The sequence below is a fragment of the Ziziphus jujuba genome, chromosome 1 (genome assembly GCF_031755915.1).
Source record: "Ziziphus jujuba cultivar Dongzao chromosome 1, ASM3175591v1".
Taxonomy (NCBI): Eukaryota; Viridiplantae; Streptophyta; class Magnoliopsida; order Rosales; family Rhamnaceae; genus Ziziphus; species Ziziphus jujuba.
The window spans coordinates 7,959,007-8,021,488 of NC_083379.1; the positions used below are offsets into that span (position 1 = coordinate 7,959,007).

Here is a 62,482-nt window from a genome sequence, read left to right on the forward strand (position 1 = left end):
GGAGCAATAAGGGTATGTTTCTATAAGTGTGTTTTCAATGCAGAAAAATTGTGGTAAGTCCAACCCTTAAGGGAGGCTCTGCCGGATTTTCCATTGGAGGGTCCGGTCGGGTTTCTCTGGGATCAGGGCTTGTCTAGGGTGCCGGTGAGGAATTTTAGACAGGTCCTGACAATAGAAATGTAATCATACTTAACTTCAAATAATGCAACGCAGAAGCATGAAAACTCAAAAGTTGTCTATATATATATATATATATATATCCATGTACATGTATATATATATATATATACAGTCCGTCTATGATGCAGACGGTCCTCATGCGGACCACAGTATTGGTGACGGTTTTTCATAGTATTGGTGACGATTTTCTAAAACACCATCGTTAATACTATGAAAAACCGTCACTAATACTGCGGTCCTTATGCGAACCGTCCTCACCATAGAATTTCCATATATATATATATATATATATATGCATATAATGTAATAAAACTTTAAAATATACATGAAATATACTCATAAAAATAATAAATTCAAATAATAATTCAAAAAGGAAAAAACTCCAAGTTTCCTATTTAAAAAACTAAACATCTAAATTTAAATACTAACAACAAGTACTTCTTTAGTTGAAAATTTTCTTTATATATTAAAAAAAAAATTAGCTGAAATTAAAATAAATAAATTGAAGTAAATTATGTTGTCCCCTGCATCAAAACTGCATATATGAGATTATAACTCGATTTGTCTGATTTTTGTAGCTATAGATTTGATGGAGAATGATGGAGTGCAAGCTATAATAGGGCCAGAATGGTCCACAGAAGCAAAGTTTGTGATCAATCTTGGAAATAAAGCTCAAATTCCTATCATTTCTATTTCAGCTTTTAGCCCTTCTTTCTCTCCAAGCCAAAACCCATTTTTCGTTCGAACATGCCAAGATGATAGGTCTCAGATAAAACCTCTTTTGTCCATTGTTCAACAATTCGATTGGCGCCGAGTCATTATAATCTACGAAGACACAGAATTCGGTAACGGTTTCATTCCATATTTGACAGATTCCTTATAGCAAATTGAAACTCGCGTTGTTTATAGAAGTGTCATTTCTGCATCGTCCAAAGACAGATTATTTGGAAAGAGCTTGAAAAGATAAAGGCAATGAAGACAAGGGTATTATTGGTACACATGACCGCTTCTTTTGCATCCGAACTGTTTCCTATTGTAGAAGAGGCAGGAATAATGAGTAAAGGGTATGTTTGGATAATCACTGATGGGTTATCAACTTTGTTAGATCCAATTGAGAAAAATGTTAGTGATTCTATGCATGGTATTTTGGGTTTGCGGCAATATGTGCCCAATACAAAGCATCTTGAAGAATTCAAAACCAGATTCAATGTTTCAGAGATAAACATTTATGGTCTATGGGCATATGATACTATTTGGGCACTGGCTAAGTCTGTGGAATTAGTATTTTCACATGTGAACTCAACTCAAACTGGTGTTGGTGGCCTAAGAGTCTCGGAATTAGGTCCACGGCTTCTTGAAAAGTTACTGTCTACCAGATTTGTAGGCCTAAGTGGAGAATTCCGTTTGAATAGAGGACAGTTGCAAGTAGAAAAATTCAAAATAATAAATGTGAGAAGGAAAAAAGGTGAGAAAGTTATTGGATATTGGACCGAAGAGAAAGAAATACATATTGATTCAGGGGAAAATGGTGATGTAGCAAATTCAAGCTCCATTGATGAACTAAAGGACAGAATCATTTGGTTTGGATATTATTATGCAAAAGTCCCAACTCCCAAAGGTTGGGTAATACCCGTATCCAATAACAAGTTGAGGATTGGGGTCCCTTTGCTAAGTAGTTACTTGAAAGGATTTCTGGACATAAACTGGGATCCCAAAACTCTCAAGGTCACCAACATTAAAGGTTTCTCCTACGATGTCTTCGTTGCTGCATTACAAAAACTACCATTTGATGTTCCGCATGAGTTTTTTGCATTTGTAAACAACTCAAGCCAAATGAACGGGACTTATAATGATCTTCTTTACCAGATAAAGCTTGGGGTATACTGTTTACACTATTTATTATTTGACACAATATAACTATTATATGGTCTGTGGTGGTGATATTTATTGTTGACAATGCGGAATTATGATGCTGTAGTGGGAGATACAACAATTACTGCAAACAGGACCGCTTATGTTGATTTCACATTGCCGTATTCCGAATCAGGGGTTTGGATGATTGTGAAAGTTAAAGATGAGAAAACCAAAAATATTTGGATTTTCCTCAAACCTCTGAAATGGACTCTTTGGTTGACAATTGCAATAGCCTTCTTGTCTACAGGTTTCATAGTATGGATTCTTGAACGTCGTACAAACATAGATTTGAGGGGTTCAGCACACCAACAGCTTAGCAAAGTTTTTTTGTTCTCCTTTTTAACTCCTGTATTTGCTCATGGTAATTACTATCTAGTTAATACCTTGAAATTTGATTGGGTGCCAACAGAGGAATATTTAGTCCATATTGTCAGGACCCGTCCAAAATTCCTAATCGGAACTCTAGACAAGCTCTGATCCTAGGGAAATACCACCGAACCTTCCAACGGAAAATTCGGCAGCACCTCCCCTAAGGATACGACTAACCAAAAATTTCCTACACTAAAAACACACTTCTATATACATCTTCTTATTCCTCCTACAATACTACAATTTAATTCCACAAATTTACAACACTCCACAAGAATAACAGGGAATCAATGCAGTATTTAATAAAAGGCATCCAATACAGTATACAGAGTATTATACAAATATATGTGGAATTAATACAATGATAGATAAAGAAGCAATACAGGATGGAGAGGAAAAAGGGAAGAATGCTTCTTGGACTTTCGGCAATGAACTGAGACGTCGGGCTCGCTCCGGACGATCAACGTCTCCCAACCTAGACCTAGGGGAACGGAATTTAAAAACGTGAGATGCTAATCATCTCAGTGAGTGACCCTAACTACTGTACAATTTTTAATATTAATAATATAACAAATAAAGGGATTTACTTAATACCAAACAATTAAATAAATAAATAAATAAACATTTGAAGATAATAATTTCTCTCAAAACCCTCACTTTTCACTCCGTTGGAAATATTCCCCTTTTAAAACATTTTCACAAAACCCGACTGTTCGTATTCCCCGAAAACCAAGGGATCAATTAACTTAATAAACAATAGATAAATACCCCAAATATAAATAAAATGTAATAAAATATAATAAATAATTTTTGAACACTTTGGGGTTTGAAATTTCTATCCGAAATTTATACTTAACGCACCACACCATATACCAGTGATGCCCTCCGATACCCAGCGTCCCGAGCACCGACTGGCGGGAGATTAAAGAGAGAAACTTGCATACGGCACTTCGGCGTCCCGACAGTACCTCTGCTAAAACCGTCATCCCGGCCATGGAGGGGGGCTGCTATGTGCACTATATAAAACTTGTCTGCCCTCGGTCCAATGGCAACTCACGAGAAACATAATAACTTGCGCGCTAACTACATATACACCAGAACACCAATACTGTATGAGTGCATCTAAAATAATTATTAAATTAATTATTACCGTACGGATTTTCCAAAAATCACCGTGGGAAATATACCAATTTTCAAATTCAACATCCCACATTTTCCTTTAACATATCCGGTACGAAACCATCGATAACAATATAAAAATAATTTTTCTCTAACACGAGATCCAACAAATAATATTCCATGGGCATAATTATAAAATTCGAAACCACCAATTTAAACAAATAATTTTCTTAAAAATATTTAAACCAATTATGCCCAAAAAATAATATAAAAACCACACACAATTAATTAATGAAAATATCTTGCCCATGCGTAATAAATACAATTAAATCACAATAAAATAATAATCGGGAATTTCTTAATGACCCAAAATTCCGTTTGGCATCAATGGGTAAATATATATATATATATATATATAATATTTTTCCCGATTATATTTAAATTCCACCACATGAGCACAATTTCCAGCTATCAATTTAACACCACATAAATATAATTAATTACCCCAAAATATTTTTAAAGGTGGGTCACTCACCTCGAGCACGCAATTAATCCAAGATCCTCCATGGGATCAATTCCACGACGCACACGTGCTCCTAGAACAACGATTCACACACAGTCAAATAAATTAATATTTTATTCAGGTAAATAATACCCGGTACCCGGGGGGGTCTAACACAAATGTTAACCAAAATTGACAAATTATATGTCTATGGAAAGCTTATGAGATGAGGATCACATTACCGACCTCCATTGAGCTCAATTCAACCGGCGGTGGCCGGAATTTGACCGGAAAGTTTTGGCCGAGTTTAAACTTGAGGGATCTCTCAAACGGTGGGGATTTTGGGCAATCTAACCCTGGAAATGGACTTAGAGGGGTCGAAAATGGTGGGATAGAGGTATGGGTCGAGCTGGGTTGGCCGGAAAACATAAGAAAAGAGGAGAGAGAAAATTTTCGACCGGCGGCTTCTCCGGCCCGATTTGGGTGCGTCCGGCAACTGGTGGCCGTGAAATTTTGTAGCCGAGCTCGCCTCCGTCCCCCGCTCCTCTCTGGCTGGCGCGTGTAGTAAGGTGGTGGCCGGAAACGAAGAAACGGCTACAGCCCGAGAAGGAGAGGAAAGGAAGAAGAAGAAGGAGGAAGAAGAAGGCTTCGGGTGTTTTCCCACGTGGGGGAAAAGAAAAAAAAGAAAAAAGAAAAGAAAAAGAAAATAAATTAAAAATAATTAAATAATATTAAAATAATATTATTATATAAAATAACAATAATAAAATAATATGGTATTAAGCATGGTTGACATGTGGCATCTCAACATGGTGACACATGGTCACATTTATTAAGTCATACGTGGCACATTGTTACACGTTTAAAAATAATATTAAAATAATACAGTATTTGAAAAACTTTACAGGTCCATAACTTTCAAACCACATGTCCAAATCGGACGTGCCGCTAGTCTATGAACTCGTATCGACCAGCACTTCACAACCATGCATGAGTCAAAGCTCAACTTTGCATGACTAAAAAGTCAACTTCGGCATCCCTTGGACAGTTTGGACCTCAACTTGTGTTACTCATAACTTTCAAACCGTAGCTCCGTTTTCAACGTGCTACTAGTCTACGAACTCATGCCAATGTGTACTTCACAACGGTACCTCAATCAACCTAGAATTCCATCCAAGTTAAAAAGTCAACTTTTGACCCCTTCAGTCAACAATCAAAGTCAACAGTCAACCTCGGTCAAAGTTGGAAAATTTCCGTTGTACTTTGCGACGGGGTGTTAAACATATGCTTTTGGCTTTCTGTTCAGAAATTTCCCGTTTGAAGTATTTTTTTTTTTTTTATAATTACCAATTTTAACTGTTTCTGTTTCTGGTTCAAAATTTGTGAAGAAGGTGAAAAGGTGGAGAATCACTGGTCAAGATTTGTGCTGACCATCTGGGTTTTTGTGGCATTCATTGTTACACAAAGTTACACTGCTAGCTTAGCCTCCATGTTGACAGTGCAAAGGATGCAACCATCATTTGTCAATGTCGACGAGCTAAGGATGAAGGACTGTTATGTCGGATACTGTAACATCCCACATCGGTTGGAGAGGGGCATGAAGCAGTCTTTATAAGGCTGTGGATACCTCTCCCTTCAAGATGTGTTTTGACAAAACCTTTAGGCCAGGGGGGAGAGAGGGAGTGAACCCTGGGCCAAAGAGGACAATATCTTGATGCGGGTGGACTGAGCCGTTGCAGATACCCAGTGAAATCTTATGTGAGAGGGCTTTTAACAGGATAATTGAACTTCAAGGAATCCAGGCTGAGGCCCTATGCTTCCCAAGAGGAGTATCACCAAGCATTGTCTAAAGGAAGCAAAAATGGTGGAGTCGAGGCTATGTTCCATGAAATTCCCTATGCGAAGCTCTTCCTTGCTAAGTATTACTCTAGATACACAACCGTCGGAACAACCTACAAATCGGATGGCTTTGGCTTTGTGAGTTATCTTTGTCTTTTCACCCCCACCAAATCACCCATTCAAAAGTGTAAAAATAATTTGAATGCTTAATCTTGCAGGCCTTCCCATTAGGATCTCCACTTGTACCTTACATGTCAAGGGCAATCCTAAATGTGACTGAAGATCATAAGAAGATGCAAGAATTGGAACTCAAGTATTTTTCATATCAAAGCAAATGCCAAGTTTATAGTTCCACATCCCCTGCAAATAGTCATGGTCTTAGTGCTATCAGTTTTGGTGGCCTTTTCATCATAATGGGACTCACTTTAGTTTTTTTTTGCTTGATATTTTTTGTTAAATCTGGGTACGTTAGGACTTGTCTTCTAGCAATGCTATAGAAAGCTCTGTCTTGTCCTGAATTGTTAAAATACTAAAGCATTTGTCTTTGAGAATGAGAACTGAATCAAATATCAGCAGAGCTCATAAGGCTTTCCATAGTTGAAGAATTAGTTGGATGTAACTCTTATTGCAAAAATAAGAATTATTTTAGTAAAGGGACGTTAATAAATGTCCATTTAGTCATAATGTATAGGTAAACTTATGTTTTGGGTGGTTTTTTAAGTCAAAAAATACTTAATCTACTAGAATATATATATATTCCTTCATTCCAAGGAATAGTTATTGTTTATCAAAACATAAAATAATAGTTATTCCTTCATCTTATTAATGATAAACATCTAATACTAAAAAGGATAATTCTTATAAATTTATAACTAAAACATTATTTATATATTAGAAGAATTAAAAAAAATTAAGAACGCATAAAAAATAAAAAATATATAAATTTAATTTAATTAAAAAATAATAAATCGCACATCCAATTAAGCATAAATAAACATTATTAAATAAAAATATAAAGAATATAAACATAAATCTAAATAAACATTAAAAAAATATTGAAGAACACATAAAAATAATATATATATATATATATATATTCATTTTTGGCTAATTAGTAGATCTAATCCATTAACATAACTAAACAAAGATATAAGATAGTAATTCTTTTTCTTATCTTTTATTAATTATAATGATTATTTCTATTTTTTTAGAAATATTCATTCCATATAAAAAAATGTTCGAGTACACCTCCAAACTCAGATTCGAACCTTGGGCCAAAATCCTCCTTGGTGAATTGTAATAATATATATATATACACACATGAGAATAGATAATTGTTTAAATATATGATAAAATCATTATTTCTTTTCTTTTTTTTTCTTCTTCTTCTTCTTCTTCTTCTTTTTTTTTTTTTTTTTTTTTTTTTTTTTTCTCTTTTGGGACGGTACATTTTCGTCAAAGTGGAAATTATTCAGTTTTTGTGGCCCATTTCCCCAGCCCAAGCCTAATACTTTGTGGCCCATCTAACCTACAAACAAAATTTTGAGTTTATCCTCTGTTTTTCTTCTCTGGAAGATTTCCACCGTATTATCATATTTAGTTGTACTTTTTTACGGAAGAATTCCACAGCTTTATTTATTTATTTATTTATATATATATATATATTATTGGGGGGTTATAGAAACCTCAAACTTCAATAAGAAGAAAAACGAATACAGATATCATCTTGAATTACGGGAATCAACCATGAAGATAACAAAGACAAAGCATACCTAGACAAAAAAGATCAGCCGGTTAAAAGACGGCGAATCTTTTTTTTAGACATTTTTAAAAAATAATATATATAAAAAAAATATACAGGCCAGCTTGTTTGACTATCGTGGTTGCATAATAACAATTAAAATTTCCAAATGAAAAAAGCATAAGCTTGATTTCCGCAACCAAGTAACAATTGACCCCCAAGAAAGTGTCCGAATCAAATAAGTAGAGTACTAAACGTATATATATATATATATATATATAAAGTGATTGACACTAGTACTTCTACGCGAATAGAATCGAAGTAAACCGTCAAAAGGACAAAGAGCAACCTGCAAGGACCGACGTTTAATTTGGGCTTGCATTCATATAAAGTCCGTTTAATTAATATATAAATACTAATATTTATTATATGTATGCATACATATAGATCAAAGTATTTCACCCAAAAAAAAAAAAAACATATAAATCAAAGTATTTAATATAAAATAATGAAATTCCACATCAATATATGTACATATATAATATAATAATGAAACAAATGAATCACCATATGTCAATCGGTTTTAAATTTCAAAGCTTGAATTTGAGGAAATTAAAAAAATTAAACTAATTAAACAAGTTCAAGAAAAGAGAATCTATTCCAATTTTCATGCCGTACATTTAACGTTATATACTACTTCTTTTGTCAACGCGGCTGGAACCAGCTTCCTTGAACTTACTAATTAAATTCGATCGTAAATCAAAGCATTGGGTAGCAGGTATGATCTATATAAATATGTTATCGCCGCATGTATAGACAAACAACGTTTATATATAATATATAGGATATGATATATATGCATAAGACAAACAACATATATTCTAATCAATATAGAAGCTAGCTAGCTATCTAGATTCGATTCTCTCTTTTGGTTCTTGCACTTTTAATTTCTATGGCAAGTCAAATCCGAATTGTGCTCTTCATCTTCTTATTATTTGGGAGGAGCAAGTACTGTTTCAGTGCTGTTCACGAAAATGGAAGCGCTAATAGTGTAGGAGGATCAAAGAAAGTGGTACGAGTTGGTGTGATTCTTGACTCCGATTCTGGGGTTGGGAGGATGACACGAAGTTACATATCCATGGCGATTTCTGACTTCTATGCTACATATCCGTATTATCAGACGAGAATCTCTCTTTCTGAGAAAAACTCTGAGAAAGATGCTGTTGTTGCAGCATCAGCAGGTAACAAGCTTAAATTTTAAATAGAAATCTAGAAGATGTTTTTCTTTTTTAATTAATTTCTGAATTACTCTATTATATTACTTTGTTTTTTATTTTCGGTTTTATTATGTTACCATATATAAAATATATATGCATAAACTGAATGTGGGAATCAGAGCATCTTCTATGGCAATGCATTTTGGGATGTCACTGCCAAAAAGTAGCATAGAAGCACATTTTGGCTCCGCCAATGGCATGTTATAATATTTACCAATGTCATTTTTGATGCAAAATCTGACATCAAATTTACAATTTGCAAATTTTGCTAGTGGACCCCATTATAATTAATTTTATAAGACTTACCACCTTATAATATTTTAATTATTATAATTTTGCTTTTTGAAAAATTGAATCCCATCACCATTTAATAATATTTATAATTTAACAATGCTTTTTTTTTTTTTTTTCATGTACCATTGGAAAGCCAATGCTAAATTTTTGTATTGGCATTAATATTTATTATAGGAGAGCTAATATTAATGTTAAATTTTAAAATATCAATGACAAAATTGCATTTATCATATACTTTAAAATACCATGTTTTATGAATATTAAAAATATTTCATTAGTTTTTACTCTTTCGCTTTAATTTTGGGTGTTTTTAATGTTTTGAATCTCTAATTCTGAATTATTTGTGATTTTCACACTAATCTCAGAGAAACTATAGAAATATAATCATATTCAACTTCAACTGATGCAACGCACAAGCATGAAAACTCAAAAGCTGTTTGTACATACATATATATATATATATGCAATATAATAAAACTTTAAAATATACATGAAAAATAATTCTAAAAAACATAAAAAATAAAAAATTAATTAAAATAATAATTCAAAAAGGAAAAAATCTCCTAGTTTCCTATTTAAAAAAGTTACCTCTAAACTTAAATGCTAACAACAAATACTTTAGTTGAAAATTTTCTTTTAAAAATATATATATATATATATATATTTGAGATTAAAATAAATAAATTAAAGTAAATTGTGTTGCCCCTGCATCAAAACTGCATATATGAGATTTGAACTTGACTTGTATAATTCTTGCAGCTTTAGATTTGATGAAGAATGATGGAGTGCAGGCTATAATAGGGCCAATGTGGTCAACAGAAGCCAAGTTTGTGATCAGTCTTGGAAATAAAGCTCAAATTCCTATCATTTCTATTTCAGCTTCTAGCCCTTCTTTCTCTCCAAGCCAGAACCCATTTTTCATTCGGACATGCCGAGATGATAAGTCTCAGATAAAACCTCTTGTGTCCATTGTTCAACAATTCGGTTGGCGCCAAGTCATTGTAATCTACGAAGACACAGAATTCGGCAACGGTTTCATTCCATATTTGACAGATTCCTTACAGCAAATTGAAACTCGGGTTGTTTATAGAAGTGTCATTTCTGCATCTTCCAAAAGACAGAGTATTTGGAAAGAGCTTGAGAAGATAAAGGCAATGGAGACAAGGGCAATATTGGTACACATGACCGCTTCTTTTGGATCCGAACTGTTTCCTATTGCAGAGGAGGCAGGAATGATGAGTAAAGGGTATGTTTGGATAATCACTGATGGGTTATCAACTTTGTTAGATCCAATTGAGAAAAATGTTAGTGATTCTATCCATGGTGTTTTGGGTTTGAGGCCATATGTGCCCAATACAAAGCATCTTGAAGAATTCAAAACCAGATTCAATGTTTCAGAGATAAACATTTATGGTCTATGGGCATATGATACCATTTGGGCATTGGCTAAGTCTGTGGAATTGGTATTTTCACATTTGAACTCAACTAAAACTGGTGTTGGCGGCTTAAGAGTCTCGGAATTAGGTCCACAGCTTCTTGAAAAGTTACTGTCTACCAGATTTGAAGGCCTAAGTGGAGAATTCCGTCTGATTAGAGGGCAGTTGCAAGTAGAAAAATTCGAAATAATCAATGTGAGAAGGACAAAAGGTGAGGAAGTTATTGGATATTGGACCGAGAAGAAAGAAATATATATTGATTCAGGGGGAAATGGCAAAGTAGCAAATTCAAGCTCCATTGATGAACTAAAGGAGAGAATCATTTGGCCTGGATATTATCATGCAAAAGTCCCACCACCCAAAGGTTGGGCAATACCGGTATCAGGTAACAAGTTGAGGATTGGGATCCCTTTCCTAGCTGATTATTTTAAAGGATTTGTGGATATAAAATGGGATCCTAAAACTCTCAAGGTCACCAACATCACAGGTTTCTCCTACGATGTCTTCGTTGCTGCATTACAAAAATTACCATTTGATGTTCCGCATGAGTTTTTTGCATATGTAAACAACTCTGGCCAAATGAACGGGACTTACAATGATCTTCTTTACCAGATTAAGCTTGGGGTATATTGTCTACACTATGAATTATTTGATACAATATAAATATTGTATAGTCTGTGATGATGATTTTTATTGATGAAAATGCAGAATTATGATGCTGTAGTGGGAGATACAACAATTATTGCAAATAGGACCGCTTATGTTGATTTCACATTGCCATATTCCGAATCAGGGGTTTGGATGGTTGTGAAAGTTAAAGATGAGAAAACCAAAAGTATTTGGATTTTTCTCAGACCTCTGAAATGGACTCTTTGGTTGACAATTGCAGTAGCCTTCCTGTCTACAGGTTTCATAGTATGGATTCTTGAACGTCGTACAAACATAGACTTGAGGGGTCCAACACACCAACAGCTTAGCGAAGTTTTTTTGTTCTCCTTTTTAACTCCTGTGTTTGCTCATGGTAATTAATATCTAGTTAATACCTTAAAATTTGATTGGGTACCTACAGAGGAAAATTAAGTCCATATGCTTTAGGCATTCTGTTTAGAAATTTCCTCTGTGTAAAGTATTTTTTTTTTTTTAATTACCAATTTTAACTATTTCTGTTTCTGGATCAAAATTTGTTAATTAGGTGAAAGGGTGGAGAATCACTGGTCAAGATTTGTGCTAACCATCTGGGTTTTTGTGGCATTCATTGTTATACAAAGTTACACTGCTAGCTTAGCCTCAATCTTGACAGTGCAAAGGATGCAGCCATCATTTGTCAATGTCAACGAGTTAAGGATGAAGGATTGTTATGTTGGATACACAGTGAATTCTTATGTGAGAGAGCTTTTGACAGGACAATTGAACTTCAAGAAATCCAGGCTAAGACCCTATGCTTCCCATGAGGAGTTTCACCGAGCATTGTCTAAAGGAAGCAAAAATGGTGGAGTCGATGCTATGTTCGAAGAAATTCCTTACGCGAAGCTCTTCCTTTCCAAGTATTGCTCTAGATACACAACCGTCGGAACAACCTACAAATCTGATGGCTTTGGCTTTGTAAGTTATCTTTGTCTTTTCACCCCCACCAAATCACCCATTCAAATGTGTAAAAATAATTTGAATGCTTAATCTTGCAGGCCTTCCCATTAGGATCTCCACTTGTACCTTACATGTCAAGGGCGATCCTGAATGTGACTGAAGATCATAAGAAGATGGAAGAATTGGAACTCAAGTATTTTTCATATCAAAGCAAATGCCAAGTTTATAGTTCCACATCCCCCGCAAACAGTCATGGTCTTAGTGCTGTCAGTTTTGGTGGCCTTTTCATCATGATGGGACTCACTTTACTGTTTTTTTGCTTGATATTTTTGGTTAAATCTGGGTGCGTTAGGACTTGTCTTCGAGCAATGCTATAGAAAGCTCTGTTTTGCAATGAGAACTGAATCAAATATCAGTAGAGCTCTTGTAGCTTTCCCTAGTCAAAGAATTAGTCGAATGTAACTCCTATTGCAAAAATTAGAATTACTTTAGTCAAGGGCCGTTAATAAATGTCCCATTTAGTCATAATGTATAGGTAAACTTATGTTTAGGAGGTTTTTTGAATCAAGGAGTACCTATTCTACTAGAATATCTATTCTTTCAATTTAAAGAACAACTATTCCTTATCAAAACATATAGAATAGTTATTCCTTCACTTTATTAATGATAAACATCGAATATTAAAAAGGATAATTCTTATAAATTTATGACTTAAACATTATTTATATATTAGAAAAATAAAAATAAAAATTTTAAAAACACATAAAAATAAAAAATATATATAAATTTAATTTAATTTAAAAATAATAAATTACATATTCAATTAAGCATAAACAAACATTATTAAATAAAATTATAAAGAATATAAGCATAAATACAAATAAACATCGTGAATTTTCAAAATGATAAGATAGAAAAATAATATATATATATATATATATATATTCATTTTGACTAATCAGTATATCTAATCTATTGACATTACCAACCGAAAGGATAGAATAATAATCCATTTTATTATCTTTCATTATTTAGAATGACTATTTCTATTTTCTTAGGAATATCCATTCCATATAAAAAGATATCCAAGTATAACTCCAAATCCAGATTCAAAACTTGCGTCAAAATCCTCCTTGGTTAATTGTAATAATATATTTATATATATATACATGAGAATGGATAAGTATTTAAATGTATGATAAAATCATTTTTTCCTTTCTTTTTTTTTTTTTTTTTTTTTTTGGGGGGGGGGGGGGGGGGCAGTATATTTTCGTCAACGTGGAAGCTATTCAGTTTTTGTGGCCCATTTCCCCAGCCCAAACCAAAAACTTTGTGGCCCATCTTACCAACAAATCAAAATTTTGATTCTATCCCCTGTTTTTCTTCTTTGTAGGATTTCCACCTGATTATTATATTTATTTTTACTTTTTTATGGAAGAATTCCAAAGTGTTTTTTTCTTTTTATATATATATATATATATCTTGAATTACAGGAATCAACCTCGAGGATCCCTCTTCAATCTAAGACTCAAAAGGTAACGAAGACAAATCCAAAGTATAGGCAGCTCTATTTGACTCGCATGGTTGCATAATAAGAATTAAAATTTCGAAATGACAGAAGTATAGGCTTTATTTCCTCAACCAAGTAACAGTCGACCCCCAAGAAAGTGTCTGAATCAATTAAGTATAGTAAATGTACAGCGTCCTCTGAACAGACGCAACTCCCTACCATAAAAACTAGCTTGATCGTTGACAAAACCACACAGCCTCTCATGGAAGAATTCCACAGTTAAATAATGACTAATAAAGTATTTTCTCTTAGCTCCTTAATATATAGGTAGTCCAAAAACCCTATTTTTTGGATATTAATCCAATTTTGAATTCTTATACCTCCGTAATTATTATAAAAATAAAAATAAAGGTTAGTTTCTCCTACTTCTCCATACTAAAATAAAGAATTTTAAACCACAATTACTATGTAAATACCTTGGTGGATCAAATCCAGAGACAATGGTAGTAGTCTTTATTGGTAAATTAATTTAATATTAAGGAGACTGTATATAGATGGTTAATTTGTAAATATAAAAAGACCAATTTTTTATTTCATTTTACTTTTCCTTTGGTGTGCCTTTCATTCATTGGTTTAATGAATGAGTCCTTATGTTTCTACACAAGAATATCTCCACATAACCAAATATTTATTCACCTTTTTTTTCTTTTTTTAATTGTCATATAACCGATTATTAACAAATTAGAAAAAATTAATCATATAATCATTTTTTTTTTGGGGGGTTCTTGTCACTATCACAATTGAAAGAGAAGGGATTTCCGCCAACCTAAAGTTTTGAATTCAGGACCAGGGGTGTATTTTCAGTGTGGTTGTACGATCCGGTCAAGTCTACAAATACATTCAATTCCATAATATTTGAACATGATTTTGTAACTGTACTGTTTAAACTGAGCTGTGGTAATCCATAGAGTAAAACCAAACAAAAATTTGATATTGTGAACATAAATTTTAATTGTCATTTAGATATATATAGCTCTTTGATAGCATATTACTTCCTTGTAGATGATACCAAAGCACTACTATTACTTATGAACAATTTTGTTGTATTTATTCCTCTTAAGGATCGAGACTAATTAATAAGGTGGTTTGTGAATTAAATTGTTTTGCACTTATTTTTGAACACTTCGTAATTTGGGTAGAACTTATAAGCAGTGCTGGAGTGGAACCTCTAATACAAAATATAATACTGTCATTCTTCTTTGATTGGTTGACTAATATTTTAATATAAATGTTTATATACATACATACATATATATATATACATACGATTATATATATATATATGCATAGGATTTTCTCATTTATAATGATAATAATAATAATTGAAGTTGAAGCTCCTTAAATGAGTTGATGCTTCTATCAAAATGAACGGGCCTCCTATACGTATATGTATTTGTGAAAAACACGTTTTCTGGATTTTTTAATTAAACAAAAAAATTTAAAGTTTTCCAAAACTATTAATTAAATAAACAAAACCAGAAAATTAATCATAAGGGACCACGTACCAGATATGTCTGCGTCATGTGAATATACAAAATGATGGAACAGTTTGGCCGGGCCGGCCGGCAGCTTACTCCAATCAAAAAGAGAGTCAATTTTTACAACCAAAAAAAAAAAAGAAATCAAAAGTAAACTATATTATTCTGAAAATAGACCATTGGTTTTGCGTTGATATTTAATTAATTAATATATACAAGTAGTGGAGCTGGTTATCTGGAGCACATATATGGTCATGGTCACGGAAAAATATTGTAATATGTTATTTCAATATATATACACATAATTAAAAATTGAACACATATTACTGAAAATAATTTTAAATAATTGTATGTGTGTATATATATATATATATATATGTAAGTATGTATAGGGTTTGACTATATGTATTTCTTTCTGAGGAAGAAATATAGAAGGAGGAGATCAAAGAGAATCAAGTTTGGTCTCCGTCAAAACACCAAGGAACCTTCCTTGAAGCTGCTATAAATATACACGTAAAGCACTTTGTACTCTCGCTACTTATATATTGTCTTTGCCAGAATAGACAAACAATGTTATATGTAATCATATATATAATATACTAAATTGTAGAAGCAATCTTCTATCTTGGAATTACTCTCCATTTGGTCGTTATTGTAAAACATGGCCATACTCCTTGCGTTCATTGTCTTATTATTAGGGAAAAGCCACTATAATGAACTAGTAAGTGCTAGTACTGTAAATGAAACAGTAGGAACAAAACAAGTTGTACGCGTTGGTGTGATTCTTGGATTGGATTCTGGGGTCGGGAAGATAGTAGAAAACTACTTATCCATGGCGCTTTCTGACTTCTACGCTGCAAATCCAAATTATCAGACGAGGCTGGCTCTTTCAGTGAAGAGTTCTGACAAGGATGCTGTAGTTGCAGCATCAGCAGGTAAGAGATCGATGTAGTATATATGTACTTGTAGTCAGCCAAACAATATTATCGTACGGGAAATTAATCTAAGCAGTAATATATATATATATATATATTCTCTAGGCATGCACTCAATTTCTAGGTTAGAATTATTGGTCCATACCACATATATTGGCTGATATTGCGTTAATTTGCATTATTTTGCAGCTTTAGAGTTGATGAAGAATGAAGAAGTGCAGGCTATAATAGGGCCAGAGTGGTCAACAGAAGCAAAGTTTGTTACACATCTTGGAAAGGAAGCTCAACTTCCTATCATTTCTATTTCATCTACTAGCCCCACTTTGTCTCCAAAGCAGAGTCCCTTTTTCATTCGGACATGCCAAGATGATTATTCTCAGATAAAACCTCTGGTGTCCATTGTTCAACAATTCGGTTGGCGCCAAGTTATTGTGATCTACGAAGACACAGAATTCGGCAAAGGTTTCATTCCTTATTTAACAGATGCCTTGCAGCAATTTGATACCCGGGTTGTTTACAGAAGTGTCATTTCTCCATCTTCCAAACAATTGAATATTTCCAAAGAGCTTGAGAAGATAAAGGCAATGGAGACGAGGGTACTATTGGTCCACATGACAGCTTCTGTTGGATCGAGTTTCTTTCCGCTGGCAGAACAGGCTGGGATGATGAGTGAAGGGTATGTTTGGATAGTCACCGATGGGTTATCAAGTTTGTTAGATCCAATGGACAAAAATGTTAGCGATTCGATGCATGGTGTTTTGGGTGTACGGCCCTTTGTGCCCGTGACGGAGCGTCTTCAAGACTTCAAAACCAGATGGAAGCTTTCTGCAGAGATAAACCTTTTTGGTTTGTGGGCGTACGATACTATTTGGGCATTAGCTAAGGCTGTCGAGTCGGTTTCACATGCTGCTAAAACAGATAATGAATCAGCACAAAGTTCTAGCAGAAATATTGGAGGTCATCGTGATCTTCATGTGTTTGGCTTGAAAGTCTCCGAATCAGGTCCGAGACTTGTCAAAGAGTTGCGAGTTACGAGATTTGAAGGTCTAATTGGAGAATTCCGTTTGATTAGAGGACAGTTGCCGGTAGAAAAATTCGAAATATTCAATGTAAGAAGGAAAATAGGTGAGAAAGTTATTGGATATTGGAACCCCAAAGAAGGAATAATATCTGGTTATTTAGGGGAAAATGGTAGTATAGTAAGAAACTCATCAAGTTCCATAGATGACGTCAAAGAGAGAATCATTTGGCCTGGAAATTATTATGCAAATGCTCCACCACCAAGAGGTTGGGTTATACCTGTATCAGGTAAGAAGTTGAGGATCGGGGTCCCACTGACAGCTGCTGGTTTTAAAGGATTTTTGGACATAAAATGGGATCCTAAAACTCTTAAGGTCACCAACATTTCGGGGTTCGGCTACGATATTTTCAAAGCTGCATTAGAAAAGCTACCTTTTGAGATTCCGCATGAGTTTTTTGCATATGTAGACAGCGCAGGCCTGAGTAGCGGCACTTATGATGATCTTCTTTACCAGATTAAGCTTCAGGTATCTGTTTTCAAATATTCTTTGATACCGCCCTATTATTGGTAACAGGATGAATAATGGATAAAAATTTGTTCAGGATTCCTCGATAAAAGACACTTTTTATATATGTAGTTAGAGTAACATAATCAAGGGAAATTATATTACTCTTGGGTGTTTTACATTAAGGAATTTTCTTTGACAATCTGTTGTATAGAATACTTATGTACTGTTTTATATATGAAAATGCAGAAGTATGATGCAGTAGTGGCAGATACAACAATTAATGCAAATAGGACGACCTATGTCGATTTTACATTGCCATATAATGAATCAGGCGTCTCCATGGTTGTAAAAGTTAAAGATAAAAATGTACAGGATATTTGGAGTTTTTTCAAGCCTCTAAAATGGGATCTTTGGTTAACATTTGGAGCAGCCTTCTTCTTCACAGGGTTTTTGGTATGGATTATTGAGCATCGTACAAACGCAGAATTCAGGGGTCCACCACGCCAGCAGCTTAAGAAAATTTTTTTGTTCTCCTTCTTAGCTCCAGTGTTTGCTCATGGTAATTAAATTAAAGTGCTGCCCTCATCACTTTCCCTTTCATATGTACATGGTTGATAATTTTTTTTTTCTATGTGGCAACCAACATATATTATATAGTTAGTCATATAAAATATCCTTATTATTCATTTGATATGTGGAATACTAGATTTGACTAAAATTAAAAATTGCTCAATTTAATTGGGCTGGATTTAAAATAATCCAATCAAATTCCACATCATAAATAGGCCCTAAGATCTTTGTAGCAATCTTACTATATCATCAAAATATACATATATATATATATATATAAGAATTAAGTGAACTTCTAACTTTATTAAATTAAAAGATTTTTAAAATCAGGATATAATGCAAATCAATCATGACAAAATGGAACTTCATCCTAACTTATTTGTGCTAGAAAGTCACCATATCCTAACAAAATAATTAATGTGTATATATATATATATATCATGACCTCCAATATACAGAGGAAAATGATTGAAAAGTCTCAAAGATTTGACTGGGTTTTAATAGAGGAAAATTTGACTTTTCCTAAAGTTGCGTATGAGACTAATTAATATATTTTTCAATATTTTATTAACAATTAGTTAGCTTAGTTATCTGTGTTTTCTTCATGTTGTCAGGAGAGAAGGTGAAGAACAATTGGTCAAGATTTGTGATGACAATCTGGGTTTTTGGGGCATTCATTGTTGCACAAAGTTATACAGCTAGCTTAGCCTCAATGTTGACAGTGCAAAGGTTGCAGCCATCATTTGTTGATGTCAACGAGCTAAGGACGAATAATGATTATTTCGTTGGATACCTAGAGAATTCTTATGTGAGAGGCCTTTTGATCGAACAATTGAACTTCAACGAGTCCAAGCTTAGGCACTACAATTCCCCTGAGGAGTATCATCATGCATTGTCTATAGGAAGCAAAAATGGTGGAGTTGATGCTATATTCGAAGAAATACCCTACCTTAGGGTCTTCCTAGACAAGTATTGCTCTAGATACACAATGGTCGGTCCGACCTACGAATCTGATGGCTTTGGCTTTGTGAGTATATCTTTCGTTCTTTCTTTCTTTTTTTCTCTGCATTAGGATATATATAGCAATTATCATATTAGGATATCTAAGCTTTATAAAATCTAAATATAATTCAAATTATTAATCTAGTCTAATTAATTTGGACCGTATCCTAACTTTATAAGTTAAGATACCATGATGTATATAAATATCTTAGTTAATATTTTGGACACAAATTAGGTCTTGCAAGTGTTACACAATTTTACATGGGTAGCAGGATTCAAATTTGGGAACTTAATTGTAGGTCTCTGGGCCTAATATATCATGCTTGCATGCACGCATGCATGTTTAGATATAATCATTATTTCCTAAAGTTTAAAATTCATGGACTTGTGTACTAATTGTTTAATATTTATTATGGATATTGTGATAAACTATTTCAAAATAAATGGTTAGCTATATATATATATATATGGAATTTAATTAGGGATTTTCTGCTAAATTTTCAGGCGTTCCCAATAGGGTCTCCACTTGTACCTTACATTTCCAGGGCAATCCTGAACGTCACAGAAGATTATAAGAAGATGGAAGAACTGGAACAAAGGTACTTTGCATATGGAACCAAATGCCAGGGTTCCACAGTAAACAGTCATAGTCTTAGTGCGCGCAGTTTTGGTGGCCTTTTCATTGTCATGGGACTTACCTTGCTCTTTCTTTGCTTGATATTTGCGGTTAAATCTGAAAAGGAAAAATTGTCTACCACTAATGCAAGGGAAAGCTCTACTTGGTCAAAAATTATTCCAAAAGTAAAGCATTTCGCTTATAATTGAAGATCACCAATTGATAACTGATGGATCAAATATCTGCAGCGATCATGAAGCTTCTGTAGTCAATAATAATGTTGGGGACAACTTGTAGAATCATACAACGGGTCAAGGACACACAAATTATATTGATTTTGAGCTATTTATCTATGGATGTGCTTAAAATTATTTCTTAGGTATAGTTTATTAACATGTTTGGTTTTTTTTTTTTTCCCCCCCTTAAACAATACGTAGTTTGCTTACTTTAATTGTTTGTTACTATTAATAATAATTAGAGTTTATTTAATATATCAATTGACAAATGTGAACAAAAAAGTTTTAAAAAAAAAATAAAAACAACACAATTTCAAATTGTGTTTCATTCTGCGTATGTTTAGTTATTTATTTATTTATTTATTTGTCTCTATTTAAACTTAGTTAATAAAGACAACAAATTCTCCTTTAGGTGCTTCAACTGCGATATAGGTAGAAGGAGCTGGTACAAGGAGCTGGTCCGGAAAATCCTTCTGTATAAGGTTCGAAATGGTGAGTTGAGGTAGAGTTGACCGATGATCTCTTGCAGTCATTTGGCCCGCTATTGAAAGAAAAAGCTTGCATCTGCTCCTCTAATGTATAATGTAACAACCCAGTCCACCCACATCAAGATATTGTCCGTTTTGGGCCCAGCCCGCACGGTTTTGTTTCTGCCAGTCCCACTGGCAAAAAGCCTCTTGAAGGAAAAGGTATCCACACGCTTATAAGCAACCGATGTGAGATGTCACAATCCTCCCCCCTTGGGACCCAGTATCCTCGCTGGCACACCGATCCGGGTCCGACTCTGATACCACTGTAATAGCCCAGTCCACCCGCATCAAGATATTGTCCGCTTTAGGCCCAGCCCGCATGGTTTTGTTTGTGCCAGTCCCACTGGCAAAAGGCCTCTTGAAGGGAAAGGTATCCACACGCTTATAAGCCATGCTTCGTTTCCGTTTCCAACCGATATGGGATGTCACATATAACCGGTGCCATCTCTCTCCACTTCCATTTTGATACATAGTTGGCCCTTCTAACCACTGGTTCCAAGATGACAAACAAAGAAAATAAAAACAAACACATTAATAAACGACATCTTAATTTATGTTTTTTTTTCTTTTTTTTTTCCATGTGTATGTGTGGATTGAAATATCTTAATTTGGGAAATGACACAAGAAAAGGATTTTGACTGGAAATTAGATGCAAAATCCATTTGATACATTAAAACTTCAACTTAAAATTTTGCTATACCATGGGCGTCAATGCCCATATTATGGTGAAGGTAGGCATCCAATTACATATATATCATTAAGGATTAAAATACCTGCAAATACCTCATAAATTGCATGTAATTATGCACCAAATCCATTATAAATGGGCGCAACATCCATCATAACAGAGATATATATATATATATATATACACACGCACACACAATTAGGCTTATATTAGATAACGGCTTCTTTTATCAACCATTGAATCACTTGAATAATTAAGATTTAAAAATTTATATTATGGTACATTAAATCTTTACAAAGTTCATTTATCCTAAATAAAATTTTAGTATATCACTTAATCTATATACTTAAGTCATTTATTGATTATTAAATCTCAGTCTTTTGAAGGAAGACCTAATAAAACTATCAAATTAATATGATGTGACCGTAACTCATACATATGGACAAATGAGTACTGTAGCATGTTCCTTTCCTATGTATATATAAACTCTATGGTGCAAATATCTACATATGATAAACTCTGCGGTACCAGCATACATTCGAGCTTCTGAGTTAGAGGAAGAAGGGGGTGGCAAAGACAAGTTGAAAGGAACAAAAGGCGAGAGAAAACTCTGTGTGAGCGTGTTTACTATATTAATTTTTTATTCCTACATAATTTTTTTTTTCAATAATTCCTGCATATATTATTATTATTCATAAAAATGTACAAGTAACGTCTTTTTAATATTGTTATCAGAATTCCTAAAGAATCCATATATGTGCCCCTTCAACCAACAATTTGTTATCATTGATCATTCAATCGTTTCCAATGAATTTGACAAAATTAATTTGTCATTTAGAGGGGAAAAAAAAAAGCCACATAAACCATACAAAACTGAAATAAAATATATTATTATTATTCATAAAAATGTACAAGTAACGTCTTTTTAATATTGTTATCAGAATTCCTAAAGAATCCATATATGTGCCCCTTCAACCAACAATTTGTTATCATTGATCATTCAATCGTTTCCAATGAATTTGACAAAATTAATTTGTCATTTAGAGGGGAAAAAAAAAAGCCACATAAACCATACAAAACTGAAATAAAATGTTTATGAATGCTGTAAAACAATTTGTATATGGCTAGTTTGAACATATTCATCGAATTATGTGATTGGACCAACATGACAAGAAAACAATTAATATTTATTAATTGAGGCTATATGAGGGCCTTTTTATAGTATGGAACAGGTACACAATATGTATGGCAGCTTGGCGCAAAATTTTATAAATCCTAGTAATACTAGTTTAACTTAATTAGTCAAGGGCCATGACGAAATGCCCCATCTAGACAAAATAGGTTTTGTCCAAACAATTAAATAAAACTCTAAGTCTTTTGCATTGTGACTGAGACATTTGAAAAATTATTCAATAAGTTACCTCCAAAGATAATCTTAAATTATACTTATTCAAACTGATTATGTTGAACCTCCAAAGATAATCTTAAATTATACTTATTCAAACTGATTATGTTGAACTAGTTATAGTCTTAAGCAATAAATAGTACCCAAAAGAGTCATTAATTAACATTAATCTTAAGTATACTTTATGATCATATGAAATTTGAATAATTGATATAATGGATTACATTTATCTTAAAATTTATTCTCTCATATTTTGTAGTATAAATGGTAGTTACTTAACATATATGTTAATTATACTTAACCAATCATTATTACACTTCAAAAAACAATTTAAAATGTTGTTCCATTAGAACCTTAATTGTTCAATTTAAAATATTATTCCATTATGTGCATTTTCTTAAATGTAATTTATCTTATAAAAAGTTGTCTTACAATTTATTGATTACTAGCAATACAATTTGTATCCAAATATTTTTTAGATGTTAAAGAGTGAATAATTTAAGACCTGTGACAGAGCTTGTATTACTATTATTATTATTATTATTATTATATCTGTATTTATATGTTTGATATATTTATGAGATACTTAGAAATGTGAAATTGTAATAAGTGGAAGGTGTAGATGGTCATGAGTAATAAAAGTACATATTTCCTATGTTGAGTAAAGACTTGGTAAAAGTTGGGGCTATTTGTGATCCAAATAGTAAACTCCAAAAGGGTCCTAATAGCTATAATGGTATTTGTGGTTTATTAGTTATTTTTTATATCTACAATCTTTTGCTATTGTTATCGAAATCCTGCAAATTTATGAAAACTTGCAATCATATATAAAGAATAAAGCAAACGTATACTTTCGAAGTAAGTTTTCTAAGTACCGTATAATTGGGCGAGTGCAATTTACAAAGAAGATACTACTGGATTTTCTATAAGATTTCTGATGGGATTTTCTCTAATCAAAGCTATCTTAGGGTTCTAACAAATAATTCTGGAAAGTCGTCACAATATAATTTAGTTATTTGTTGATTTTTAAATCTCATCTTTTTAAAGTGATTCAAAGACTTATAAAAGGAAACCTAATAAAGCTATCGAGTTTAATATAATGTAAGCTTAACTCATGTACATGGACTAATGAGTCCTGTAGCATATTCTTTGCCACCCTAACACAGACTTTATCATATGTAGATATTTACACCATAGAGTTTATATATACATGGAAAAAGAATATAAAAATGAAATAAAAATGTTCATAAATTCTGTTAAAAATTTGTATATGGTTAGTTTGAACATATTCATCGAATTGTGAGATTGGACCAACATGACAAGAAAACAATTAATATGTTATTGAGGCTATATGAGGGCTTTTTTATAGTATGGAACAGGTACACAATATGTATGGTAGCTTCGTGCAAAATATTATAAATCTTAACAATACTAATATAACTTAATTAGCCAAGGGCCATGACGAAATGCCCCATTTAGATTAAATAGGTTTTGTCCAAACAATTAAATAAAACTATGAGTCTTTGCATTGTGACTGAGACATTTGAAAAATTATTCAATGAGTTACCTCCGAAGATAATCTTAAATTATACTTATTCAAACTGATTATGTTGAACTAGTTATAGGCTTAAGCAATAAATAGTACCCAAAAAAATCATTAATTAACATCAATCTTAAGTATACTTAATAAATAGTACCCAAAAAAGTCATTAATTAACATCAATCTTAAGTATACTTTATGATCATTTGAAATTTGAATAATTGATATAACGGATTACCTTTATCTTAAATTTTGTTCTCTCATATTTTGTAGTCTAAATGTTAGTTACTTAACATATATGTTAATTATACTTGACCGATCGTTATTACACTTCAGAAAACAATTTTTTACAATCAAAAAATCACTTTAAAAGCTGAAATGTTGACGATGGGAAATCTTGCTGGCGAAGTTTGCTTAGACGGTTAATTGTCATATTCCCTCTGACACTTGAATTTTAATACATCTAGCTTTTTTTTTTTCTTTTTTTTCTTTTTTTTCTTTTTTCTTTTCTTTTGAGTCAAATTTTAATACAACCATTTAGTGTGAGTACTAATTGGACAGGTATATGTAGAACACCTTCGGAATTTATCAATTTCAGGATCATTAACATTGACAAACGAACTTACCATGAAGATGAAAGCACGTTTGGTAAGAGAGAAATCGCACTATATATTATTTCTAAATAATAATAAAAATAGTTTATATATCTTTTATTTAATATTAGTGGAGTAGATATTCTAAAGCAATTTATTATAATTAAGTTAATGGACTGGATAAGGACATGTATGATTTGACATGTTTATTTATTTTCTTACATTTTTTATGTCCTCGTAAATTTGATCCAGTAGTAAAATTATTAAGAATATACTTTCAGATATGCTAAAATTCAAATACTAATAATTGTATATATAATTAGATCCATGCGTTTGGCTATTAATCGATTTTTTAAACTAAATCCAAACGGATTTGGATTTGATATTTGATATTGAAATCTATTTTGATTGAAAAGAAAATTTTTAATTATAACTTGATATACATAATAAATTTAAATTTAACAGCTTATTTTTTGGAATTAAAGATAATAAAATGAATATAACTCTGAAATTGAAGAACAAACGTAAACTCATTTGAAAAACACGGAGATTTATTACTACCCACCGCATTGAATTTTAGAGATTTTGATTTATCTTTTTTTTTTTTTTTTTTTTAATGATATAAAAGGGGTTTGATTTCTTGGAGGAGTTTGTTTTCATGGGAGAGTTTTGACCTTTTTTCTTTTGAAGAATAGACTTTTTTACTTTTCTAGTAGAAGAAGGGTCTGGTTTAGGTTGGGGGGAAAAAATTCTTTCCTTTTGTTTTCTATTCTTTGATTAGATTGCGGATATCAGCACTGTAATTTTCAGAGTTGGTTATGAGTTTTTATAGTTTATTTGCTATATGGATTTACATATTTCAGTGTGTGGCTGGTGATCCTCTCAGACTTTGAATGAAACGTTTTTCAAATCTAATATAAACATTAAGATGAAAGAGGATGTTCAAAAATAGACGACAACCGATGTTGACAATCTGCCTCCTATTGTCATAGTCCACGCAACTTTTGGATTTGGCAAAGGGTTCGTGAGCTTAAATCTTCGTAACTTTCAAGTTACTGATTGTTCCATGCATATTGGGCAAGTTAAAGTGTTTTACTGTGTTTTGGGTTTGAGGGTCACGAATTATTGTTCTATTACTTGAATTCTTTTTTTTTTTTTTTGGTGAGAGGCCAGGTTTGAAAAAGAAAAAAATAAAAATAAAAATCTGTTCTTATCGTTGAACTGACGACATGATAAGTGTCGGTCCTATTAGAAAACAGAGGAAACCGTGGTAAACTATATATATATATATATATATATATTAAAAAAGTATAAATGAAGTATGATTTCAATATAATAATTTTAGTTTTGCATTCTTTAGCAGAAATGTATTTCTACAGGGAAATTTCATTATAACCCGTTTATATTTTACTTTTGTTTTAATTTAATCTTTTTGCTAGTGAAGTTATTAGTCAATTTATTTATTTGACTGAAATTTTTGACATTATCTCTTTATTTACAACTTTAAGTAATTATCACATATGTTGTCCCCTTATATATAATATAGAATTATATATTATTTTTTCTTAATTAATTAATTTACATACTATAAGGTAATTAAATATGGATGTCCTGTTTCACTGTAATTGGTCACGAAATTGAAGAAGAAACAAAAGGAAAGGAGAAGTGAAGAAGTTAAAGTTGCAGACCAAATAGTGATATTTATTCATTGTCAAAACAGCTTAATTTCCTTGAAGTTACCATATATACACGTCTAGGATGTAAACGGGTTCTAATTCTCCTATTTCTGAATAAATAAAATGCTAATTGATTAAGAGAAACAACTTATATATGCATAAGACAAACGAAACATTTATAGAGAAGCTATTTAGGTTCTCTGTAAAAGATATCTAAGATATGGACATCCACAGAACGTTAGTTATTATATTTTTTGGGATAGTGCTCAGTGTAAATGCCGTTGATTATGGAAGCATGGAATCAAAGCAAGTGGTAAGAGTTGGAGTGATTCTTGACTCTGCTTCTCCATTGGGGAAGATGGCAAATAGCTGCATATCCATGGCGCTCTCTGACTTTTACTCTATAAATGCTAATTACCGGACGAGGCTGGCTCTTTCAGTTAAGGATTCTGTGAAAGATGTTGTCAAGGCAGCATCAGCAGGTAACAATAAACTTTTGACATTAATTCTTATGAAAATTTCATCGAACTTGTCACGTATGCCATGTTGATTTTCCTGCAACTTTGCAATAATATTCTAGTCCTTAATTTGTTAACTCTTTGAAATGATCATTCACATATATAAAAGAGATAATTTTTCAATATTGATATACACATAATATTATATTCGTGTGTACAGTATTTTCAAACTTAGAGAACGGATAATTTTGTAAATGCTTTATATATGCAGCTTTAGAATTGATGAACAAGGAACAAGTGCAGGCTATAATAGGGCCACAAACTTCAACAGAAGCAGATTTTGTGATAGATCTTGGAGACAGAGCTCAAATTCCCATAATTTCATTTTCAGCTACAAGCCCCTCATTGTCCCCAACCCATAACCCATTTTTCATTCGAACAGCCCAAGATGATTCCTCAAAAGTGACAGCTCTGACTTCCATTGTTGAAGCATATGGATGGAAAAAAGTTGTTCTAATCTGCGAAGACAGTGAATACGGAACAGGTTTGATACCATATTTCACCGATGCCTTCCAGGAGATTAACGTCCGGGTGTCTTATAGAAGTATTATCTCTCCAAATTCCAATCAATTTGAAATCTTGAAACAACTTAACATGATAATGGCAAGGCAGACAAGGATACTATTGGTTCATGTGTCGGCTTTGCTTGGTTCAAAACTGTTTAGTCTTGCAAAACAGATAGGCATGATGAGTGAAGGGTATGCATGGATCACCACTAAAGGGCTATCAATATCTTTATTAGATCCTATGGGTGAAAAGGTCATTGATTCCATGCATGGTGTTGTGGATGTGAGGCCCTACTTGCCAAACTCAAAACGTCTTCAAGATTTCAAAACCAGGTGGCATAAAATCAATTCAGGCCGGAATATTGATCTAGACATGTTCGGTTTATGGGCGTATGACACGGTTTGGGCATTGGCTATGGCTGCTGAATTGGTTGATCAACAGCTGAATCCAAATGCCTTGAGCCACAATATTAGCACAAACATCACTAGTACCAGTACTAGTACTGAACTCTTTGACCTAGAAGTCTCCGAATGGGGTCCGGAGCTTCTCCAAATGTTGCTACGTGCTAACATTGAAGGCCTAAGCGGAGAATTTAGACTGATGGGAGGGCAGTTACAAGCTAGAGACTTTGAAATAATCAATCTAAGAAGGAAATTAGGAGAAAGAGTTATTGGACATTGGACACATCTTAATCAATCTCTGGAGATTGATAGAAAGGCAATTATTTGGCCTGGACACACAAAAGTCCCACCAAAAGGTTGGGTGAACCCGGTGTTCGGTAAAAGGTTGAGGATCGGAGTCCCTGTTGCATCTTCTGGGTTCAAGGAATTCTTGGACATAGAATGGGATCCTCATACGGGCGAGCCTTCCTTCTCAGGGTTCACCTACGACATCTTTGTGGCTGCGTTGGATAAGCTGCCATTCGCACTTCCTCACAAGTTAATTCCATACGTGAATAGATCCAAACAGAGTAATGGGACTTATGATGATCTTCTTTGCCAGATTAAACTTAAGGTATTGAGTACTAATTAATACTGCCTTATTTTGTTTTATTTTTATTTTATTTTTATACTTTAGATATTTATGTTTAAAAAGCAGAAACTGGATGCGGTGATAGGAGGTATAACAATCGTTGCAAATAGGACTAAGTATGTTGATTTTACATTGCCTTACAAGCAATCGGGCGTCTCAATGGTGGTAAAGGTTAAAAAAGACGAAATGGATAATATGTGGGTGATCCTAAAGCCTCTTGGCTGGGATCTTTGGCTAGCTATTGGTGTGGCATTCGTCTTCACAGGAATTGCTGTATGGTTTCTCGAACATCATACAAATGAAAAGGAAGAGTTCAAGAGTCCACCGGGCCAAAAGCTTCCCGGCACCATTTTATGGTTCTCAATATCAATTCTAGTGTTTGCTAATAGTAATTCACTTAATCCTATATACTTATTACTTGCATATGCATATATATATATATATATATATATATATCTTTGGGAATATTTCAAAAAAATTAAAAAAAAAAAAAGATTGAGAAAAAATTAAACAAAAGTGAAAATCTTTAAATTTGTTTTGATAATCATTAATTTTCCAAACATTTTAATTAATTAGGATTTTCTATTGTTATTTTATCTTCCTTGCATATATGTACTTATTTGTATTTTGCTCCTATGTCATGTGTATATTAGGCGAGAAATTAGAGAACAAATGGTCAAGATTTGTGTTGGTGATATGGGTTTTTATGGTACTCATCCTCACCCAGAGTTATACCGCTAGCTTAACCTCAATGTTGACAGTACCAAAATACCGACCAGCAGTTGCTGATATTAACGAGCTCAGAAGGAACGATTATTTTGTTGGTTTCCAAAAGAACTCATATGTCAATAACCTTTTAACCGAACAGTTGAAGTATCCAGAGTCTAGGCTAAGATCTTATACATCACTGGAGGAGTACGATGATGCAATGTCCAAAGGAAGCAAAAATGGTGGAATTGATGCTATCTTTGACGAAATCCCCTTTGTCCAGCTCTTTCTTGCCAAGTATGGATCCTCTAAATACAAAGTAGTTGGACCAACCTACAAATCTGCAGGCTTTGGCTATGTAAGTCTAAGCTATCGAGAAGTATATTTAATATGTATATCAAGCTATGTCAACATTCCTCTTATTTATAGATTCAAATTTGTCTTTGTAAGTTTTAATTTTTTTTTTAATAGGCAATAGTGTAACTTCAACCTAATGTCTAAGATCCTATGGTCTAATACCATTTTAAATTACTATTGAACCCAAAAACTTAAATTATTAGGAAGTGTTTTTAATATATATATATATATATATCTCCCCATATATATGATATATATATATATATCAAGTTATGTTAAAACACAAACAATATTTGAACTAATTTTCATTGCTTTTATATATGCATGTGATTCAGGCTTTCCCAATAGGTTCCCCTCTTGTATCCTACATTTCTAAAGCAATCCTAAATGTCACCCAAGATCCTAACAAGATGGAAGTATTGGAAATCAAGTATTTTGAACAAGGAACCAAATGCGAAGACTCGTTCTCTGCAGATGATGATCCTAGTCTAAGTGTGTACAATTTCAGTGGCCTCTTCATTATCATCGCAATTGCTTCGATTTTTGCGTATTTGACACATTTGATTAAACCCCACTGTAGCTGGTCTGCTACGAATGCTATCCATCCGGATAGCTCCCTAAGCCTTTGGTCCAGAGTTACTAAAAGGGAGAAGCCTTGCCATATGGATCACAATAATTTGCATGCCAAAGCTGAAGTTTCAGTAAATACTAATGAAGGAGACCACTTACAGAATCCTCCAACAGCTTTCAGCCAAGAAATTGTAGATATCAACCAAGTTGATGAAGAAGATGAAATTCATAATATAGATTCTGGGCTGTATATCTATGGATGTGCCTAATACTATCTAGCATAATGATCAATTGGCATACAAGTATTTAGAAAGAATATTAACAATGAACTAATATTATTCCTTTATGTTTCTTAGCTGCCAGGCTAGATAGAGAACTAATTGATACATGCATATATATATAAGACAGCAAAATATTTATATACAATACAAGCAATCTAGCTAGCTAGGTAGATTATCGTTGTTTCATTTTCGTTCTTTCCAAAACATGTGGACATTCACAAAATGTTGTTTGCAATCATATTTTATGGGTTAGGCTCGTGAAATGTAAATTCTATCGAAAAAGGAAGCATTCAATCAAAACTCCAAGTGGTAGGGGAGTTGAGTTATTGTTATTCTTAACTTGGGGAAGATGGCAAAGAGCTACATATCCATGGTGTTGGGTAAATCCCATGTGGACTTATGAATAAATCTTAATCAAAGCAGATAAACCAAAGCACAAGGAAAGACGCAACAATAAATTGAACCCAAGCACACTACCAACTAAAATCTAGAGAGAGAGACAATAAACAAAAATAGAGAGAGAAAGGAAAAAACACACCAATATACGTGGCTCAATTAACTTGATCTATGTCCATAGGCAAGCAAGAAAGAATCTATTTTCCTTAATCATGAAGAAAACACAAGTTCAAGGCCTCCAACAATGGCTTCTTTAGAGAGAACTCTCTTTCTCTCTTTAAGATGGGTTTTCTATAATGGTTTATCCCAAATTCAAGTCCCCAAGAAAGATATAACATTAAAAAGGGCAAAATTGACTTGCACAAATATAAGTGCATAGGCAATCATATTGGCATCTCCATGAATTACACATGCTTTGGTATGCCTACCTTTAACCATGGACAATCCATGTTCAAGCAAATCATCACCAAATATCGGTATATCCAAAGTAACCTCCTGATTCTGGCTTGGACTATAAGGCAACTCAACCTCGAACTCAAGATCTCCACTGCTTCCATCAACTTCCTCAAATGTGAATTGCTCCATCGAAATGCCCAATATCTCATACTCATTGAAAACAACATCACTACAACCAATGCACCTCTTGGTAATAAGATTCCAAAACCCAAAAGTTTCACCTCCATCCAAATATCCTAAGAAAATGCATTCCATTTATCTAGATTATAGTCCTCCCTCCTTAACATGTATAATTGTAGTACAACTAAAGGTCTTGAGATTACCCAAATTTGGAGCCTTTCCTAACCACATTTCCATAGAAGTTTTGGACTCGTTTGCAAAAGAAATACATCTATTGACCTAACATACAATAGTGGTCATTGCTTAGGTAACTTAGAGTGTTTTAACATGCTTCTCGCTCACTCCACAATAGTTTTGTTCATCATATCACCCAAACTATTTCTCCAAGAAGTCACCACCACTATCCTATGCCTAACAATTCCTTGCTCTTTACAATAATCATCAAATAACTCATTGCAATCTTCAAGACCATTCCTGATTATCAACCTCTTAATCTTCCTGTCAACTTGAGTTTCCACCATAATCTTACATTCCTTGAATTCCATAAAGGTCTCATCTTTATTCTTCGCAAAATAGATCCACACTCTCCTACAACTATCATCAACGAGTGCTATAAAATATTTGCAGCCTCCAAAAGATGGTATTTTTGCCCCAAAAGTCAGAATGGATATCTTCCAATGTCTCCTTGCTTCAATGCTTTGCAAGATTAAACTTTACTTATGCTCGCTTGTCAATGGGGCAATATTCACAAAAGTCTAATTCCTCAAGCTTATCTTCACTCAACAGGTCCTGCTTGCTAAGCTCCATTAGTCTTTTCTCACTAATATACCCAAGCCCCTATAGTTATACTTAAATAATCAGAGGACATTATAACTTCACCAGCAATTACATCCCGATCATGCACATACAAGCCATTTAATTTCCTTGCTTTCATTACCATCAAGGATCCTTTTAAGACCTTGAGAATTCCCCTTTCAGCTCTATTTGCATATTCATTGTTTACCAACATTCCCAATGAAACCAAATTCCTTTTTAACTCAAGACTATACCTTGCATTAGTTAGCATCTTAAAGCTACCATCATGCAACTTCAACTTTATGGAGCCAATTCCACCTACTTTACATGCTACATTATTTTCCATTGACTCTATCCTATCTTCAATCCCAGTAAAAGATTCAAATAAACTCTTGTTAGGCACATATGAAAAGAACACTTGGAATCTAAGATCCATTCTTGGCGACTTCATTTGTCTGCTACAAGGAGCACATCCGCATCCTCATAACCCTTATAAACAACACTAGCATCTTCATCTTCCAATTCCTTTCCATTCTCTTTTCCAAGCCTCTCAAGACACTCCCTCCTAATATGGCCTTTCTTTAGATAATGAAAGCATGTAACATTATTCTTTGACTTTGATTTGCTACTTTTTTTCCCATTATCCTTTATAGTTCTTCGTTCATGTGTACATCTAACAGTTAGACCTTCACCATCTCCATCTTTGCCATTGATTCTTTTCTTAGCATCCTTTACGATGATAGCCACTATCACTTCCTTCAGGATTGTCTTTCATACTCGAAAAGTATCCACCAAAACTCTTATTTCCTCTAGGTAAGGAATTTAGCAAAATCACCATTTGATCCTCATCCAAAATTGAGATTTACAAACTCTCCATTTCTTGAACCAACTTCATAAAGTCATCAAGATTATTGATCAAAGACTTTTTGTTCTTCATCTTCAAATCGAAGAAGTGTTGCTTCATATGAATGCAATTTAGGACCATCTTAGACATGTACCTTTCTTTCAATTTCTTACAAACACCTGCCGTTGTCATTTCCTTCTACACCTTCTCAAAACCTTGTCTCCTAAACTAAGAATTATTAAACTATAAGTCTTTTTCAATAATTAATTCTTCTCTTTCAGATCCATAATCTCTAGTAATTCATCCTCACCATTTAAAGCTGAATTTAACCTTAGCCAATACTGCCTTCATCTTCATCTTCTAAAGCCTAAAAGAGTTTGAACTCGTGAATTTCTCTACTTCAAACTTGTTAGACACGGTTAACTTTACTTTTGTATGCAAGATTTCAACTTCATTTCGATTAGGGAACAACAAACTAACTAACAAAAAGGCAATTTAATGACAACACAAAATCCCTAAATCTAAACCACAGGTTTAAATCCTAACCTAAGCTTTAATACCAATTTGTTGGGTAAATACAATGTGTAGTTATGAATAAATCTTAATCCAATCAAATAAACTAAAGCACAAAGAAAGATAGTAACAATAAATGGAACCCAAGCACACTACCAACTTAAATCTAGAGAGAGAAAGACAATAAATAAAAATAGAAGTCGTGGCTCTTGACAAGTCAATCTAAGAGAGTCCTAGGTTTTTAGATAAAGAGCCCTAGCTCTTAAAATAAAGAGCCTCAAATTCTATCTTCTAAGCCTTAGTCAGCTCCTTCCTATGCTTTCTAACTTCTTTTGCTCTTTCCTTCTTCAATTCTACCTCTCCAAACACCAATACACATCTCATAGCACTCCATCAAGCTTGTGTCCATGAATTTAGAGCCATAAACAACAATTCCGCACCTTGACTCTAAATTCCCATTTCTTCACCCTCTACCTTCCTTGTTTGCAATCTTCCCTCATCAGTTATCAAACACATGGCTTAGGCCCAAGCCCACCTAAGCACACCAGTTGCAAGGCAAACACCAATGTGTTTTTTCTAATCACAAATTCATCTCCCATGAATCCTTTTGAGTACATAAGATTCATACTAGTGCTTCCAAATGTGGTTTTCGAAGTTTACACAAATACCTTCTAACTATACTAACTGATTGAGCAATGTTAGTACAAACCAATTGACATTCCAGGTGACCTCTAGCAGACACACATGGAACTTTTTATCTCTTCCATTACCTAGATGCATCCACCAAACCACAAAGACCCTTGTTGTAATTAGCTTCTAGGTTTGACAACCCAATAACTCCTTTCTCTATCCATCCATCTGATCTTACAAACATGAGGCTTCACCCAAACTTCTATATTAAACTATTTCATGAAAGTCTCATCCTTGGTCTTCACAAAATAAACCCACACTCCCCTTGAATTATCATCGATAAGTCTTACAAAATATTTGCAACTTCCATGAGAGAGTATTTTGGCCAATCCCCACAAGTCAGAATAGATATCTTCCAATATCTCCTTGGTCCTATGCTCTAAAAGATTAAACTTCACTCATGCTCGCTTGCCAATAGTGCAATATTCACAAAAGTCCAATTCCTTAAGCTTATCTTCACTCAATAGGTCTTGATTGCTAAGCTCTGTTATTCCTTTCTTATAATATATCCAAGCCTTCTGTGTTAGAGTGTAGCTTTATTTAAATTCTCATAAGACATTAGAACTTCATTTTAAATTACATCCCTATTAAAAAAAATGCAAGCCATTTATTTCCTTGCTTTAATTACCAACAAAGATGTTTCTAAGACTTTAAGAATCCCCCTCTCAGCTCTATAGTCATATCCACTCTCTTCCAACATTCTCAATGAAATCATATTCTTTTTTAACTCATGAACATACGTTACATTAATTAGCATCTTAAAGCTACCATCATGCAACTTCAGCTATATGGAACAAATCCCACCAACTCTGCATGCTACATCATTTCCCATGAGGACTTTCCTATCTTCAATCTCAATGGAAGATTAATTGTAACATTTCGACTCAATAAAATGCCTTAAATTTGAACTTTTAACCACGTTTGACACAGGTTGATCAGAATTGACCAAGTGGGTTTCACGGTTGACCTTTTAGTCTGAGAGGAATTTTATATTGACCGAGGTACCTGGTAAATTACTCATTGACATGAGTTCGTAGGCTAGTAGTACTCTAAAATCGAAGCTAACATTTGAAAGTTATGGTCAAAACAAGATGTGAGCCAAAATGATCAACAAGCTCAGGATTGAATTTTGATTTATATGGATTTTGATGTTGACTTGTATACCATGCGATAATGCTTATTAATATGAGAGCGTATACTAGTGGCACACTTAATTGGACCTAGGTTGAAAAGTTACGGGTTTGTAATATCGTGTCTATATTTTCTGAGAATGTATTTATCGGGTAGATGAGTATTCAAATATATCTCTGATAAATGCCACATGTCACTAACTAGAAGGAGCCATGTGTCACTATCAAAGAAGGCCATGTGTCACCACTATTTTTCCTTTTCATTTCTCTTTTCTTCCCCCCACCCCCCCTCTCTCTCTTTCTCTCTCTCTCTCTCTTTCTACCCCCTTCCTAAATGATAGTACGCACCCTCTCTCTCCTCCTTCTATCTTGGCCCTGGTCGGTTGCCGCCATCCCGACGACCATGGGCCACATGCATCGGCCATGAGGGAAGCCAACCTTATGGCGGCATTAGAGCCCAAATTTCTTGGTCAGCCACCACGTACACATCCAAATTGGGCCGACGATGTCAACTTTAGTTTTTCTAGTGGACTTAGCCCATTTTATACCCTATTCGCCCTATTTTGAACCTTTTGATCTCAAAAATGCCTTCATTTGTCCAAATTCCAAACCGTTTGAGAGCTAAATTGAATGGAAGTTTGGCCAAAACTTTCCCACTATTTTTCGACCACCAACGGTGAGATTAGGGGCTTTGAGCTAAGTATATTTTATCTTTATCATATAAGCTTTCATTTTATATATAGTTTATTAATTATAGTTGTGTACTTAACCATTTTTGAGCTAATTGAGGAACTGTTGTAAAAATTGGATTGTATTGAAAAATTTTCCTAAGAAAAATGATCACATTTAGGTTCATAGTGGGTAATAACAACTAATGAAATAATTAATTTTATAAAAATTGGTTGTAATTAGGGAAATCCCAAATTTTGGGTGATAGATGAATTGGAGATTGAGATGTAGTCAGACGCATTTAGAGTCTAGTATTGAAAATCCGAGTTATCGAGGGTGAGTTTTAAAATATTTAAAGTATTCTAGTATCATTGGAAAAGGTATGTGTTAATTAGGTAATATTTTTTATGTATGTTAGACATCGATGGGATTTGCAGTGAATTCTACGATAGAGTAGGAATGGACAATATCCTTAAAGTGAGTAATCCCTTTTTCCAAAATTATTGTCGTGCTGTTGAAGGTATATATGTATATATATATATATGTTTTTTTTGTATGTTATATAAAATTCTGAAGAAATTATGTATATCTTAAAATTTAAGAAAATTATTATTAAATTTTATTTTTTAGATTTTATGTGCATAAAATTTATATTTGTGATTTTAAAGAAATATTGTATTAAACTATTGTTAAATTTATTGTTATATTTTATTGCTAAATTTATTATGCAAAATAAAATGTAATTATGTGTGTTTATTTATGTGTGGATTTCATTTGATCTAATATAATTTTTGCATAAATAAATTTTAAGGGTTTTAGAAAAATAATTGTATGTTTGATACTGTTGGTATATCGTATGAGTTTATCCTCTGTTTTTCTTCTCTGGAAGATTTCCACCGTATTATCATATTTAGTTGTACTTTTTTACGGAAGAATTCCACAGCTTTATTTATTTATTTATTTATTTATATATATATATATATATATATTATTGGGGGGTTATAGAAACCTCAAACTTCAATAAGAAGAAAAACGAATACAGATATCATCTTGAATTACGGGAATCAACCATGAAGATAACAAAGACAAAGCATACCTAGACAAAAAAGATCAGCCGGTTAAAAGACGGCGAATCTTTTTTTTAGACATTTTTAAAAAATAATATATATAAAAAAAATATACAGGCCAGCTTGTTTGACTATCGTGGTTGCATAATAACAATTAAAATTTCCAAATGAAAAAAGCATAAGCTTGATTTCCGCAACCAAGTAACAATTGACCCCCAAGAAAGTGTCCGAATCAAATAAGTAGAGTACTAAACGTATATATATATATATATATATATAAAGTGATTGACACTAGTACTTCTACGCGAATAGAATCGAAGTAAACCGTCAAAAGGACAAAGAGCAACCTGCAAGGACCGACGTTTAATTTGGGCTTGCATTCATATAAAGTCCGTTTAATTAATATATAAATACTAATATTTATTATATGTATGCATACATATAGATCAAAGTATTTCACCCAAAAAAAAAAAAACATATAAATCAAAGTATTTAATATAAAATAATGAAATTCCACATCAATATATGTACATATATAATATAATAATGAAACAAATGAATCACCATATGTCAATCGGTTTTAAATTTCAAAGCTTGAATTTGAGGAAATTAAAAAAATTAAACTAATTAAACAAGTTCAAGAAAAGAGAATCTATTCCAATTTTCATGCCGTACATTTAACGTTATATACTACTTCTTTTGTCAACGCGGCTGGAACCAGCTTCCTTGAACTTACTAATTAAATTCGATCGTAAATCAAAGCATTGGGTAGCAGGTATGATCTATATAAATATGTTATCGCCGCATGTATAGACAAACAACGTTTATATATAATATATAGGATATGATATATATGCATAAGACAAACAACATATATTCTAATCAATATAGAAGCGAGCTAGCTATCTAGATTCGATTCTCTCTTTTGGTTCTTGCACTTTTAATTTCTATGGCAAGTCAAATCCGAATTGTGCTCTTCATCTTCTTATTATTTGGGAGGAGCAAGTACTGTTTCAGTGCTGTTAACGAAAATGGAAGCGCTAATAGTGTAGGAGGATCAAAGAAAGTGGTACGAGTTGGTGTGATTCTTGACTCCGATTCTGGGGTTGGGAGGATGACACGAAGTTACATATCCATGGCGATTTCTGACTTCTATGCTACATATCCGTATTATCAGACGAGAATCTCTCTTTCTGAGAAAAACTCTGAGAAAGATGCTGTTGTTGCAGCATCAGCAGGTAACAAGCTTAAATTTTAAATAGAAATCTAGAAGATGTTTTTCTTTTTTAATTAATTTCTGAATTACTCTATTATATTACTTTGTTTTTTATTTTCGGTTTTATTATGTTACCATATATAAAATATATATGCATAAACTGAATGTGGGAATCAGAGCATCTTCTATGGCAATGCATTTTGGGATGTCACTGCCAAAAAGTAGCATAGAAGCACATTTTGGCTCCGCCAATGGCATGTTATAATATTTACCAATGTCATTTTTGATGCAAAATCTGACATCAAATTTACAATTTGCAAATTTTGCTAGTGGACCCCATTATAATTAATTTTATAAGACTTACCACCTTATAATATTTTAATTATTATAATTTTGCTTTTTGAAAAATTGAATCCCATCACCATTTAATAATATTTATAATTTAACAATGCTTTTTTTTTTTTTTTCATGTACCATTGGAAAGCCAATGCTAAATTTTTGTATTGGCATTAATATTTATTATAGGAGAGCTAATATTAATGTTAAATTTTAAAATATCAATGACAAAATTGCATTTATCATATACTTTAAAATACCATGTTTTATGAATATTAAAAATATTTCATTAGTTTTTACTCTTTCGCTTTAATTTTGGGTGTTTTTAATGTTTTGAATCTCTAATTCTGAATTATTTGTGATTTTCACACTAATCTCAGAGAAACTATAGAAATATAATCATATTCAACTTCAACTGATGCAACGCACAAGCATGAAAACTCAAAAGCTGTTTGTACATACATATATATATATATATGCAATATAATAAAACTTTAAAATATACATGAAAAATAATTCTAAAAAACATAAAAAATAAAAAATTAATTAAAATAATAATTCAAAAAGGAAAAAATCTCCTAGTTTCCTATTTAAAAAAGTTACCTCTAAACTTAAATGCTAACAACAAATACTTTAGTTGAAAATTTTCTTTTAAATATATATATATATATATATATATTTGAGATTAAAATAAATAAATTAAAGTAAATTGTGTTGCCCCTGCATCAAAACTGCATATATGAGATTTGAACTTGACTTGTATAATTCTTGCAGCTTTAGATTTGATGAAGAATGATGGAGTGCAGGCTATAATAGGGCCAATGTGGTCAACAGAAGCCAAGTTTGTGATCAGTCTTGGAAATAAAGCTCAAATTCCTATCATTTCTATTTCAGCTTCTAGCCCTTCTTTCTCTCCAAGCCAGAACCCATTTTTCATTCGGACATGCCGAGATGATAAGTCTCAGATAAAACCTCTTGTGTCCATTGTTCAACAATTCGGTTGGCGCCAAGTCATTGTAATCTACGAAGACACAGAATTCGGCAACGGTTTCATTCCATATTTGACAGATTCCTTACAGCAAATTGAAACTCGGGTTGTTTATAGAAGTGTCATTTCTGCATCTTCCAAAAGACAGAGTATTTGGAAAGAGCTTGAGAAGATAAAGGCAATGGAGACAAGGGCAATATTGGTACACATGACCGCTTCTTTTGGATCCGAACTGTTTCCTATTGCAGAGGAGGCAGGAATGATGAGTAAAGGGTATGTTTGGATAATCACTGATGGGTTATCAACTTTGTTAGATCCAATTGAGAAAAATGTTAGTGATTCTATCCATGGTGTTTTGGGTTTGAGGCCATATGTGCCCAATACAAAGCATCTTGAAGAATTCAAAACCAGATTCAATGTTTCAGAGATAAACATTTATGGTCTATGGGCATATGATACCATTTGGGCATTGGCTAAGTCTGTGGAATTGGTATTTTCACATTTGAACTCAACTAAAACTGGTGTTGGCGGCTTAAGAGTCTCGGAATTAGGTCCACAGCTTCTTGAAAAGTTACTGTCTACCAGATTTGAAGGCCTAAGTGGAGAATTCCGTCTGATTAGAGGGCAGTTGCAAGTAGAAAAATTCGAAATAATCAATGTGAGAAGGACAAAAGGTGAGGAAGTTATTGGATATTGGACCGAGAAGAAAGAAATATATATTGATTCAGGGGGAAATGGCAAAGTAGCAAATTCAAGCTCCATTGATGAACTAAAGGAGAGAATCATTTGGCCTGGATATTATCATGCAAAAGTCCCACCACCCAAAGGTTGGGCAATACCGGTATCAGGTAACAAGTTGAGGATTGGGGTCCCTTTCCTAGCTGATTATTTTAAAGGATTTGTGGATATAAAATGGGATCCTAAAACTCTCAAGGTCACCAACATCACAGGTTTCTCCTACGATGTCTTCGTTGCTGCATTACAAAAATTACCATTTGATGTTCCGCATGAGTTTTTTGCATATGTAAACAACTCTGGCCAAATGAACGGGACTTACAATGATCTTCTTTACCAGATTAAGCTTGGGGTATATTGTCTACACTATGAATTATTTGATACAATATAAATATTGTATAGTCTGTGATGATGATTTTTATTGATGAAAATGCAGAATTATGATGCTGTAGTGGGAGATACAACAATTATTGCAAATAGGACCGCTTATGTTGATTTCACATTGCCATATTCCGAATCAGGGGTTTGGATGGTTGTGAAAGTTAAAGATGAGAAAACCAAAAGTATTTGGATTTTTCTCAGACCTCTGAAATGGACTCTTTGGTTGACAATTGCAGTAGCCTTCCTGTCTACAGGTTTCATAGTATGGATTCTTGAACGTCGTACAAACATAGACTTGAGGGGTCCAACACACCAACAGCTTAGCGAAGTTTTTTTGTTCTCCTTTTTAACTCCTGTGTTTGCTCATGGTAATTAATATCTAGTTAATACCTTAAAATTTGATTGGGTACCTACAGAGGAAAATTAAGTCCATATGCTTTAGGCATTCTGTTTAGAAATTTCCTCTGTGTAAAGTATTTTTTTTTTTTTAATTACCAATTTTAACTATTTCTGTTTCTGGATCAAAATTTGTTAATTAGGTGAAAGGGTGGAGAATCACTGGTCAAGATTTGTGCTAACCATCTGGGTTTTTGTGGCATTCATTGTTATACAAAGTTACACTGCTAGCTTAGCCTCAATCTTGACAGTGCAAAGGATGCAGCCATCATTTGTCAATGTCAACGAGTTAAGGATGAAGGATTGTTATGTTGGATACACAGTGAATTCTTATGTGAGAGAGCTTTTGACAGGACAATTGAACTTCAAGAAATCCAGGCTAAGACCCTATGCTTCCCATGAGGAGTTTCACCGAGCATTGTCTAAAGGAAGCAAAAATGGTGGAGTCGATGCTATGTTCGAAGAAATTCCTTACGCGAAGCTCTTCCTTTCCAAGTATTGCTCTAGATACACAACCGTCGGAACAACCTACAAATCTGATGGCTTTGGCTTTGTAAGTTATCTTTGTCTTTTCACCCCCACCAAATCACCCATTCAAATGTGTAAAAATAATTTGAATGCTTAATCTTGCAGGCCTTCCCATTAGGATCTCCACTTGTACCTTACATGTCAAGGGCGATCCTGAATGTGACTGAAGATCATAAGAAGATGGAAGAATTGGAACTCAAGTATTTTTCATATCAAAGCAAATGCCAAGTTTATAGTTCCACATCCCCCGCAAACAGTCATGGTCTTAGTGCTGTCAGTTTTGGTGGCCTTTTCATCATGATGGGACTCACTTTACTGTTTTTTTGCTTGATATTTTTGGTTAAATCTGGGTGCGTTAGGACTTGTCTTCGAGCAATGCTATAGAAAGCTCTGTTTTGCAATGAGAACTGAATCAAATATCAGTAGAGCTCTTGTAGCTTTCCCTAGTCAAAGAATTAGTCGAATGTAACTCCTATTGCAAAAATTAGAATTACTTTAGTCAAGGGCCGTTAATAAATGTCCCATTTAGTCATAATGTATAGGTAAACTTATGTTTAGGAGGTTTTTTGAATCAAGGAGTACCTATTCTACTAGAATATCTATTCTTTCAATTTAAAGAACAACTATTCCTTATCAAAACATATAGAATAGTTATTCCTTCACTTTATTAATGATAAACATCGAATATTAAAAAGGATAATTCTTATAAATTTATGACTTAAACATTATTTATATATTAGAAAAATAAAAATAAAAATTTTAAAAACACATAAAAATAAAAAATATATATAAATTTAATTTAATTTAAAAATAATAAATTACATATTCAATTAAGCATAAACAAACATTATTAAATAAAATTATAAAGAATATAAGCATAAATACAAATAAACATCGTGAATTTTCAAAATGATAAGATAGAAAAATAATATATATATATATATATATATATATTCATTTTGACTAATCAGTATATCTAATCTATTGACATTACCAACCGAAAGGATAGAATAATAATCCATTTTATTATCTTTCATTATTTAGAATGACTATTTCTATTTTCTTAGGAATATCCATTCCATATAAAAAGATATCCAAGTATAACTCCAAATCCAGATTCAAAACTTGCGTCAAAATCCTCCTTGGTTAATTGTAATAATATATTTATATATATATACATGAGAATGGATAAGTATTTAAATGTATGATAAAATCATTTTTTCCTTTCTTTTTTTTTTTTTTTTTTTTTTTTGGGGGGGGGGGGGGGGCAGTATATTTTCGTCAACGTGGAAGCTATTCAGTTTTTGTGGCCCATTTCCCCAGCCCAAACCAAAAACTTTGTGGCCCATCTTACCAACAAATCAAAATTTTGATTCTATCCCCTGTTTTTCTTCTTTGTAGGATTTCCACCTGATTATTATATTTATTTTTACTTTTTTATGGAAGAATTCCAAAGTGTTTTTTTCTTTTTATATATATATATATATCTTGAATTACAGGAATCAACCTCGAGGATCCCTCTTCAATCTAAGACTCAAAAGGTAACGAAGACAAATCCAAAGTATAGGCAGCTCTATTTGACTCGCATGGTTGCATAATAAGAATTAAAATTTCGAAATGACAGAAGTATAGGCTTTATTTCCTCAACCAAGTAACAGTCGACCCCCAAGAAAGTGTCTGAATCAATTAAGTATAGTAAATGTACAGCGTCCTCTGAACAGACGCAACTCCCTACCATAAAAACTAGCTTGATCGTTGACAAAACCACACAGCCTCTCATGGAAGAATTCCACAGTTAAATAATGACTAATAAAGTATTTTCTCTTAGCTCCTTAATATATAGGTAGTCCAAAAACCCTATTTTTTGGATATTAATCCAATTTTGAATTCTTATACCTCCGTAATTATTATAAAAATAAAAATAAAGGTTAGTTTCTCCTACTTCTCCATACTAAAATAAAGAATTTTAAACCACAATTACTATGTAAATACCTTGGTGGATCAAATCCAGAGACAATGGTAGTAGTCTTTATTGGTAAATTAATTTAATATTAAGGAGACTGTATATAGATGGTTAATTTGTAAATATAAAAAGACCAATTTTTTATTTCATTTTACTTTTCCTTTGGTGTGCCTTTCATTCATTGGTTTAATGAATGAGTCCTTATGTTTCTACACAAGAATATCTCCACATAACCAAATATTTATTCACCTTTTTTTTCTTTTTTTAATTGTCATATAACCGATTATTAACAAATTAGAAAAAATTAATCATATAATCATTTTTTTTTTGGGGGGTTCTTGTCACTATCACAATTGAAAGAGAAGGGATTTCCGCCAACCTAAAGTTTTGAATTCAGGACCAGGGGTGTATTTTCAGTGTGGTTGTACGATCCGGTCAAGTCTACAAATACATTCAATTCCATAATATTTGAACATGATTTTGTAACTGTACTGTTTAAACTGAGCTGTGGTAATCCATAGAGTAAAACCAAACAAAAATTTGATATTGTGAACATAAATTTTAATTGTCATTTAGATATATATAGCTCTTTGATAGCATATTACTTCCTTGTAGATGATACCAAAGCACTACTATTACTTATGAACAATTTTGTTGTATTTATTCCTCTTAAGGATCGAGACTAATTAATAAGGTGGTTTGTGAATTAAATTGTTTTGCACTTATTTTTGAACACTTCGTAATTTGGGTAGAACTTATAAGCAGTGCTGGAGTGGAACCTCTAATACAAAATATAATACTGTCATTCTTCTTTGATTGGTTGACTAATATTTTAATATAAATGTTTATATACATACATACATATATATATATACATACGATTATATATATATATATGCATAGGATTTTCTCATTTATAATGATAATAATAATAATTGAAGTTGAAGCTCCTTAAATGAGTTGATGCTTCTATCAAAATGAACGGGCCTCCTATACGTATATGTATTTGTGAAAAACACGTTTTCTGGATTTTTTAATTAAACAAAAAAATTTAAAGTTTTCCAAAACTATTAATTAAATAAACAAAACCAGAAAATTAATCATAAGGGACCACGTACCAGATATGTCTGCGTCATGTGAATATACAAAATGATGGAACAGTTTGGCCGGGCCGGCCGGCAGCTTACTCCAATCAAAAAGAGAGTCAATTTTTACAACCAAAAAAAAAAAAGAAATCAAAAGTAAACTATATTATTCTGAAAATAGACCATTGGTTTTGCGTTGATATTTAATTAATTAATATATACAAGTAGTGGAGCTGGTTATCTGGAGCACATATATGGTCATGGTCACGGAAAAATATTGTAATATGTTATTTCAATATATATACACATAATTAAAAATTGAACACATATTACTGAAAATAATTTTAAATAATTGTATGTGTGTATATATATATATATATATGTAAGTATGTATAGGGTTTGACTATATGTATTTCTTTCTGAGGAAGAAATATAGAAGGAGGAGATCAAAGAGAATCAAGTTTGGTCTCCGTCAAAACACCAAGGAACCTTCCTTGAAGCTGCTATAAATATACACGTAAAGCACTTTGTACTCTCGCTACTTATATATTGTCTTTGCCAGAATAGACAAACAATGTTATATGTAATCATATATATAATATACTAAATTGTAGAAGCAATCTTCTATCTTGGAATTACTCTCCATTTGGTCGTTATTGTAAAACATGGCCATACTCCTTGCGTTCATTGTCTTATTATTAGGGAAAAGCCACTATAATGAACTAGTCAGTGCTAGTACTGTAAATGAAACAGTAGGAACAAAACAAGTTGTACGCGTTGGTGTGATTCTTGGATTGGATTCTGGGGTCGGGAAGATAGTAGAAAACTACTTATCCATGGCGCTTTCTGACTTCTACGCTGCAAATCCAAATTATCAGACGAGGCTGGCTCTTTCAGTGAAGAGTTCTGACAAGGATGCTGTAGTTGCAGCATCAGCAGGTAAGAGATCGATGTAGTATATATGTACTTGTAGTCAGCCAAACAATATTATCGTACGGGAAATTAATCTAAGCAGTAATATATATATATATATATATATATTCTCTAGGCATGCACTCAATTTCTAGGTTAGAATTATTGGTCCATACCACATATATTGGCTGATATTGCGTTAATTTGCATTATTTTGCAGCTTTAGAGTTGATGAAGAATGAAGAAGTGCAGGCTATAATAGGGCCAGAGTGGTCAACAGAAGCAAAGTTTGTTACACATCTTGGAAAGGAAGCTCAACTTCCTATCATTTCTATTTCATCTACTAGCCCCACTTTGTCTCCAAAGCAGAGTCCCTTTTTCATTCGGACATGCCAAGATGATTATTCTCAGATAAAACCTCTGGTGTCCATTGTTCAACAATTCGGTTGGCGCCAAGTTATTGTGATCTACGAAGACACAGAATTCGGCAAAGGTTTCATTCCTTATTTAACAGATGCCTTGCAGCAATTTGATACCCGGGTTGTTTACAGAAGTGTCATTTCTCCATCTTCCAAACAATTGAATATTTCCAAAGAGCTTGAGAAGATAAAGGCAATGGAGACGAGGGTACTATTGGTCCACATGACAGCTTCTGTTGGATCGAGTTTCTTTCCGCTGGCAGAACAGGCTGGGATGATGAGTGAAGGGTATGTTTGGATAGTCACCGATGGGTTATCAAGTTTGTTAGATCCAATGGACAAAAATGTTAGCGATTCGATGCATGGTGTTTTGGGTGTACGGCCCTTTGTGCCCGTGACGGAGCGTCTTCAAGACTTCAAAACCAGATGGAAGCTTTCTGCAGAGATAAACCTTTTTGGTTTGTGGGCGTACGATACTATTTGGGCATTAGCTAAGGCTGTCGAGTCGGTTTCACATGCTGCTAAAACAGATAATGAATCAGCACAAAGTTCTAGCAGAAATATTGGAGGTCATCGTGATCTTCATGTGTTTGGCTTGAAAGTCTCCGAATCAGGTCCGAGACTTGTCAAAGAGTTGCGAGTTACGAGATTTGAAGGTCTAATTGGAGAATTCCGTTTGATTAGAGGACAGTTGCCGGTAGAAAAATTCGAAATATTCAATGTAAGAAGGAAAATAGGTGAGAAAGTTATTGGATATTGGAACCCCAAAGAAGGAATAATATCTGGTTATTTAGGGGAAAATGGTAGTATAGTAAGAAACTCATCAAGTTCCATAGATGACGTCAAAGAGAGAATCATTTGGCCTGGAAATTATTATGCAAATGCTCCACCACCAAGAGGTTGGGTTATACCTGTATCAGGTAAGAAGTTGAGGATCGGGGTCCCACTGACAGCTGCTGGTTTTAAAGGATTTTTGGACATAAAATGGGATCCTAAAACTCTTAAGGTCACCAACATTTCGGGGTTCGGCTACGATATTTTCAAAGCTGCATTAGAAAAGCTACCTTTTGAGATTCCGCATGAGTTTTTTGCATATGTAGACAGCGCAGGCCTGAGTAGCGGCACTTATGATGATCTTCTTTACCAGATTAAGCTTCAGGTATCTGTTTTCAAATATTCTTTGATACCGCCCTATTATTGGTAACAGGATGAATAATGGATAAAAATTTGTTCAGGATTCCTCGATAAAAGACACTTTTTATATATGTAGTTAGAGTAACATAATCAAGGGAAATTATATTACTCTTGGGTGTTTTACATTAAGGAATTTTCTTTGACAATCTGTTGTATAGAATACTTATGTACTGTTTTATATATGAAAATGCAGAAGTATGATGCAGTAGTGGCAGATACAACAATTAATGCAAATAGGACGACCTATGTCGATTTTACATTGCCATATAATGAATCAGGCGTCTCCATGGTTGTAAAAGTTAAAGATAAAAATGTACAGGATATTTGGAGTTTTTTCAAGCCTCTAAAATGGGATCTTTGGTTAACATTTGGAGCAGCCTTCTTCTTCACAGGGTTTTTGGTATGGATTATTGAGCATCGTACAAACGCAGAATTCAGGGGTCCACCACGCCAGCAGCTTAAGAAAATTTTTTTGTTCTCCTTCTTAGCTCCAGTGTTTGCTCATGGTAATTAAATTAAAGTGCTGCCCTCATCACTTTCCCTTTCATATGTACATGGTTGATAATTTTTTTTTTCTATGTGGCAACCAACATATATTATATAGTTAGTCATATAAAATATCCTTATTATTCATTTGATATGTGGAATACTAGATTTGACTAAAATTAAAAATTGCTCAATTTAATTGGGCTGGATTTAAAATAATCCAATCAAATTCCACATCATAAATAGGCCCTAAGATCTTTGTAGCAATCTTACTATATCATCAAAATATACATATATATATATATATATATATAAGAATTAAGTGAACTTCTAACTTTATTAAATTAAAAGATTTTTAAAATCAGGATATAATGCAAATCAATCATGACAAAATGGAACTTCATCCTAACTTATTTGTGCTAGAAAGTCACCATATCCTAACAAAATAATTAATGTGTATATATATATATATATCATGACCTCCAATATACAGAGGAAAATGATTGAAAAGTCTCAAAGATTTGACTGGGTTTTAATAGAGGAAAATTTGACTTTTCCTAAAGTTGCGTATGAGACTAATTAATATATTTTTCAATATTTTATTAACAATTAGTTAGCTTAGTTATCTGTGTTTTCTTCATGTTGTCAGGAGAGAAGGTGAAGAACAATTGGTCAAGATTTGTGATGACAATCTGGGTTTTTGGGGCATTCATTGTTGCACAAAGTTATACAGCTAGCTTAGCCTCAATGTTGACAGTGCAAAGGTTGCAGCCATCATTTGTTGATGTCAACGAGCTAAGGACGAATAATGATTATTTCGTTGGATACCTAGAGAATTCTTATGTGAGAGGCCTTTTGATCGAACAATTGAACTTCAACGAGTCCAAGCTTAGGCACTACAATTCCCCTGAGGAGTATCATCATGCATTGTCTATAGGAAGCAAAAATGGTGGAGTTGATGCTATATTCGAAGAAATACCCTACCTTAGGGTCTTCCTAGACAAGTATTGCTCTAGATACACAATGGTCGGTCCGACCTACGAATCTGATGGCTTTGGCTTTGTGAGTATATCTTTCGTTCTTTCTTTCTTTTTTTCTCTGCATTAGGATATATATAGCAATTATCATATTAGGATATCTAAGCTTTATAAAATCTAAATATAATTCAAATTATTAATCTAGTCTAATTAATTTGGACCGTATCCTAACTTTATAAGTTAAGATACCATGATGTATATAAATATCTTAGTTAATATTTTGGACACAAATTAGGTCTTGCAAGTGTTACACAATTTTACATGGGTAGCAGGATTCAAATTTGGGAACTTAATTGTAGGTCTCTGGGCCTAATATATCATGCTTGCATGCACGCATGCATGTTTAGATATAATCATTATTTCCTAAAGTTTAAAATTCATGGACTTGTGTACTAATTGTTTAATATTTATTATGGATATTGTGATAAACTATTTCAAAATAAATGGTTAGCTATATATATATATATATGGAATTTAATTAGGGATTTTCTGCTAAATTTTCAGGCGTTCCCAATAGGGTCTCCACTTGTACCTTACATTTCCAGGGCAATCCTGAACGTCACAGAAGATTATAAGAAGATGGAAGAACTGGAACAAAGGTACTTTGCATATGGAACCAAATGCCAGGGTTCCACAGTAAACAGTCATAGTCTTAGTGCGCGCAGTTTTGGTGGCCTTTTCATTGTCATGGGACTTACCTTGCTCTTTCTTTGCTTGATATTTGCGGTTAAATCTGAAAAGGAAAAATTGTCTACCACTAATGCAAGGGAAAGCTCTACTTGGTCAAAAATTATTCCAAAAGTAAAGCATTTCGCTTATAATTGAAGATCACCAATTGATAACTGATGGATCAAATATCTGCAGCGATCATGAAGCTTCTGTAGTCAATAATAATGTTGGGGACAACTTGTAGAATCATACAACGGGTCAAGGACACACAAATTATATTGATTTTGAGCTATTTATCTATGGATGTGCTTAAAATTATTTCTTAGGTATAGTTTATTAACATGTTTGGTTTTTTTTTTTTTCCCCCCCTTAAACAATACGTAGTTTGCTTACTTTAATTGTTTGTTACTATTAATAATAATTAGAGTTTATTTAATATATCAATTGACAAATGTGAACAAAAAAGTTTTAAAAAAAAAATAAAAACAACACAATTTCAAATTGTGTTTCATTCTGCGTATGTTTAGTTATTTATTTATTTATTTATTTGTCTCTATTTAAACTTAGTTAATAAAGACAACAAATTCTCCTTTAGGTGCTTCAACTGCGATATAGGTAGAAGGAGCTGGTACAAGGAGCTGGTCCGGAAAATCCTTCTGTATAAGGTTCGAAATGGTGAGTTGAGGTAGAGTTGACCGATGATCTCTTGCAGTCATTTGGCCCGCTATTGAAAGAAAAAGCTTGCATCTGCTCCTCTAATGTATAATGTAACAACCCAGTCCACCCACATCAAGATATTGTCCGTTTTGGGCCCAGCCCGCACGGTTTTGTTTCTGCCAGTCCCACTGGCAAAAAGCCTCTTGAAGGGAAAGGTATCCACACGCTTATAAGCAACCGATGTGAGATGTCACAATCCTCCCCCCTTGGGACCCAGTATCCTCGCTGGCACACCGATCCGGGTCCGACTCTGATACCACTGTAATAGCCCAGTCCACCCGCATCAAGATATTGTCCGCTTTAGGCCCAGCCCGCATGGTTTTGTTTGTGCCAGTCCCACTAGCAAAAGGCCTCTTGAAGGGAAAGGTATCCACACGCTTATAAGCCATGCTTCGTTTCCGTTTCCAACCGATATGGGATGTCACATATAACCGGTGCCATCTCTCTCCACTTCCATTTTGATACATAGTTGGCCCTTCTAACCACTGGTTCCAAGATGACAAACAAAGAAAATAAAAACAAACACATTAATAAACGACATCTTAATTTATGTTTTTTTTTCTTTTTTTTTTCCATGTGTATGTGTGGATTGAAATATCTTAATTTGGGAAATGACACAAGAAAAGGATTTTGACTGGAAATTAGATGCAAAATCCATTTGATACATTAAAACTTCAACTTAAAATTTTGCTATACCATGGGCGTCAATGCCCATATTATGGTGAAGGTAGGCATCCAATTACATATATATCATTAAGGATTAAAATACCTGCAAATACCTCATAAATTGCATGTAATTATGCACCAAATCCATTATAAATGGGCGCAACATCCATCATAACAGAGATATATATATATATATATATACACACGCACACACAATTAGGCTTATATTAGATAACGGCTTCTTTTATCAACCATTGAATCACTTGAATAATTAAGATTTAAAAATTTATATTATGGTACATTAAATCTTTACAAAGTTCATTTATCCTAAATAAAATTTTAGTATATCACTTAATCTATATACTTAAGTCATTTATTGATTATTAAATCTCAGTCTTTTGAAGGAAGACCTAATAAAACTATCAAATTAATATGATGTGACCGTAACTCATACATATGGACAAATGAGTACTGTAGCATGTTCCTTTCCTATGTATATATAAACTCTATGGTGCAAATATCTACATATGATAAACTCTGCGGTACCAGCATACATTCGAGCTTCTGAGTTAGAGGAAGAAGGGGGTGGCAAAGACAAGTTGAAAGGAACAAAAGGCGAGAGAAAACTCTGTGTGAGCGTGTTTACTATATTAATTTTTTATTCCTACATAATTTTTTTTTTCAATAATTCCTGCATATATTATTATTATTCATAAAAATGTACAAGTAATGTCTTTTTAATATTGTTATCAGAATTCCTAAAGAATCCATATATGTGCCCCTTCAACCAACAATTTGTTATCATTGATCATTCAATCGTTTCCAATGAATTTGACAAAATTAATTTGTCATTTAGAGGGGAAAAAAAAAAGCCACATAAACCATACAAAACTGAAATAAAATATATTATTATTATTCATAAAAATGTACAAGTAACGTCTTTTTAATATTGTTATCAGAATTCCTAAAGAATCCATATATGTGCCCCTTCAACCAACAATTTGTTATCATTGATCATTCAATCGTTTCCAATGAATTTGACAAAATTAATTTGTCATTTAGAGGGGAAAAAAAAAAGCCACATAAACCATACAAAACTGAAATAAAATGTTTATGAATGCTGTAAAACAATTTGTATATGGCTAGTTTGAACATATTCATCGAATTATGTGATTGGACCAACATGACAAGAAAACAATTAATATTTATTAATTGAGGCTATATGAGGGCCTTTTTATAGTATGGAACAGGTACACAATATGTATGGCAGCTTGGCGCAAAATTTTATAAATCCTAGTAATACTAGTTTAACTTAATTAGTCAAGGGCCATGACGAAATGCCCCATCTAGACAAAATAGGTTTTGTCCAAACAATTAAATAAAACTCTAAGTCTTTTGCATTGTGACTGAGACATTTGAAAAATTATTCAATAAGTTACCTCCAAAGATAATCTTAAATTATACTTATTCAAACTGATTATGTTGAACCTCCAAAGATAATCTTAAATTATACTTATTCAAACTGATTATGTTGAACTAGTTATAGTCTTAAGCAATAAATAGTACCCAAAAGAGTCATTAATTAACATTAATCTTAAGTATACTTTATGATCATATGAAATTTGAATAATTGATATAATGGATTACATTTATCTTAAAATTTATTCTCTCATATTTTGTAGTATAAATGGTAGTTACTTAACATATATGTTAATTATACTTAACCAATCATTATTACACTTCAAAAAACAATTTAAAATGTTGTTCCATTAGAACCTTAATTGTTCAATTTAAAATATTATTCCATTATGTGCATTTTCTTAAATGTAATTTATCTTATAAAAAGTTGTCTTACAATTTATTGATTACTAGCAATACAATTTGTATCCAAATATTTTTTAGATGTTAAAGAGTGAATAATTTAAGACCTGTGACAGAGCTTGTATTACTATTATTATTATTATTATTATTATTATATCTGTATTTATATGTTTGATATATTTATGAGATACTTAGAAATGTGAAATTGTAATAAGTGGAAGGTGTAGATGGTCATGAGTAATAAAAGTACATATTTCCTATGTTGAGTAAAGACTTGGTAAAAGTTGGGGCTATTTGTGATCCAAATAGTAAACTCCAAAAGGGTCCTAATAGCTATAATGGTATTTGTGGTTTATTAGTTATTTTTTATATCTACAATCTTTTGCTATTGTTATCGAAATCCTGCAAATTTATGAAAACTTGCAATCATATATAAAGAATAAAGCAAACGTATACTTTCGAAGTAAGTTTTCTAAGTACCGTATAATTGGGCGAGTGCAATTTACAAAGAAGATACTACTGGATTTTCTATAAGATTTCTGATGGGATTTTCTCTAATCAAAGCTATCTTAGGGTTCTAACAAATAATTCTGGAAAGTCGTCACAATATAATTTAGTTATTTGTTGATTTTTAAATCTCATCTTTTTAAAGTGATTCAAAGACTTATAAAAGGAAACCTAATAAAGCTATCGAGTTTAATATAATGTAAGCTTAACTCATGTACATGGACTAATGAGTCCTGTAGCATATTCTTTGCCACCCTAACACAGACTTTATCATATGTAGATATTTACACCATAGAGTTTATATATACATGGAAAAAGAATATAAAAATGAAATAAAAATGTTCATAAATTCTGTTAAAAATTTGTATATGGTTAGTTTGAACATATTCATCGAATTGTGAGATTGGACCAACATGACAAGAAAACAATTAATATGTTATTGAGGCTATATGAGGGCTTTTTTATAGTATGGAACAGGTACACAATATGTATGGTAGCTTCGTGCAAAATATTATAAATCTTAACAATACTAATATAACTTAATTAGCCAAGGGCCATGACGAAATGCCCCATTTAGATTAAATAGGTTTTGTCCAAACAATTAAATAAAACTATGAGTCTTTGCATTGTGACTGAGACATTTGAAAAATTATTCAATGAGTTACCTCCGAAGATAATCTTAAATTATACTTATTCAAACTGATTATGTTGAACTAGTTATAGGCTTAAGCAATAAATAGTACCCAAAAAAATCATTAATTAACATCAATCTTAAGTATACTTAATAAATAGTACCCAAAAAAGTCATTAATTAACATCAATCTTAAGTATACTTTATGATCATTTGAAATTTGAATAATTGATATAACGGATTACCTTTATCTTAAATTTTGTTCTCTCATATTTTGTAGTCTAAATGTTAGTTACTTAACATATATGTTAATTATACTTGACCGATCGTTATTACACTTCAGAAAACAATTTTTTACAATCAAAAAATCACTTTAAAAGCTGAAATGTTGACGATGGGAAATCTTGCTGGCGAAGTTTGCTTAGACGGTTAATTGTCATATTCCCTCTGACACTTGAATTTTAATACATCTAGCTTTTTTTTTTTCTTTTTTTTCTTTTTTTTCTTTTTTCTTTTCTTTTGAGTCAAATTTTAATACAACCATTTAGTGTGAGTACTAATTGGACAGGTATATGTAGAACACCTTCGGAATTTATCAATTTCAGGATCATTAACATTGACAAACGAACTTACCATGAAGATGAAAGCACGTTTGGTAAGAGAGAAATCGCACTATATATTATTTCTAAATAATAATAAAAATAGTTTATATATCTTTTATTTAATATTAGTGGAGTAGATATTCTAAAGCAATTTATTATAATTAAGTTAATGGACTGGATAAGGACATGTATGATTTGACATGTTTATTTATTTTCTTACATTTTTTATGTCCTCGTAAATTTGATCCAGTAGTAAAATTATTAAGAATATACTTTCAGATATGCTAAAATTCAAATACTAATAATTGTATATATAATTAGATCCATGCGTTTGGCTATTAATCGATTTTTTAAACTAAATCCAAACGGATTTGGATTTGATATTTGATATTGAAATCTATTTTGATTGAAAAGAAAATTTTTAATTATAACTTGATATACATAATAAATTTAAATTTAACAGCTTATTTTTTGGAATTAAAGATAATAAAATGAATATAACTCTGAAATTGAAGAACAAACGTAAACTCATTTGAAAAACACGGAGATTTATTACTACCCACCGCATTGAATTTTAGAGATTTTGATTTATCTTTTTTTTTTTTTTTTTTTTAATGATATAAAAGGGGTTTGATTTCTTGGAGGAGTTTGTTTTCATGGGAGAGTTTTGACCTTTTTTCTTTTGAAGAATAGACTTTTTTACTTTTCTAGTAGAAGAAGGGTCTGGTTTAGGTTGGGGGGAAAAAATTCTTTCCTTTTGTTTTCTATTCTTTGATTAGATTGCGGATATCAGCACTGTAATTTTCAGAGTTGGTTATGAGTTTTTATAGTTTATTTGCTATATGGATTTACATATTTCAGTGTGTGGCTGGTGATCCTCTCAGACTTTGAATGAAACGTTTTTCAAATCTAATATAAACATTAAGATGAAAGAGGATGTTCAAAAATAGACGACAACCGATGTTGACAATCTGCCTCCTATTGTCATAGTCCACGCAACTTTTGGATTTGGCAAAGGGTTCGTGAGCTTAAATCTTCGTAACTTTCAAGTTACTGATTGTTCCATGCATATTGGGCAAGTTAAAGTGTTTTACTGTGTTTTGGGTTTGAGGGTCACGAATTATTGTTCTATTACTTGAATTCTTTTTTTTTTTTTTTGGTGAGAGGCCAGGTTTGAAAAAGAAAAAAATAAAAATAAAAATCTGTTCTTATCGTTGAACTGACGACATGATAAGTGTCGGTCCTATTAGAAAACAGAGGAAACCGTGGTAAACTATATATATATATATATATATATATTAAAAAAGTATAAATGAAGTATGATTTCAATATAATAATTTTAGTTTTGCATTCTTTAGCAGAAATGTATTTCTACAGGGAAATTTCATTATAACCCGTTTATATTTTACTTTTGTTTTAATTTAATCTTTTTGCTAGTGAAGTTATTAGTCAATTTATTTATTTGACTGAAATTTTTGACATTATCTCTTTATTTACAACTTTAAGTAATTATCACATATGTTGTCCCCTTATATATAATATAGAATTATATATTATTTTTTCTTAATTAATTAATTTACATACTATAAGGTAATTAAATATGGATGTCCTGTTTCACTGTAATTGGTCACGAAATTGAAGAAGAAACAAAAGGAAAGGAGAAGTGAAGAAGTTAAAGTTGCAGACCAAATAGTGATATTTATTCATTGTCAAAACAGCTTAATTTCCTTGAAGTTACCATATATACACGTCTAGGATGTAAACGGGTTCTAATTCTCCTATTTCTGAATAAATAAAATGCTAATTGATTAAGAGAAACAACTTATATATGCATAAGACAAACGAAACATTTATAGAGAAGCTATTTAGGTTCTCTGTAAAAGATATCTAAGATATGGACATCCACAGAACGTTAGTTATTATATTTTTTGGGATAGTGCTCAGTGTAAATGCCGTTGATTATGGAAGCATGGAATCAAAGCAAGTGGTAAGAGTTGGAGTGATTCTTGACTCTGCTTCTCCATTGGGGAAGATGGCAAATAGCTGCATATCCATGGCGCTCTCTGACTTTTACTCTATAAATGCTAATTACCGGACGAGGCTGGCTCTTTCAGTTAAGGATTCTGTGAAAGATGTTGTCAAGGCAGCATCAGCAGGTAACAATAAACTTTTGACATTAATTCTTATGAAAATTTCATCGAACTTGTCACGTATGCCATGTTGATTTTCCTGCAACTTTGCAATAATATTCTAGTCCTTAATTTGTTAACTCTTTGAAATGATCATTCACATATATAAAAGAGATAATTTTTCAATATTGATATACACATAATATTATATTCGTGTGTACAGTATTTTCAAACTTAGAGAACGGATAATTTTGTAAATGCTTTATATATGCAGCTTTAGAATTGATGAACAAGGAACAAGTGCAGGCTATAATAGGGCCACAAACTTCAACAGAAGCAGATTTTGTGATAGATCTTGGAGACAGAGCTCAAATTCCCATAATTTCATTTTCAGCTACAAGCCCCTCATTGTCCCCAACCCATAACCCATTTTTCATTCGAACAGCCCAAGATGATTCCTCAAAAGTGACAGCTCTGACTTCCATTGTTGAAGCATATGGATGGAAAAAAGTTGTTCTAATCTGCGAAGACAGTGAATACGGAACAGGTTTGATACCATATTTCACCGATGCCTTCCAGGAGATTAACGTCCGGGTGTCTTATAGAAGTATTATCTCTCCAAATTCCAATCAATTTGAAATCTTGAAACAACTTAACATGATAATGGCAAGGCAGACAAGGATACTATTGGTTCATGTGTCGGCTTTGCTTGGTTCAAAACTGTTTAGTCTTGCAAAACAGATAGGCATGATGAGTGAAGGGTATGCATGGATCACCACTAAAGGGCTATCAATATCTTTATTAGATCCTATGGGTGAAAAGGTCATTGATTCCATGCATGGTGTTGTGGATGTGAGGCCCTACTTGCCAAACTCAAAACGTCTTCAAGATTTCAAAACCAGGTGGCATAAAATCAATTCAGGCCGGAATATTGATCTAGACATGTTCGGTTTATGGGCGTATGACACGGTTTGGGCATTGGCTATGGCTGCTGAATTGGTTGATCAACAGCTGAATCCAAATGCCTTGAGCCACAATATTAGCACAAACATCACTAGTACCAGTACTAGTACTGAACTCTTTGACCTAAAAGTCTCCGAATGGGGTCCGGAGCTTCTCCAAATGTTGCTACGTGCTAACATTGAAGGCCTAAGCGGAGAATTTAGACTGATGGGAGGGCAGTTACAAGCTAGAGACTTTGAAATAATCAATCTAAGAAGGAAATTAGGAGAAAGAGTTATTGGACATTGGACACATCTTAATCAATCTCTGGAGATTGATAGAAAGGCAATTATTTGGCCTGGACACACAAAAGTCCCACCAAAAGGTTGGGTGAACCCGGTGTTCGGTAAAAGGTTGAGGATCGGAGTCCCTGTTGCATCTTCTGGGTTCAAGGAATTCTTGGACATAGAATGGGATCCTCATACGGGCGAGCCTTCCTTCTCAGGGTTCACCTACGACATCTTTGTGGCTGCGTTGGATAAGCTGCCATTCGCACTTCCTCACAAGTTAATTCCATACGTGAATAGATCCAAACAGAGTAATGGGACTTATGATGATCTTCTTTGCCAGATTAAACTTAAGGTATTGAGTACTAATTAATACTGCCTTATTTTGTTTTATTTTTATTTTATTTTTATACTTTAGATATTTATGTTTAAAAAGCAGAAACTGGATGCGGTGATAGGAGGTATAACAATCGTTGCAAATAGGACTAAGTATGTTGATTTTACATTGCCTTACAAGCAATCGGGCGTCTCAATGGTGGTAAAGGTTAAAAAAGACGAAATGGATAATATGTGGGTGATCCTAAAGCCTCTTGGCTGGGATCTTTGGCTAGCTATTGGTGTGGCATTCGTCTTCACAGGAATTGCTGTATGGTTTCTCGAACATCATACAAATGAAAAGGAAGAGTTCAAGAGTCCACCGGGCCAAAAGCTTCCCGGCACCATTTTATGGTTCTCAATATCAATTCTAGTGTTTGCTAATAGTAATTCACTTAATCCTATATACTTATTACTTGCATATGCATATATATATATATATATATATATATATATCTTTGGGAATATTTCAAAAAAATTAAAAAAAAAAAAAGATTGAGAAAAAATTAAACAAAAGTGAAAATCTTTAAATTTGTTTTGATAATCATTAATTTTCCAAACATTTTAATTAATTAGGATTTTCTATTGTTATTTTATCTTCCTTGCATATATGTACTTATTTGTATTTTGCTCCTATGTCATGTGTATATTAGGCGAGAAATTAGAGAACAAATGGTCAAGATTTGTGTTGGTGATATGGGTTTTTATGGTACTCATCCTCACCCAGAGTTATACCGCTAGCTTAACCTCAATGTTGACAGTACCAAAATACCGACCAGCAGTTGCTGATATTAACGAGCTCAGAAGGAACGATTATTTTGTTGGTTTCCAAAAGAACTCATATGTCAATAACCTTTTAACCGAACAGTTGAAGTATCCAGAGTCTAGGCTAAGATCTTATACATCACTGGAGGAGTACGATGATGCAATGTCCAAAGGAAGCAAAAATGGTGGAATTGATGCTATCTTTGACGAAATCCCCTTTGTCCAGCTCTTTCTTGCCAAGTATGGATCCTCTAAATACAAAGTAGTTGGACCAACCTACAAATCTGCAGGCTTTGGCTATGTAAGTCTAAGCTATCGAGAAGTATATTTAATATGTATATCAAGCTATGTCAACATTCCTCTTATTTATAGATTCAAATTTGTCTTTGTAAGTTTTAATTTTTTTTTTAATAGGCAATAGTGTAACTTCAACCTAATGTCTAAGATCCTATGGTCTAATACCATTTTAAATTACTATTGAACCCAAAAACTTAAATTATTAGGAAGTGTTTTTAATATATATATATATATATATATCTCCCCATATATATGATATATATATATATATCAAGTTATGTTAAAACACAAACAATATTTGAACTAATTTTCATTGCTTTTATATATGCATGTGATTCAGGCTTTCCCAATAGGTTCCCCTCTTGTATCCTACATTTCTAAAGCAATCCTAAATGTCACCCAAGATCCTAACAAGATGGAAGTATTGGAAATCAAGTATTTTGAACAAGGAACCAAATGCGAAGACTCGTTCTCTGCAGATGATGATCCTAGTCTAAGTGTGTACAATTTCAGTGGCCTCTTCATTATCATCGCAATTGCTTCGATTTTTGCGTATTTGACACATTTGATTAAACCCCACTGTAGCTGGTCTGCTACGAATGCTATCCATCCGGATAGCTCCCTAAGCCTTTGGTCCAGAGTTACTAAAAGGGAGAAGCCTTGCCATATGGATCACAATAATTTGCATGCCAAAGCTGAAGTTTCAGTAAATACTAATGAAGGAGACCACTTACAGAATCCTCCAACAGCTTTCAGCCAAGAAATTGTAGATATCAACCAAGTTGATGAAGAAGATGAAATTCATAATATAGATTCTGGGCTGTATATCTATGGATGTGCCTAATACTATCTAGCATAATGATCAATTGGCATACAAGTATTTAGAAAGAATATTAACAATGAACTAATATTATTCCTTTATGTTTCTTAGCTGCCAGGCTAGATAGAGAACTAATTGATACATGCATATATATATAAGACAGCAAAATATTTATATACAATACAAGCAATCTAGCTAGCTAGGTAGATTATCGTTGTTTCATTTTCGTTCTTTCCAAAACATGTGGACATTCACAAAATGTTGTTTGCAATCATATTTTATGGGTTAGGCTCGTGAAATGTAAATTCTATCGAAAAAGGAAGCATTCAATCAAAACTCCAAGTGGTAGGGGAGTTGAGTTATTGTTATTCTTAACTTGGGGAAGATGGCAAAGAGCTACATATCCATGGTGTTGGGTAAATCCCATGTGGACTTATGAATAAATCTTAATCAAAGCAGATAAACCAAAGCACAAGGAAAGACGCAACAATAAATTGAACCCAAGCACACTACCAACTAAAATCTAGAGAGAGAGACAATAAACAAAAATAGAGAGAGAAAGGAAAAAACACACCAATATACGTGGCTCAATTAACTTGATCTATGTCCATAGGCAAGCAAGAAAGAATCTATTTTCCTTAATCATGAAGAAAACACAAGTTCAAGGCCTCCAACAATGGCTTCTTTAGAGAGAACTCTCTTTCTCTCTTTAAGATGGGTTTTCTATAATGGTTTATCCCAAATTCAAGTCCCCAAGAAAGATATAACATTAAAAAGGGCAAAATTGACTTGCACAAATATAAGTGCATAGGCAATCATATTGGCATCTCCATGAATTACACATGCTTTGGTATGCCTACCTTTAACCATGGACAATCCATGTTCAAGCAAATCATCACCAAATATCGGTATATCCAAAGTAACCTCCTGATTCTCGCTTGGACTATAAGGCAACTCAACCTCGAACTCAAGATCTCCACTGCTTCCATCAACTTCCTCAAATGTGAATTGCTCCATCGAAATGCCCAATATCTCATACTCATTGAAAACAACATCACTACAACCAATGCACCTCTTGGTAATAAGATTCCAAAACCCAAAAGTTTCACCTCCATCCAAATATCCTAAGAAAATGCATTCCATTTATCTAGATTATAGTCCTCCCTCCTTAACATGTATAATTGTAGTACAACTAAAGGTCTTGAGATTACCCAAATTTGGAGCCTTTCCTAACCACATTTCCATAGAAGTTTTGGACTCGTTTGCAAAAGAAATACATCTATTGACCTAACATACAATAGTGGTCATTGCTTAGGTAACTTAGAGTGTTTTAACATGCTTCTCGCTCACTCCACAATAGTTTTGTTCATCATATCACCCAAACTATTTCTCCAAGAAGTCACCACCACTATCCTATACCTAACAATTCCTTGCTCTTTACAATAATCATCAAATAACTCATTGCAATCTTCAAGACCATTCCTGATTATCAACCTCTTAATCTTCCTGTCAACTTGAGTTTCCACCATAATCTTACATTCCTTGAATTCCATAAAGGTCTCATCTTTATTCTTCGCAAAATAGATCCACACTCTCCTACAACTATCATCAACGAGTGCTATAAAATATTTGCAGCCTCCAAAAGATGGTATTTTTGCCCCAAAAGTCAGAATGGATATCTTCCAATGTCTCCTTGCTTCAATGCTTTGCAAGATTAAACTTTACTTATGCTCGCTTGTCAATGGGGCAATATTCACAAAAGTCTAATTCCTCAAGCTTATCTTCACTCAACAGGTCCTGCTTGCTAAGCTCCATTAGTCTTTTCTCACTAATATACCCAAGCCCCTATAGTTATACTTAAATAATCAGAGGACATTATAACTTCACCAGCAATTACATCCCGATCATGCACATACAAGCCATTTAATTTCCTTGCTTTCATTACCATCAAGGATCCTTTTAAGACCTTGAGAATTCCCCTTTCAGCTCTATTTGCATATTCATTGTTTACCAACATTCCCAATGAAACCAAATTCCTTTTTAACTCAAGACTATACCTTGCATTAGTTAGCATCTTAAAGCTACCATCATGCAACTTCAACTTTATGGAGCCAATTCCACCTACTTTACATGCTACATTATTTTCCATTGACTCTATCCTATCTTCAATCCCAGTAAAAGATTCAAATAAACTCTTGTTAGGCACATATGAAAAGAACACTTGGAATCTAAGATCCATTCTTGGCGACTTCATTTGTCTGCTACAAGGAGCACATCCGCATCCTCATAACCCTTATAAACA

At 33.0% G+C, this 62,482-nt stretch overlaps 7 protein-coding genes across 9 annotated transcripts; all 7 read left to right on the top strand.

The window, feature by feature from the left end:
* The first annotated feature begins 1,179 nt into the window (after nt 1-1,179).
* Nucleotides 1,180-6,420, top strand: LOC112491695 (glutamate receptor 2.8-like). The gene is made up of 5 exons (XM_060817110.1): nt 1,180-2,058; nt 2,131-2,455; nt 5,473-5,642; nt 5,879-6,061; nt 6,142-6,420. Exons 1-5 carry the CDS (start codon nt 1,180-1,182, stop codon nt 6,418-6,420), a joined length of 1,836 nt encoding a protein of 611 aa, XP_060673093.1.
* Nucleotides 6,421-8,513: 2,093 nt separating this feature from the next.
* LOC132800083 (glutamate receptor 2.8-like) lies at nt 8,514-12,828 on the top strand. 2 transcript variants are annotated; one of them, XM_060813052.1, is made up of 6 exons: nt 8,515-8,905; nt 9,995-11,056; nt 11,159-11,295; nt 11,380-11,692; nt 11,864-12,273; nt 12,354-12,828. In XM_060813052.1, the coding sequence occupies exons 1-6, from the start codon at nt 8,617-8,619 to the stop codon at nt 12,630-12,632; spliced, it is 2,490 nt and encodes an 829-aa protein (XP_060669035.1). In that variant the 5' UTR covers nt 8,515-8,616; the 3' UTR covers nt 12,633-12,828. The 2 variants fall into 2 exon arrangements, with proteins under 2 accessions (XP_060669034.1, XP_060669035.1); XM_060813051.1 differs by having other exon boundaries at nt 8,514-8,905; nt 9,995-11,295.
* Nucleotides 12,829-15,964: 3,136 nt separating this feature from the next.
* LOC107414451 (glutamate receptor 2.8-like) lies at nt 15,965-20,697 on the top strand. Its single transcript, XM_016022567.3, has 6 exons — nt 15,965-16,238; nt 16,428-17,785; nt 18,014-18,326; nt 18,952-19,364; nt 19,844-19,938; nt 20,604-20,697. Exons 1-6 carry the CDS (start codon nt 15,965-15,967, stop codon nt 20,695-20,697), a joined length of 2,547 nt encoding a protein of 848 aa, XP_015878053.3.
* Nucleotides 20,698-26,843: 6,146 nt separating this feature from the next.
* LOC107414442 (glutamate receptor 2.5-like) lies at nt 26,844-30,584 on the top strand. The gene is made up of 5 exons (XM_016022556.3): nt 26,844-27,105; nt 27,353-28,662; nt 28,747-29,068; nt 29,334-29,746; nt 30,081-30,584. The coding sequence occupies exons 1-5, from the start codon at nt 26,844-26,846 to the stop codon at nt 30,582-30,584; spliced, it is 2,811 nt and encodes a 936-aa protein (XP_015878042.3).
* Nucleotides 30,585-38,203: 7,619 nt separating this feature from the next.
* LOC107414460 (glutamate receptor 2.8-like) lies at nt 38,204-42,436 on the top strand. 2 transcript variants are annotated; one of them, XM_060813028.1, is made up of 6 exons: nt 38,204-38,514; nt 39,603-40,664; nt 40,767-40,903; nt 40,988-41,300; nt 41,472-41,881; nt 41,962-42,436. In XM_060813028.1, exons 1-6 carry the CDS (start codon nt 38,226-38,228, stop codon nt 42,238-42,240), a joined length of 2,490 nt encoding a protein of 829 aa, XP_060669011.1. In that variant the 5' UTR covers nt 38,204-38,225; the 3' UTR covers nt 42,241-42,436. The 2 variants fall into 2 exon arrangements, with proteins under 2 accessions (XP_060669011.1, XP_024930632.3); XM_025074864.3 differs by having other exon boundaries at nt 39,603-40,903.
* Nucleotides 42,437-45,569: 3,133 nt separating this feature from the next.
* Nucleotides 45,570-50,310, top strand: LOC132803734 (glutamate receptor 2.8-like). The gene is made up of 6 exons (XM_060817203.1): nt 45,570-45,843; nt 46,037-47,394; nt 47,623-47,935; nt 48,565-48,977; nt 49,457-49,551; nt 50,217-50,310. Exons 1-6 carry the CDS (start codon nt 45,570-45,572, stop codon nt 50,308-50,310), a joined length of 2,547 nt encoding a protein of 848 aa, XP_060673186.1.
* A 6,149-nt stretch (nt 50,311-56,459) lies between these two features.
* LOC132803745 (glutamate receptor 2.5-like) lies at nt 56,460-60,204 on the top strand. The gene is made up of 5 exons (XM_060817228.1): nt 56,460-56,721; nt 56,969-58,278; nt 58,363-58,684; nt 58,952-59,364; nt 59,701-60,204. Exons 1-5 carry the CDS (start codon nt 56,460-56,462, stop codon nt 60,202-60,204), a joined length of 2,811 nt encoding a protein of 936 aa, XP_060673211.1.
* Nucleotides 60,205-62,482: the final 2,278 nt, after the last annotated feature.

Bases quoted from the DNA above. Each gene is read 5' to 3' on its own strand.
- LOC107414442 (XM_016022556.3), top strand. From the start codon at position 26,844: ATGGACATCCACAGAACGTTAGTTATTATATTTTTTGGGATAGTGCTC. The intron at 27,106-27,352 runs GTAACAATAAAC...TTATATATGCAG, and splicing joins TGTCAAGGCAGCATCAGCAG to CTTTAGAATTGATGAACAAG. The intron at 28,663-28,746 runs GTATTGAGTACT...TTTAAAAAGCAG, and splicing joins TTTGCCAGATTAAACTTAAG to AAACTGGATGCGGTGATAGG.
- LOC132803734 (XM_060817203.1), top strand. From the start codon at position 45,570: ATGGCCATACTCCTTGCGTTCATTGTCTTATTATTAGGGAAAAGCCAC. The intron at 45,844-46,036 runs GTAAGAGATCGA...ATTATTTTGCAG, and splicing joins TGTAGTTGCAGCATCAGCAG to CTTTAGAGTTGATGAAGAAT. The intron at 47,936-48,564 runs GTAATTAAATTA...TCATGTTGTCAG, and splicing joins AGCTCCAGTGTTTGCTCATG to GAGAGAAGGTGAAGAACAAT.
- LOC112491695 (XM_060817110.1), top strand. From the start codon at position 1,180: ATGACCGCTTCTTTTGCATCCGAACTGTTTCCTATTGTAGAAGAGGCA. The intron at 2,456-5,472 runs GTAATTACTATC...AAATTTGTGAAG, and splicing joins AACTCCTGTATTTGCTCATG to AAGGTGAAAAGGTGGAGAAT. The intron at 6,062-6,141 runs GTGAGTTATCTT...TTAATCTTGCAG, and splicing joins AATCGGATGGCTTTGGCTTT to GCCTTCCCATTAGGATCTCC.
- LOC132803745 (XM_060817228.1), top strand. From the start codon at position 56,460: ATGGACATCCACAGAACGTTAGTTATTATATTTTTTGGGATAGTGCTC. The intron at 56,722-56,968 runs GTAACAATAAAC...TTATATATGCAG, and splicing joins TGTCAAGGCAGCATCAGCAG to CTTTAGAATTGATGAACAAG. The intron at 58,279-58,362 runs GTATTGAGTACT...TTTAAAAAGCAG, and splicing joins TTTGCCAGATTAAACTTAAG to AAACTGGATGCGGTGATAGG.
- LOC132800083 (XM_060813051.1), top strand. From the start codon at position 8,617: ATGGCAAGTCAAATCCGAATTGTGCTCTTCATCTTCTTATTATTTGGG. The intron at 11,693-11,863 runs GTAATTAATATC...TTTGTTAATTAG, and splicing joins AACTCCTGTGTTTGCTCATG to GTGAAAGGGTGGAGAATCAC. The intron at 12,274-12,353 runs GTAAGTTATCTT...TTAATCTTGCAG, and splicing joins AATCTGATGGCTTTGGCTTT to GCCTTCCCATTAGGATCTCC.
- LOC107414451 (XM_016022567.3), top strand. From the start codon at position 15,965: ATGGCCATACTCCTTGCGTTCATTGTCTTATTATTAGGGAAAAGCCAC. The intron at 18,327-18,951 runs GTAATTAAATTA...TCATGTTGTCAG, and splicing joins AGCTCCAGTGTTTGCTCATG to GAGAGAAGGTGAAGAACAAT. The intron at 19,939-20,603 runs GTACTTTGCATA...ATTCTCCTTTAG, and splicing joins ATGGAAGAACTGGAACAAAG to GTGCTTCAACTGCGATATAG.
- LOC107414460 (XM_025074864.3), top strand. From the start codon at position 38,226: ATGGCAAGTCAAATCCGAATTGTGCTCTTCATCTTCTTATTATTTGGG. The intron at 38,515-39,602 runs GTAACAAGCTTA...TAATTCTTGCAG, and splicing joins TGTTGTTGCAGCATCAGCAG to CTTTAGATTTGATGAAGAAT. The intron at 41,301-41,471 runs GTAATTAATATC...TTTGTTAATTAG, and splicing joins AACTCCTGTGTTTGCTCATG to GTGAAAGGGTGGAGAATCAC.